Raw genomic sequence first — 71635 nt, forward strand, 5'->3', positions numbered from 1 at the left:
TTGGACTTCTGTCTGAAAAACTTTCCACATTTGTTACATTCATAAGGTTTCTCTCCTGTGTGTGTTCTGTGATGCGAAGTGAGGTATGCCTTCTTTCTGAAAGACTTCCCACATTTTTTCATTCATAAGGTTTTTCACCAGTGTGAGTTCTCTTATGTGATTTGAGGGTTGACATCCGGGTGAAGGTCTTTGCACATTTCTTACATTCATAGGGTTTCTCTCCTGTGTGTGTTCTCTGATGAACCTGAAGGAATACTTTCCGGGTGAAAGACTTTCCACATTTGTTACACTTATAAGGTTTCTCTCCTGTGTGCATTCTCTGATGGAAAGTAAGGTGTGACTTCTGGCTGAAAGACACTCCACATTGGTTACACTCAGAAGGTTTCTCTCCTGTGTGTGTTCTCTAATGCACAGTGAGATTTGTCTTCTTGGTGAAAGACTTTCCGCACCTGTTACATTCATAAGATTTCTCTCCAGTATGTGTTCTGTGATGCAGAGAGAGGGATGACATATTTGAAAGACTTCGCACATTTGTTATATTCGTAAGGTTTTTCTCCTGTGTGTCTTATGTGATGCACAGAGAGGCATGACTTATGTCTGAAAGACTTTTCACATATGTTACATTCATAGCGTTTCTCTCCTGTGTGTCTTCACTGACGATCTGCCTTCTTGGTGAAAGACTTTCCAAGCCTGTTATAAGGTTTCTCTCCTGTGTGTGTTCTCTGATGTATGGCAAGTTGTGCCTTGCAGTATAAAGTTTTCAGGTTTTTTTTTACATTCATAAGGTTTCTCTCCTGTTTGTGTTCTCTGATACAATGTGAGGTATGAATTCTGTCTGAAAGACTTTCCACATTTGTCACATTTGTAAGGTTTTTCTCCTGTGTGTATTCTCTGATGTAAAGTGACAAATGACCTCAGTCTGAAAGACTTCCCACATTGATTGCACTCATAATGTTTCTCTCCCATGTGAGTTCTCTGATGTCTGCCTAGAGCTGGCATCTCAGTGGAAAAATTTCTACACTCCTCATATTGATAGGGTTTCTCTTCTGTGGGTGTTTAAAGTTGGAAAGTCAGGTATGACTTCTGAGAGAGAGATTTTGCACATTGCATATATTTATCAGACTTCTTCGGACATTTGCTCTGAGGTTTTTAAGGTGTGTTTCCCTACCTAAAGATTTCTCACATCCACTACCGGTATAAGAATTCTCTCCTGTGTATATTTTCTGATGTGTAGTGGCTATAGGTCTTAAGGCTATAGGTCTTAAGTGGAATGTATTTCCACATACAGTACATTCAGGTGTTTTGCTTTCTCCCAGAAGTATTTCTCCGCCAAGGAAAGCTGACTTAGCACAGTCTTCTCTATATTCATTAGGGCTGTAGGAGGGTTCTCCCAAACAAACTTGATTTTGTCTACAAAATACATTCTTAGAATGTATTTTCTTCTCTACCATATTCAAAATACTGCAGATCATTTGGATGCTTGTAATTTTGACTAAAATGCCCCAAATATTTGAGGGTTTTTACAACTACAGGAGACACACCAGTCCTATATGCAGCATGGATTTCATCAGGCTTACTAGAGAGAAGCATGTTCCCATACTCAATGAGCTTCTCAGGCCCCATCCCTAAGGAATTCCCATTATTTCTAATTAGTTCTGGCTTATATTTCGAGCTCAAATTAAAAGTTGTCAATAATTTCATTCTTTCCTCCACTGTGTTACTATTTGTGACTGCTACTTCACACAGACATTCATCTGGACTTTCCTGGCAGGTCTTAATCACATCCTCCATTTCTTGGACATCTAAAAAGAGTCAGGAAAAAATATATAAATGAGATCCAAAGATTCATTAATGCAAAGGTAAAGACATTTTCTCCCATCCTAACCATTAGAGATATAAAAATATCAAAGTAGGAACTGATTTATGAGAAATATATACTTTTCTAACACTAATGTATTAAGAAAATAACTGCCATTTTACAATGGAAAATAAAGTTTCTCTGTTTCATTTTTTCTCTTTTTATATTAAAGGAAATATTTACTCAACCATATACTGCTAGAGATTCAAGCTGAGTACTAACCATCTGCCTTTAGTATTTTTGAGGTTATTTTCCAAATATGGTTTGGTTCTATCATAACTGCTTTCACTTCTTTTTTTGAATAATTTATATATTTTGCTACTTTGTATCTCAACCATTAGGTGAGGAACAGCATTATTTTCTAGATCTGGAGACCACAAGGGAGTTTGGTAAATCCCTTTACCTTTCATCTAAGCAGGAATGGATCCTGACAGTAAGGATTTATACTTAGATCTCTTCAGTTCCAACTTCTAAGAATTACTTTAGGTATCTGTGGGAACTTTGAAATTTGTTTCTCTCCATCTTAGACAAAGTCTCATCAAAATTCCTTTTCTGACACTCCTGCCCCTCAGAACCAAAGATACTCCAGCTCACCACCGAGTTTATCATCCTTTCTATACGAAAGGCTTTGATTCTGAATCCTAGTCTCGGCCCACCAGAGACGAGCTATTTTCCTTAGGAGAGGAAATATTTGTTACTTCCTCATACCTGCATCAATTTACTCATGTCTAGTTTCAAAGACAACGAGATCTCTCACTTTCTACATTTTGAATTTTCTTTTTTTCGTTCTTTTCTGCCTGGGCTGACTTCCAACCACATCCCTCAGCTTTCAGTCTCCTGAGTAGCTAGGATTAGAGGCATAAGCCACCAATGACTGGTTACAAAGCTCCTTTCAAATTTTATGGAACTCAAAATTAATGGATTAACAAAAATGCAACATCTCGGGAAACTAAAGTGAACTGAGGAAGATAGTAGGGAGAGAGTGTCTATATGTGTAATAATTAGAGTGTGATTGCCAAGGGAAGTAGCTGAGGAAATATGTGGTCGATTCAAAGCAAAATCTCTTGATAAAATTATGGAAGTGGTAAAAGTTTGAGGTGAATGACATGTAAAATAGAAAAAAAGAAAACAGAAAGCATGAGAAGTCTGGAATCATTGTGATGTGAAGGAATATCACTTAGGAGAGCCAGTTCTCCAAATAAAGTAGCTGGCTTACATACACTTGCAATGTAATCCTCTTTTCTTCTTATTTTCTCCTTCGCTTTAACAAAGCTGACTCTCCTCAGGGAGAATTTTATGGGAGACTCCAGTGAAAATAATTTCATATGACTTTTAATTCACTTGAGAACAAAATGAAATTATGATCCTATATTTTCTAAATAGGGTCTATACTCAAAAAAATATATACACATTCTACCACAGTTAATATCTCAAATGAACAAAAGATTCTTAAGATGTGTGATAGTCTACTCCAGAAACAGTTGTCATGGTTGCTTTACCTATATCAGAATAAAAAACATTAACCTCTTAACTCTACATAAAGTTTATTGATAAGATTAAAAGACATGACTACAGATTTTTTACTGAATTACTGAGTCTTAACGCAGGTGTTTCTCCATGCTTTGCACCTGCATTAATTTCTGGACCGTTTCTTTGCCTTTTTCTTAGTTGTTTTTATTGTTGCCATTGAATCTACAAAATATTTTCATTTTCTGTTTGGATGGCAATTTTATATTGTGTATTCATAATGGCAAATACTGGAAGGGGCATTTGAAGGAACAGGTAGGCGCAGTCATCTGAGCTTCTTCTACCGGCGTCTGAGTGATACTTTGAAGGAGGACATTACCCTCCAAAATGGATCAAGAAAAGGGATTGTCTATCTATCTACTTTATAACTATTATCTGTATCTATCCATGTATATATAGGAATTCTAAGCTTCCATCAGAAAGATAGATATTCCATTTGGAACAAAATGGAAAGGTTTGGAAAACTGAATATTAAGCGGAGTAAGCCAGATCCTTAGAAACAAAGGTTGCCTGGCTTCTGTCCTTCTGTGTGTTGCTTCGGCTTTTAGGGGAGGCTGGACAAGTCCGGTCCCGGGGTTGTCGCTGTTTCCTGCGGGCTTGTGAGGGTGGCACACCGTGTTGAGAGTCTGTCCTCGTCCTCCGAGTGGCGCGATGCAACTTCTCTGTAGCTGGTGCAGACTGGCTTACCGTTGGGTAGGAGATTAGGGATTTTTAAAGCTGATCTTTCCATTTAGTGGCTAGAGTTTTGCTGATGTGTGGCGTGTAAATGTGTTACTGTCCTATGCACTTCCCCCGTCCACATTTCTTACCCATTTGTTGCAGTTCAGCCTGTGCGGAATTCTTCCTCCCTCGTATGTGTGTTCTCAGAAGGTAGGTGCATCTGTTCCACGCACAGCCAGGTCTGGGGAGAGGCGTTCCCTCCCCTGCACTTTCCTTTACAGTAAGATGATGAGAACGGCTGTTCCCCCAGACAGCCTAGCGGGGGAGGACTACAGTCATGCACAGGAGGCTCCCTGGAGCCCTTTCGCTTTTCATCCTCTAGCATTAAGTTCTTCACAGCCAGGAAGGCCTTAGGATCTGCCTTTAAAAATAAAGAAGCCAGCCCAGGCCCTGTGTGTGCAGCTGCTAATCCAATCTCCAGCAAGACCTCGCGTCTTCTGAGCACTAGGGCCAAGCACTTTAGACTATTTCAGACTGAAATCCTGACGCTCGGTGTGCTATGGCGAGGCGGTGCTCTGTGAGGTGGGCCGTCGTGAGGATGGAGCCGTTGGTCCATGCTTCTCGAGCCTCCCTCACCAGCAACCGCGTCTGCCAGCACGCACACCTTGGGCCTCCCAGACTCCAGCACTGGGAGGAATGGCTTTCTGTTCCTCGTGTCAGCTGTTACTGCAGCGGTCTAAACAGACTTACGAAGACATGGAGTTCTAAATCTAGGTAAGTGGAGAACCCACTTTAAGCCTTACTACTGCCTTGTGTTCCATAACTACTTAGAGGAAATTCCCTGTGGAGCCCTCCGCCGGCTAGTGGTTCTTAGAGTTTCCCTCAAGATTTTGAGTGAACGGGTGGCTGGCAGAACGCACGCACACTAAACACAACCCCTCGTTGAGATCTTCTGTAGCTTTAACTCCTTTTTTTTTTTTTTTGTACCAGTCCTGGGCCTTGGACTCAGGGCCTGAGCACTGTCCCTGGCTTCTTTTTGCTCAAGGCTAGCACTCTGCCACTTGAGCCGCAGCGCCACTTCTGGCCATTTTCTGTATATGTGGTGCTGGGGAACCGAACCGAGGTCTTCATGTATACGAGGCAGGCGCTCTTGCCACTAGGCCATATCCCCAGCCCCTTTAACTCCTTTTTGAAACACTGGCAAATAGGTCTTAGTTACCAAAGCCCAGGCCTAAAATCATCACTAAGACACACCACCGTGCCTGAAGAAAAATGAGCATACTTACGCAGAGCTTGGCTTTCCTTGTTTGATCTACATATTCAGTGCCCTGTCTACCTTCCTGAGTAAGCATGAGATTCAAGTTAGAGACTGTGAAGCCTTTTGAGAATTGTTGGGTGTATAAAATTATTAATGTTCATATACCAAGAGAAGGGATAGAGGGAGAAGCAATGCTCTTCCCTGAAGGCAAAATTCACTCACAGAGGTGAGAACATCTTCACAATTGTGATTGGTATTCAATTCCTGGCCACTGGCATTAGCGGTAGACTTTTTAGGTCCAAGACCAGGACTCCGTCTCGGCACCTGACGCTTTGTGTTCTACCAACAGAGCCACCCCCAAGCCCCAGCAGTGGACATCTTAATACAGAAAAAGGGCTTTTTATTGAATCCAATCAAAAGTTTACAGTTTGGAGTTTTTTCGATCTTATTAATACAGAAATAAGTGAAAAGTTAATTTTGTGGTATTATACCAGGACTAACTTACTGAATGGCAAAATAAATTACACAGTTTTCATTTTTTCAAAGTGACTTTGACCAACAAGTGAAAAGTACATCATTCCTATTGAGCTCCACTGGGATCCTGTGGTATAAACCCATCCAACTATGAGGCCAAGAGCTCGTTGAGAGCAGCCGCACCGAGGAAGATGACGGCTGCATGGAGCGGGAGGAGCGCTGGGCCGCAGGACGCCGAGGGGTGGCTCTTGGGACTTGGAGTGGGAACGGAGCCTGCAGCTGCTGCAATGAGAACACAGTCACTGGTCAAGGACTCTGCCGACACCGTCTATTCTGAAATAACAGACGTGAGAGACTGAAATACCTCCAGCCAGGAGCAGGCTCAAATCCGTGCGGCTTATTACATATCTCAGAGCACATTTCCATCTGCTCTAAGGACACGCTGCTCTGGCTTTTACCTAGGATTCCCTAGGCTTGGAAACCTCTATATGGCCAAGACCGGTGTTGTTTTTTTTTCCTACTTGGCAACAGTAGGGTTTGAAAGCTTGGCCTTACACCTACTATGCTGGGGCTCTGACCCTTGCTAGTTATTTTGGAGACAGCCTAGCAAACTTTGAACCTTGCTATTCCAGATCTCTAGTAGCTAGCTTGTAGGCATGAGGCACCAGCAGTTCAAGTTGTCTAGAGTATCTTGTCAGCTTGTAAGTCCTACAAGCTGATAAAACCTTGTTTCCTACATACACGTATCTGTGGAGAAGCTGCTTCCTTTTCATCGGAACTAGTGAAGAGGAGCCATGGAGACCGCCTATCAGATCATCTGCTTTACACCTAACACACCCTGGTTTATACCTGTGGTTTTGTTTGTTATATGAGGGAGGCTTGACTACTAGAAGTTTCTCCACATGGGTAAACCAGTCATAGTTCCTAAGTGGAACCAAGAGAAATAGCCAGTGCGTTGCGTAGGCACCTTCATACCAGCTTGACATGGTCACAAAAGCATGCGGAGACAGAGGGGGTTGTGTTCATACACTCATGCATTGCAGTTAGTGCTGCTCAGGTTGACAGACCTGTTGGACGACTACCAAAGGAATTGATTCTGCAGTGCTGGGGACACTGCGCATGCTAGGCAAGTGCTGTGCTGCGGAGCCAACACCCCCAGCCTTTTCGCCCCCTTGCTGTGTGGAACAGGCTGGCCTCAAGGGTGTAATCCTGCCCCAGCCTGAGCAGCTTGGATTCCAGTGCCTCTGTTCCTAGGCACCACCTCCCCCCCCTCACCTAAGATTTAGTTGCAGCCGGAGCAGAGATGGAAGGCTACACTTCCTGAAGCTCCAGACAGCCCTACACAATGAAAACCCAGCCGACTTCCTGTGAGCTTTCAAGACATGAAACTACAACTTTATGTGACCTGATGGCAGCCTCACCCATAAAATACTTTCTAAACTGGCCACTGGTGGCTCGCGCCTGTGATCCCAACCCCTCGGGAGGCTGAGATCTGAGACTGCCAGTCAACACAGCCAGGCAGGGAGGACTCCAGTGAACCACCGCAAAAAGCTGAAGTGGAGCTGGGGCTCAGGTGGCAGAGGGCTGTGAGCAAAGAAGCTCAGGGATGGCGCCCCGGCTTTGAATTTGAGGCTCAGGAGTGGCACAAAAAATGAAAATGGGTCAGACGCCAGAGGCTCACACCTGAAATCCTAGCTACTCGGGAGGCAGAGATCTGAGTGAAGATCATGGTTTGAAGCCAGCCCAGGCAGGAAAGTCTATGAAACTTAACCTCCAATAAGCCACCAGAAAACAAGTAGAGCGGTGGCTCAAAGTAGTAGAGGGCTAGCCTTGAGCAAAAAAAGACTCAGGGACAGTGTCTAGGCCCTGAGTTCAAGTCTTATGACCAACAAAATAAAAATAAAATGGTAACCCCTCTGTACACCACCTTGATAATGAAATTTTCCCCCCCCTTTGGGGAGGAGGAAGAACTGAGGCTTAAACCCCAAGCTTCATACTAGACAAGCAACTACTCTATTTCCCAAAGCACACCCTCAGCCCTTTAGGGTAAACTGCAACCCTACTTAGGCCTCCCTGCCCAGTCTCTACCTCCTGGGCAGTTGGGATTGCAGGCATGAGTCCCAATACCCAGCCTCTGACAGTTTTAATAAGCATTGACCTTAAGTTACCTACTGTCCCTTGTTTTTCTTTGATTTCCTTATACTTCCTGTATAGAGTGTCTTCCAATCTTAACTCCAAATGTATTTGCATATAAAAATGTAAACTCTGTCCACTGAGCCAGTGTATTTCTATATTGAGATTGTCATTTTTAAGTCATAAATTACAGTCAGGACATACTGGTTTTTATGGTACAGGTATATCTGATCTATGGGTCTGATCTGAGAATAATATAAAGGCATCATAAAACATTTGCTATTTCAAGAAAAGAGTTGGGTCGAAAGGATTGAGAACCACTGTATTGAGCAGTAAAATATCTATGTACCATAAAAATTTTAAAAATCAGTATTCAAGAAACTAAGTCACAAATAGACATATAAATGTTTGAGCATATCATCGTACTCACTGTTATTCACTAAGCTCGCAACTTTCTCCTACTGACGAAAAAGTACAATTTTCATCTGTTCTATATTGCAGAGACAGTTACCAAATGAAGAAATAATTCTTACTAGGATTGTCGATGTTTATTTGACTTCTCTCTCCTAAAAATAAAAACAGTGTCTAAGTTAGCTGCATTATGCACCTATTTAGTTAGCCAGAAGATACAGAGCTGGTTACAGGGTCTGCGTGGGCTGAGGAGGCTCGTGGTGGGCTTGAAAGCCAAGCGCCAGTGCCAGGAGCCTGGGGTAGACATATATATATATAGATATGTGTGTGTGTATATATGTGTGTGTGATAAAAATCTGGATGCAAGACAAGTGTGTAGCAGGAAGTGGACAAGTCTTGGGAGTTTGCGTCCTGCTTGTCTCTCTGTAACCTTGCTGTGTTTTACATCCTCATCTCTGAAGTGGCAAGAACAGGGATTCCTTGGGTAGAACGAGGTCTTGCACACTGCGCTGGCACTGCAGAGAGCCTTCTAGAAGAAGGCTACCCAGCTGTGTGCTGCTTGGGAGGCGGGGAACGAGCCTGGGCTCTCGATGGGGGCTCTGGTCTTCCTTTCTGCGGGTGGCAGTCCTGTGCACAGTCCGCCCCCCCAGCTCACCCGTAACAGTCCTGTGTCCTGTGCACAGTCTCTCCCCCCCCCTGCGGTGACAGTCCTGTGTCCTGTGCACTGCCCCCCCCCGCGGCTCTGCGGTGACAGTCCTGTGCACAGTCCCCCCCCCCCCTGCAGCTCATGGGGCTCTGCGGTGACAGTCCTGTGTCCTGTGCAGTCTCCCCCCCCCCGCGGTGACAGTCCTGTGCAGTCCCCCCCCCGCGGCTCTGTGGTGACAGTCCTGTGTCCTGTGCACAGACCCCCCCCAGCGGCTCTGCGGTGACAGTCTTGTGTCCTGTGCACAGTCCCCCCCCTGCAGCTTACGGGGCTCTGCGGTGACAGTCCTGTGTCCTGTGCACAGTCTCCCCCCCCCAGCTCACCGAGCTCTGCGGTGACAGTCCTGTGTCCTGTGCACTGTCCCCCCCCCCCTGCGGGTGCAGCTCATGGGGCTCTGCGGTGACAGTCCTGTGCCCTGTGCACAGTTTCCCTCCCCCGCCCCCCGCGTGCTCCCGTAGCCCCCTCCTCGGTTCTACGCCGGGAAGCCTGGCGAGCAGCCCATGCGCTGGGCCTGGCGAGACCTCCAGGCTTCCCCGGGGTAGGGGCGACCCGGCCGAACGCCCCACGGCACCCTTAAACCTGCGCTGACACCAAGACCGCGGCCAGGGGCCTCCCCCACGGAAGGGCGATTACCAGGCTTCCCGTCCAGCCGCGCCTTCTTTCTTCCTGAATGGGAAGGAGGAGGAATTCCGTGAACGACGAGCGCTGCCATTGCGACGGCACCGCGGTCTCCTCCCGAAGGGGCCGCCCTGGACCCGGACGGTGGAGGCTCGCGGGACGGGGGGAGGGGGAGCAAACGTCAACGCAAGACGGTAACTTGAGGGTGGGGACGGGCGGAGGGAGAGATTAGGGTGGACAACAAAGGAAGCGCCGCCCCCCCACGCCCCCGCCCCACGCCCCGGCTCCCCGCGCGCCCCCTGGGCCCCGCCCGGCGCGGCTTACCGGGCAGCGAGAAAGGCTCCGCAGCGCTCAGTCCTAGAACACGGATTTGCAGGCGTTCGAGTCCGCTCCGCTCCGGGGGCGCCCCGCGGCCCCCCAGCCGCCCCCAGGAGTGCGGGCGCGGAGGCCCCCCCCACTCCCCCTGCAGGCCCGCCCGGCTCCGGACCCGGCTCCCCTCCCGGCTAGGCGCGCCGCCCACGCCTCCTTACCTGGGGCCTCGGTGGGGTCCCGGCAGGTCGCATCTAAGGGCGGGAAACGCACCGTGAGCGGCGCTGGCCGGGTATGCGCCCCACCGCGCCCCGAGACTCCCCGGCCCGACCCGGCCCCGCGGTCCGTCCCGCAGCCCTGCGGCCGCCCCGCCCAGCGTCTACTTTCCACTTCACTGTCTTTGCGCGGCTTTTGTCCCGGGGCCTTGGGATCCGGGGCAGGGCCTTGGGGGCCGGGGCGGGGCCTTGAGGGGCCGGGGCGGGGTCTGGGGGGCTGGAGCGGGGCTGGGGCGCCTGGGGGGCTCCGTGGGAACCCGGGCCGCCGCGCTCGCCTCCCCGCCCCCGCTGGGAAGGGGCCAGGCCTTACCCTCCTCCCCGAGCTTCTGACTCTCCTCACCTAGGCCAAAACAAACGCGCGTCAGTGGGGGCCGGGACGCGCGGGCAACCGCGGCAGAGCTGAGCCGAGGGAGGGCTTGGGGGGCGGCGGGCTACTGTGGCAGAGCTGAGCCGGGGGAGGGCATGGGGGGAGGGCTTGGGGGGCGGCGGGCTACCGCGGCAGAGCTGAGCCGGGGGAGGGCATGGGGGGAGGGCTTGGGGGGCGGCGGGCTACCGTGGCAGAGCTGAGCCGGGCGGTGGCGGGCGGGGGGTGGGGGGAGGGCGGCCGGCCGCGGGCACCGCCCTGAGGGGCGCACGGCGAACGGGCTGGGCCCCCCCACCACGCACGGCGGGTCACTCCCTACACCGAGGGAAGCGGGAGGAACGGCGGCTACAGTGGGCCCGCAGGTTGGCGGGGCTCGGGCTGGAGGCCTGGCTTATGCATCGCCCCGACGGTGGAGAGCAAGAGGCCTCGAGCTCGAGCCCCGCGGTGGGGGGGGGGGGACAGCCCGGCGGACGCACAGGTCCCGGGGCCCCGCGGGGGGGGGGCAGCCCGCGGATCACAGGTCCCGGGGCCCCGAGCTCCAGCCCCGCGGTGGGGCGGGGCAGCCCGCGGGCACACGTCCCGGGGCTCGCGCCGAGGCTGAGCCGCCTCCTCCGTGAGGCAAACCGCATGGCGGCCGCACGGGCCTAACACGGTGGCGAGGAGCTCGAGGCGAGGGAGGGGCTGGCGCGGCGTCCGTGGGTCCGCGCAGACCGGAACGAATCGGGTCGCCCAGGCCGGGAGGGCCGGCTCGGGAGGTGGGGGGGTGGGGGAGTGGGCAGCCGGCGCCTCTGACCTCCCAGGCCGCGGGGTCGGGCATGGACGCCGCCTTCTGAGTTGTATCCTGTGTGGGCGTTTTCTGACTTGACGGGAGTGGGGCCTGCGCCCGGGGCGCGGTGAGCCATGGCCAGCCTGGTGGGAGGCCGCGGGCACGGCCCCCGGGCGGGCTGCACACGCGCCCCGCACACGCGCCCCGGGCGGGCTGCACACGCGCGCCCCGCACACGCGCCCCGGGCGGGCACCCTCCTGGAACCCTGTTCACCGCCCAGGCCCTCCCAGGCGGGGGCGCCCGTCCCTTCCTCCCGCCGGCCCCCCCTCTGCCCTCTCGGGTCATCGCTATCTAAGCACCGACCCATGCTCCCCTGTGAATGCGGCTGCGCTTCTGTGAAACCTCGCAGCACAGTTCCACAGTCACTTGCCTCTGTTTTCTTAGAAATCTTAATTAGCCCCAGACCAATCGTCTTCTTTGTTCTGAACCAGGTTGGCTGTAGGCCGGGTTTGAACGTGCCTGACACGGCTTCCACGTGCACACTGCTGTCTCTCTGGTGTCTCTGGGTCACCGCAGATAGAGCCCCCACCGTGCCTCCCGGCGCGGCTCCCCCCTCCACCCAGAGCTTGCACACTTCCCAGATGTCCACGGAGCTCAAGTTCCTTTAGCAGCGGCTGCTTCTCCACTTCCTATCTGCCACCATTGCTTTATCATCACTACTAAGAAATGTAGGGCTGGGGATATAGCCTAGTGGCAAGAGTGCCTGCCTCGGATACACGAGGCCCTAGGTTCAATTCCCCAGCACCACATATACAGAAAACGGCCAGAAGCGGCGCTGTGGCTCAAGTGGCAGAGTGCTAGCCTTGAGCAAAAAGAAGCCAGGGACAGTGCTCAGGCCCTGAGTCCAAGGCCCAGGACTGGCCAAAAAAAAAAAAAAAAGTTAAAAAAAAAAAGAAATGTACGCGCTAAACAACCTAGAAAGGATTTGATTTTTTTAAATTAACAGCGTACACACCAGGGACGTAGACATAGATGGGTTGGATAACATCTGAAATGCAAATTTTTTTTAATACATGCTCCTATGTCACGGTCTGTGAGTGTGTGTGAGTGTGTGTGTGTGTTGTGTGCCTGTATGCTGGTCCTGGAGCTTGAATTTGGGGTCTGGGTGCTGTCCTGGAGCTTTGTACCACTTAAGCGGCAGCTGCGTGGACTTTTCAATGAGGGCTAGCTTTGAACCGTGATCCTGTCCCCTCATCCTCCTCAGCAGCCGGGACTACAGCAGGGCTGCCTTCCTCTAGTGCTGGCTGGGGTGACCCCGGGACTCTCCAGGGTTGAGTAACCGCAGGCGAGGGCTGGAGGCAGAACTCTCCACCAGAAAATAGTAACGGGCACGGGGCTGCCCTACTCCATCTCTACAAACTGACACTTACAGGGTTATCATTCCCTCACCAACATTGTAAATTCTTTTTTTTTTTTTAGTTTATGCAGGAAATAAATGTTTATTTCCCAGACATTTTAACATATGAGGATGAGAATTTTTCATACACTTAGTTGACTCTAAATAGTCTCATATTTTCCATTAATACCTGTTTTTTTTTTCTTTTTACCCAATGTATTATTCTCCCTCCAGTCTTTACAAGGACATTTGGCCTTCAGGAACTCAGGCCCCTTCCAGCCTTATTCTAGGCTGTGCTTCCCTTCCCATCATTCTGCTTCACTAATAACAGGAGGATCAAGCAAATAACTGTAAGCTTCCAGAGAGAGTGAACATATCACATAGAAAAGAACAGCAACTAAAATGATTTCAGTCTTACCAAAAGCAATAAATAGATATTAGAAGATAATAGGACAGTGTTTTCAAAATTCTGAAGGAAAATGATCTCAAACCCAGAATTCTTTTTTTTTTCTCAAATTTTTATTATCAAACTGATGTACACAGAGAGGTTAGTTTCATACGTTGGGCATTGGATACATTTCTTGTACTGTTTGTTACCTTGTCCCTCATGCCCCCCTCCCTCCCACCCTTTCCCTCCCCCACCAGGTGTTCAGTTCACTTAAACCAAACAGTTTTGCAAGTATTGCTTTTGTAGTTATTTCTCTTTTTTTACCGTGTGTCTTTCAAATTTGGTATTCCCTTTGAATTTCCTATTTCCCATACCAATAAACACGGTTTCCAATATACTCAGATAAGATTATAGAGAAAGTGTAGGTACAACCATAGGAAGGTGATACAAGAACATCATCAATAATAGAAACTACACATACACATAGGACGTTGAAAGTAGTTACAACTGTGATATAACAATTGTTTCCATAACATGGAGTTCATTTCACTTAGCATCATCTTATGTGTTCATAAGGGTATAGCTATTGGGCCTTGTGATGCTCTGCTATGGCTTGCCTAAGCCTGTACTAATTATTCCCAATAAGGGAGGCCATAGTGTCCATGTTTCTTTGGGTCTGGCTCACTTCACTTAGTATAACTTTTTCCAATTCCTTCCATTTCCGTACAAATGGAACAATGTCATTCTTTCTGATAGAGGCATAAAATTCCATTGTGTATATGTACCACATTTTCCTGATCCATTCATCTATGGAGGGGCATCTGGGTTGGTTCCAGATTCTCGCTATGACAAATTGTGCTGCGATGAACATTGTTGTGCTGGTGGCATTACTGTGATTTTGTTTGTGGGCTTTTGGATAGATACCCAACAGTGGGGCTGCTGGGTCATAGGGGAGTTCTATATTGAGCCTTCTGAGGAAACTCCATACTGCTTGCCAGAGTGGCTGAACCAGTTTACATTCCCACCAACAATGAAGTAGGGTTCCCTTTTGGCCACATCCCCTCCAACAATTATTATTATTAGTTTTCTTGATATATGACATTCTTGCTGGGGTGAGATGGAATCTCAATGTTGTTTTGATTTGCATTTCCTTTATGGCCAGTGATGTAGAGCATTTTTTCATATGTCTGTTGGCCATTCTCATTTCCTCATCAGAGAAGTTTCTTTGTAGGTCTTTAGCCCACTTGATGAGGGGGCTATTGGTTCTTTGCGGATTTGTTTTGGAAGAAGGTAATTTTTTTAGTTCTGCATATATTTTAGAGATGAGGCCTTTGTCTGTTGAATGTCCGGTAAAGATCTTCTCCCAGTCTGTGGGCTTTCTGTTTATCTTGCGAGCTATGTCCTTTGCCGTGCAGAAGCTCTGCAGTTTGATGCAGTCCTATTTGTCCAACCTTTCTTTGATTTGTAGCCTTTCAGGGTCTTTGTTAAGGAAGTTCTGTCCTGTGCCAAGGAGCCCAAGTGTCAAACCCAGAATTCTGTTCTGAGACTATTTGTGAATTTTACTTGAAGGTAGAATATGTTTTAAAAATATCTAAAGTCTTGTGTAACTTTTGGTGAATCTCCATCAAAAAGACAAAGTAAGCCTGGCACTGGTGCTTATAATCCTAGCTTCTCAGGAGACTGAGATCTGAGGATTGCAGTTCGAAACCAGCCTGGGCAGGAAAGTCCATGAGACTCTTATCTCCAGTAAACTATTCAGAAAAAGCTGGAAGTGATGCTATGGCTCAATTGGTACATCACTAGCCTTGCTCACAAAGAGGCTCAGGGACAGCACCCAAGCCCCTGAGTTCAAGTCCCAGGACTTGAAAAAAAAAAAAGACAAAGTAAACCAAGACCAAAGAAGGCAGGCAATATTGGAAACAGGAGATCCATTGTGAAAAAATGTTAAAAGGATTATTTAAGGAGAGAGCTATGTCAGGGTGAAAAGGGAGATAATCTAGAATGATGCAGGTCCAAGGGTGTAAGGAGTGACTTCTCAGTGTTTTATACCTGTCATCGTAGCTACTCATGAAGCTGAGATCTGAAGATTGCATTTTGAAGTCATACTGTGCAAAAAAGTCCTCAAGACTATTTCCACCCATGAGTAGAAAAAGCTGAGAAAAATACTGCTATGATGTGGATGTGGTAGTACTTGCCTCTAATCCCAGCTACCTGGGAGATAGGGAGGACAGCAGGTTGGGGCCAGCCTGGGGAATACTAGTGAGATCTCATCTCAATCAGTAAACCCAGGGTGATGTGGGGTGTCTATCATCCCAGGGAAATGGAAAGCTGTAGGTATTAAGATTAAGGTCCAAGACTTGTGAAAGCAAAAGTAAGACCCTATCTGAAAATAATACTGTGCAAAAAGGGATAGGGGCATGGCTCAAGTGATAGAATGTCTGTCTAGTAAATACAAGGCCCAATGATCAAACCCCAATAGTAGCAAGTAAAAAAGAAGAGGTGTGGTAGAGGAGCTTCTATGTGGACAGTTATATTATTGTCTGTGGTGACAGCAGATGTTCTATTATCCAGTAGAAATATATCAGCAATGTATGTGACTAAAATCTTTCTAGTGGACACACGAATAAAATGAAAATAAAACAGATGAAATTAATTTTAGTGGTATGTTTAACAACAAATATTAGTTTCAACATGGAAAATTATATTTTTGTAGTTTTCTAGCAATATTTGTATTCTTGAATATAGTATATATATATTTATATCCAACATTGTAAATTCTTAAGAAAAACCCAAACGCCTTGATTTGACTGAGGCATGGATGGAGTCAGATGAAGCAGAACGGGAAATTAGAGATACACAGCTCCCAGAACCTGCTCACGGTCATCTTTAGTTTTTCAAACCCACGAAGTCTGGTGGTCTTGGGATAACACCACCCTGAGGGCCAGGGATTTCCTGATTCTGTCCTTTCACTGGAAGGAGATAATGTTGACTCTGCAGGAAGTAGAGTGCTTCTCTAGGGGATTGCAGGGCTGGCCTAGGAGGCCAAGCTGGGCCATCTCAAGGATGACCGTCAGGCAAGAACCCCCTGCCGCCCCCCCACGCCCCCCCCCCAGTGGTGGAGATGGTAACAAATGTGGATATGCAACAACATGCCTGACTTCCTCCCACTCCTCCCTCCTCCCTCTAAAGCCTCTGCACAGGGCCCCCCCCCAATACAGCGCTAATAGCTAGCGTGTGTAAAGGGGGGATGGTGGGGCCACGACAGGCAGGGGAGGGGGATGGGAGGCATGATACTGATCAAGATGAATTAGAAACACCCATGTTGAATGGAAACCCTTTGAACAACTACTTAAAGATAATATAAAAATGACAACAAAAATTTAAAAAGGTAAAATAAGAAGCCCCTTCACAAACCTGAGTCGCTTGAGATGAGGCTCTCTGAGATAATAATCCCTCCCCCGCTTTTCTTTTCTGAGGGCACAGGCCCTTGAGTAAGTCTCACTTCCTCTCCACTGACTCTCACCTCCTGAGGGTTAGCTTTCCAGAGGAAGGAGGATGACTTGTGTACAGGAGAAAAGCAAAATCGAGCCTTGAAACAATGGCGCTGACAGCACGGGGTACAGTGGTGGCCCAGCTCCAGTACACGAGGGCACTGACAAGGTCCCCGCAGCCCTTACAGAGACAAGCACTTAGCGCACGCGTTACCTGGATTCATGACGCACTCCTCGGTTTTCAGTCCTGAAACACAAAGATACAAGTTTACATACAATACAGTCTGGTAACACGTTCTACTTAATCTGTGACTATTGTGAATCTAAGCTGTCAACTTCCAGTCTGTTAGATTCATAATTTAGTGGAATACAAATTTCAGGGAAAAAAAGGGTTTTTTAATTCAGCCACCAAATAGCTGCGCCTACCTTTTCTTTGTATCCACGGAAACTGGCTACAAGGCATACCTTTTCCAACTAAGTTGTGAGGTGACTGCAGAGTCATGAGGGGGACTTAGTCAAAGGACCCATCTAAGCTGGCTTTATTTCTGACCCACAGCTTAAGTTGCTAAATTTCTAAGTAGTGTGTTATGTGCTAAAGCATGACTAATACAGTTTAAAGGCTATTTGTCTACCATACAACCAGTTCTCACCAAACACTCACCTAGGTGTTGCTAAGGACATAGTTTATAGACATGCTTGAAATCTAAAGTCAATTACCTTTAAGTAATGGAGACAGTCAAAGATAACAAGAGTTGATGCTTCTCACAAGAAGAGATGGAGGATAGATAAATTTGAAATAGATCACAAGCCCCCTCACGACTGTCATCCTAGCTGCTCAGGAGGCTGGGATCAGAGGATCACGGTTCAAAGCCAGCCACAGCCAGCCTGAGTAGGAAAGTCTGTGAGAATCTTATCTCCAGTGAATCACCCCCCAAAAACCCACAAGTGAAGCTGCAGCTCCATTCATGGAGCACGAGAGCCTTGAGCAAAGAAGCTCAGGGAGAGCGTCCCGGCCCTGAGCTTAAGCCTGAGGCCTGGCACGCACTTGTGCACTTGCACGCTCACAGATGCACATTCACACCCCACACACAATGACAACTTTGAGAAACTCTTTTCGCAGACAGACGCGTAGTTACATCTTACTCTGGGGAACGAGATTCTGACTGAACCCAGGATTTTCGTCACCTTTAATAGCTTTGTTGTTGTGCTAGACACCGGACACACAGCCTCTGCAAGGCTTGCTTCATTCCCAGGCCTCAGAAGCCGGGCAGTGTGGGCCCCGCGTTCCCCCCAGTGACCTGTAGGTGTCAGCAGAGGACTCCATAGAAATCAATCCCATTTCCTCAGCTTCAACCACCACCCCGCAGGGCCAAGGCTGAGTCCTCAGTGCTCTTCAACAGGGTACACGTGAGCCTTCACAAAGCCTCCCTTGTGGTTATTCTGAACTTTTAGCTTCCGTGTAGCCTCGGGCCACTTCCTTTCCCCATGTACACACACACACACACACACACACACACACACACTCTCTCTCTCTCTCTCTCTCTCTCTCTACGTGGGTCTGAGCCCTGGCTGCATCTCTTTTGTTCTACTCACAGCTAGAGTCTGGGTTTCTCTGCCCACTCCAGCCCACCGGCTAGGCACCAGTGCTGTCCTTGGTGGCCAGGGCTTTTCTCTAACCAGCTCTCCGTGGAGCATCCAAGGAGATACCATTTCTGACATCTCTGCAAGTTGGTTTCTACCTAGGATCGATTAGGAAAATTTAACATTGGGGTGGAGGAGGGAAATCCGAGTTTGTGGTTTTGCCAATTTCCACCACACAGCAGTGCCTCTGGGGCAGGCACAATGCACAGGGACCCTAAGCAAAGGGGCCATAAGCAAAACGCACTCTCCACATTACCAGGAAAGCTGACAAAACTGGGCATGTGCAGATGCCTGTTTGTTATATCAACTGCACTTGTCAACTGACCTGTTCATTAGAGAAATCACCACCCAAACTCCATCCAATGACCTACTCTCCTGGTTTTTGTTTCTTATTTTGGTGTCAGTCCTGGGTCTTGGGCTCAGGGCCTGAGCACTGTCCCTGTCAAGGCTAGCACTCTACCACTTGAGCCACAGCACCACTTCCAGCTTTCTCTGTGTATGTGGTGCTGAGGAATCGAACCCAAGGCTTCATGCCTGCTAGGCAAGCACATTCCCAGCCGCTTGGCAACCTTTTTCTGTCTCTCTCACTACATTTCACATCTTGCCTGAATTCTTCTCTTGGCAATGTTAATGGCTGCCCTGACTTCCCGTGATGCCTTCTCCACTTCCTGTGGTGTCAAGTTACCCGTGAACAACCCATCTACAATATTCTTCAGAGAGAGAGAGAGAAAGAGAGAGAGCTCTCACAAAACTAATAGAGCTTGTTGTAATAATGATCAGTTATCGTTACTATCTTAATTATCTAACTTAGAAGTGAAACGTTGGGATCACAAGCACGTATGTACAGGAAACTGTATAGTGCGTATGGGATTTGGCCTCCAGCATCCCGTGGGGGTCTTGCAACATAGCCCTTCGATAAGAAGATAGGGAACTATGTAACTGGGCTTTGGCCAGATTTGAGCTACTCCTATTGAAGAGAAACCTGAAAGAAAACAGGTGCCTACAATTAGTTCCCATGAGCTAACTGGCTGGCTCTAGATGGCTTGGCTGGATCAAGTCCCCTATGTGGTTGCACTTTTCCTTTCAACATTCATTCACGCATTCCAGCCAGTCATGACAGCACACGCTATCATCTCATTACGCTGGAGGCAGAGGCAAGAGAATCACACACTTAAGGTCAGCCTGGGCTACAGAGCAAGTTCCTGGCCAGCCTAAGTGCCTCTGAGGCCTGCTACACGAGATCAAGGCCCTCCTGCCCTGAGGTCTACTACAGGTCTACTGCTCGACCCTGCAACAGTGGGCTCGACTCAGCTCTGCAACCACACTCCCAAGGCCAACTGCACACCAGTCTGTGGAGTGTTGGAGAAGAAGGCAGGCAGTGGACGCAGCCTAGTGTGTTGCAGCAGGACACCACCAGACACAGGTCAACACAAGCCCTCCCAGTAGTCCCTGAAGATTCAAATATTCTTCCTACAGCCCCTACCATCTCCGTGACAAGGAAACGAGACTATTCGAGGATGCAGGTGCCACCCTAGCTTAACAGTCCAGACACTGCAGAACTGGCCCAGGAGTGCGGCTTCTCTCCCTTCGGTGGCCTGGGCCTGCGTCGCACTCAGGAAAGCCGAAAGCCCTGAGTATTTATAGTTCATTCATAATCCGCCCAGCCCTGATACACTTTACCAACCCAGCATTTTGTTTGCTCTCAACGCTCAACGGGGGCTGGTGGTTACACAGCTGCAAATTATAGAGGAAAGAGCGTCGGATCCACAGGAGGCCACTTCCATAAGAGAAAGAGATTTCATGAACCCTTTACTCACATATATCAAGGATAAAACCTTTGTGTTGAACTAGGGAAGGGGGGGGGACACCAGCACGGAAAGACACAGGGTCAAGGGTGAACCAATGCAACAGCAGTACTTACAAGACAGTGTGCTCTAAACCAACTGCCCAACTGGGGGGAGGAAGTGGGGGAGAGGGGAGGGGGGAGAACAGTGAGGGAGGAGGGAACAAGTTGGATGAGAAATGTACTCACTGCCTTTCGTATGAAACTGTAACCCCTCTGTACATCACCTTGACAATAAACAAATTAATTTAAAAAGCCTTTGCATTTTCATAACTTTGGAAAGAAACAAAATATTCCAAACCTTCCAGGAAAAAACCAAGTCTTGGGCTGGGGGATGTAGCTCAGTCGGGGGTTGCTTTTCTAGAATGCGCAAGGCCCTAGGTCTGATCCCTAGAACCATAAAACGAAACAACAAAAACTCCCACAACAGGTGTCACTGAAAAGTTGAGTGACTAGAGTAGTGTTGTACTTTTTAATAGCTCCAGAATCTAGAAATCACTCAAGGACCTCTTTAAAGTTACAAAGAAAAAGAATCTCTAAAACCGAAACGCAAATCTACAAAAACTATCATTCAAGCTTAAAAGTAGGTTTTCGGTGTTGGACAAGGCCCAATTTCTCAGAGCCCTTCTGCAGAGCCCCACAGCCCATCCCACCACGCAAAGCAGGAATGGTAAGGAAGAGGTGCAAACCCAAGAAGCAGGGCGAAGCCCGGCCCGGAGGGTAGTGGGGAGAGACCCCAGGATGCGCTGCAGGCCCGCAGAGCTGGATGACAGGGCCAGCCACAAGGGGACAGGGGGCGGGGGAAGATTCAGTAGAGAAGGGGAGGAGGAGAAGAGGGGGAGGAGGAAAGCCAGGAACAAAAAACTATCTGATTTACTTAAATGTATTATGAGATTTCTGTCAAAGGATTTCTGAGGTAAATTAGCTACGGGATATAAAAAGGCAAAGAAAGAAAGAACTGGTAACTGACCCGGGGAAGAGAGGCACTTTGCATAGCAAACAGCTCTCTTGGGTTTAGCTGACTGGTCTTGGCTCTACTTGGAGAAGTGGAGTGGGGGAATGGTGGTTGTCAAATACATGGTGCAAACTGACCTAACAACCATCTCTTCCCCTCCTCCTCCTCCTCCTCTTCCTCCTCCCTTCCTCTTTCTCCTTCCTTCCTCCTCCTCCTCCCTTCCTCCTCCTCTTCCTCCTTCCTTCCTTCTCCTCCTCCCTTCCTCCTCCTCTTCCTTCCTTGCTCTTCCCCCCCACCCCCGCATCTCCTTCTTTTGAGGCAGGTTCTCTACGCATCTCAGGCTGGCCTTGTTGCTTCTGCTGAGTTCTGGGATGATAGGCATGTCCCACCACACCTGGTCCCTGCCATAGCCATTTCTAATTCTTGTCTGCTTCCTGTACACATGAAGGCTAACAAGCTAATTGTGCCTCTCCTTTCTAAAACTTTCTTGTGGCTACGGGTGACCAAGAAACTTTAGTCTTAAAGCTAGCTTTTTCCCCAAAGCCTTTAGTAGACTTTACTTTGGACTGAATAGGTAGCTCTGTCTATCACCTGCTTGTTCGCTCTTGGACGTGGATTGATCCTAGACAGGCAGCAGCTCACACTAAAAGCGTGCACACACAATCCAACACTGGAGGATCACAAGGACAGAAGAGCCCGAGTTACTGATGACGGAGAGGGCCACTGCGTCAGATAGTCTAGCTCTACACTGAGGAAAACTGTCAGCGGGGTTTGCTGTCGAGGAGGAACGCGGTAACGACTTCTTCACAGATACAGAGAACATAAGACATCTTCTTTAGTGGGAATTCAATGGAAAATGTCTAATTTTTTTTTGTCAGTTGTGGGGCTAGAACTCTGGGCCTGGGCGCTGTCCCTGAGCTTTTCAGCTCAAAGCTGGTGTTCTACCACTTGAGCCACAGCGCCACTTCCCTAAATGTTTTAAATACACAAATAACATGCTAGTTATGCTAGCATAACTAGTTGGGCTAGCATGCTAGTTGGGCCAGATGATTATTCACTCTCCTTGTGGGTGTGGCTTTGCTGACCCCACCCACTATTTGCCAACAGCAATCCCATTTGCCCCCGTTGTAACTATGTTCTTTCTTTCTTCCAGACCATGCCAAAAGAGCCTGCAGGACAAACTTGCCTGTTTGAAAGCTACTGCCTTGTAACAGTACCTCTCGTTCTTTTAAACTTTCATTCATCCTTTTTCTCTGATGTGATGGCTAAGCAGCCGCAGGAAAGGGGCTAGGCATGGGAGCTGCCTGCCTTGGTTCTCCTTTCAAACACCTCTGTCTTGGACCTGACCCCTCTCCCTTCCCCGAGGAGCAAGCCACAGAGACGCTTACCACCTAGAAACGAGCACTCGTAATGGCTGCAGGTCTTGTTTGTGCTCTGAAGGAGAAGGTTCTTCCCGTTCCCTTCTTGTGACACTTGAAACACCTCGTTCAGCGGCACTAACACTGCTTTGGTCAAGGAATGTCTCCACCGCCACGCCGAAGCACGTGTGGATGGTGAGCCCGACGCGCCCGTCGCCGGCGGCCTGGAGTCCGGCCGCCCGTGCCAGGGTGAAGCTGCCCAGCCTGGCGTGGCCCTGCCTGGGCTCGGCCAGGGTGGCGGGCCTCGAGGCGTACACCGCGGGCGCGTAGCTCTCTGCACAGTGTCCTCACAGCAGCTGCAGGGCTCTGGTCAGGTAAAAGTGGAAGGCCTTGAGCTGGAAGTCATAGATGTAATCTTTCCGGGATTTCCCGGCCACCTCCACGGCTTTGTTGAACAGATGAGAGAAGGGAGTTTGTTCTTGAGCTTCGGAAATGTACAGCAGCAAGGATATCCCGTGGTTGTCCTTAAAACTCCTAGGGACAGAGACCCGAGGCTTCCGGGCCTCCCACTTGCTTCTGGCATTTTCCCACGCAGCTCGGAAGAGCTGATGGCTTGCTTTCTCCTCCTCGAGCAGCTGGGGAACATATTTCATCTCCATCCTGTTAGAACATTTCAGGTATTCATCGTCAAATGCATCACCAGCCATGTCTAACATCTCAACCTTCACCTTCAAGGGAAAAGGAAAGTGATACTCTTGAAATAAGGGATTTAGTGAATATGACTTTCTTTCCTGCCATTATCCCCAGAGAATCTCTCCTTACGTGTAACCAGCTTTGGATATAACTTTGATGAAGTGTACTCCATTGCTATTGATAACCCTTCTCAGCTGTGACGTATTTATAAAGAAGAGTAAAGGCCAGAGGATGAGAGGTGTGGGAGGAGTGTGCCTATAACTCCTTTGTCTGAGCTCTGTGGTGCAGAGGAAATGGAAGCACTTCGTGGCACTCCTAGCTCACGCCCTTGAGACTGAGACTAAGGTGAAATACTGTATGTAAATACCGTACATAACAAATAAGCACATGGTCACTAACGTATCTTTTTTTTTTCTCTGAGAATGCTCTCTCCTTTGTCCATACAGCAGGGGTGGGGTTTACTCTTGGTATTTCCAAACATTCTGAAACAAGGAAAAGGAACTTTTTCATCCTGCAAAATGACAAGCTCTGCAGGCAACACCGGCTTGGAGCTTTCAGTAATTATCCTTCTCATCCCATAGGGGAGACAGAGTAAAGAAAGGCAACAAAGAAGGACTTGCAAAACAGAGAGAGGCAGGAAAGAAAGATGAGGCCTGAAAAACACAAGGCCCTTATGCCAGTCCTAAGAACCAATAAATCCCCTTCTTTCTTGAGCAAGTTTGAACTGTGTTTCTGTTACATGCAACAGAAATGCCTCATGCATCCTCTGAATGATGCGCATGCTCCTAGGCCACAAGAAGCAGAGTAGTGTCACATTAATTTGAAGCCAGATATAGGGGGGTTCAATTCTATTTCTATTACTAACCACATGCTAACAACATCTGGAAAAGTTACTCGCCATTCTGAGTTTAAAATTTTCATTTGTGAATTCGGGTAAGAGTATACATTTTTTTTGAGATAGTAGGATTTTAATCTAGAGCCTTACACTTGCTTGGAAAGTGCTCTGCCACTTGAGCCCTGCCCTAGCCCCCTTCACACTAGCTTCACCAGGGTCAGCCTCTGACTATGGCTCTCTTATCTATGACCTATGTGTCTTGCAGACATATGCCCACCGTGTCTTCCTTGTTGATTGAGATGGGGGTTTCATTAACTTTTTGCCCAGGTTGGCCTCAAATTGTGCTCCTCTCCATCTCTGCCTCCCGAATAGCTAGTATTACAGGCAAGAGTCACTACATCCAGCTGAGTAAGTAATTTTAATTGTCAATTGTTGTGAGGATTATATTACGTACTGAAGGGGCTGGGAATGTGGCCTAGTGGTGGAGCGCTTGCCTAGCCTGCATGAAGCCCTGCATTCGATTCTTCAGCACCACATAAACATAAAAAGCCGGAAGTGGCGCTTGTGGCTCAGGTGGCAGAGTGCTAGCCTTGAGCAAAAAGAAGCCAGGGACAGTGCTCAGGCCCTGAGTTCAAGCCCCAGGACTGGCAACAAATAAACAAACAAACAAACAAAAAACACCCCATACTGAATATATTCAAAGTAGTTAGCTCAAATTTGAACTACATCAATCAGTCAACAAACTCATGTGGTTACTGGTTATTATTTCATAACAGGGATTATATGTTATCTGTTTTTCTGAATAAAACTCCTAACTTATGTTGAATGCTTGAAATCCAAGAACCTAGCAAAGAACCTGGAAAATATCAGCATAAACTAAGTAAGAGCCCTATAATCTGACTTGATAGATCAAAAACTATGATGAGCGAATCTGCCCAAGAACACTACCTATGTATGGGTTTCTACAAAGAAAAATGCTTGTTTTCTACTCTCCCATACCTGTATGGGCAGGTATGTGAGCATAGGAGACTCAACTGGAGACTTCATGGAGGAATCTAGTGAGGTGCTGAGAAGGCTACAAGTTCCATATAAATGAGTTATTGGGGGAGGTACATGCAAGGGGGAGGGGAAAAATTCTTTTAAAGTAAACCAAAAACGGTATCTTCTTGAGGGAAGTACCTAATCCAGCCGTCTCCCCATCGCTTCCCATTTTCATCTCAACCTTCCCCTTACTTCCCCCGCCCCTGCCCCCATTCCTCTTCCCAGGGAGCTCTCACTCTGGCTCTTGGGAAAAGGCTTTTCTTCTTAGGCTCCTCTGCAAGGCCCACGCATTACAGCTGCCCACTACGCTGGCATGTCTCAAGGCCACTTGTTTTTCTAACCTTCAACTCTATCCCAGGGCAATTATGCGTATGTTTTCCTATCACCTAAGTACTCTGACTTGTCTTGTAATTGCCAGGTCTATGTACTAAGTGCCTACTTAATGCCTCCATGTGAATGCCCAACAAAAGATGCTGCTAACCTAGCTAACTGGAAGTAAGAGTCTCACAGACTTTCCTGCCCGGTCTGGCTCTGAACTGTGATCCTCAGATCTCAACCTCCTCGCTACTTAGGCGAGGATCACAGGCGTGAGCCACCAGTGCTTGGCAGCCACTGCCATTTTTAAAAGATGAGGAAACTGGAGAATGGTGGAAGAAGTGACTTTGATCAAGACGCACTGTACACATAAATGGGCATTTTAAACTGAAACTCCTTCGTACAACCATTTGGAATAATAAATATGAAGAAACTAGGACACAGAGAGATTGAGTCTCGTATGGAGTTGGGACTTGGCTCTGGCAGTCTTGGTGCCAAACTCTTGTCCTCTGAACCGAAAGGCTCTGTTGCTTTTAGGACATCTTCACCTTTCTAATGATTTAGACCACTGCCATTTATATGGCACTTTTAACAGAGTGTAATTTTTTTTTTCAGGAGAGTACTTTATATGCATATATAAAAATAATGAAACCCATTAAAAATGTTAAAAAAAATAGAGGAGATGAATTTGGTTAAAACAAGTGTACAAATATCACAATGAAACCCCTTATACAAGTAATATATGCTCATATACATTAATAAATCCTTATGGAAAGTTAGACAGTTATAAACTTCACTTTATAGATTAGAAAACTGGGACAGAATTAGAAGTTGCTTTGATAAATAGCCACAGAACATTCTGCTAGGGAAGTCGCTAAGACCCCTGTTATTCCTGGGTTTATAGGTCAAATTATCCTCATGGGAATTTGAGCTTCAGGAGATCAAATCACTGCTGTCTCAGAGTCAAGAAATTCACCTTCCGCTGCAGCACAGAATGTACCAGATTCAGCCTGGCACCGAGGCCTGGTTTATCTTTAAGATTTGAACCTAAGACATCAGGCCCTGAAACCCCTTCCCATATTACTCACGTCATATTAAGAGCTAATCTGGTATGTTCCTATCTTCCTTCTGCATTAAGCTAGTATCCACATGTTTAATTTTAGACATAAAACTTTTCTGGCCAGATACCACTGCTGATTGTGTTCTGAACAGTGTGTTCTTTGAGCAGTGATAAAACTCACAAATGCTACCACTATTCAGAAACAATTGAATGGATGCTAAAAAGCAGGTACAAAAGTTTAGCAGAACAAGCTGATTATTACTTTCTTCCTTTGATTTATTCAATGAGAACTGATGACATCCAACTGCCAAAAATTTATTATAAACATGTGGAAATTACTTAAGTATTTCAAAACAGTAATAAAACACATGCATTAAAATTGTTTTGCAAAAAGCATACTGCAAATGCACATTAGAGCCATAAGGAACCACTTCGTGACCACTTAGATGCTTAACAGAAGCCAGGCCTAAGCCACAGGGCGGCATGTGCCTGTGTTCTGTTACTTGGAAGGTGAGAGACAGGAGGAATGTGGTTTGAGGCCAGCCCAGGGAAAAAGGTCAGCAAGATCCCTTCTCACTAAGAGTCCAGACGCAGAATCCCAGCTAACTGGGAGACAAAGGTAAGGAGGAGAATCATGGTCTGAGACTAGCCTGTGCAAAGCATAAAAACAACAACAAAAAACCCCACAAGACTTGATCTAAAAAAATACTGAAAATCAAAACGACTAGGGTATGGCTCAAGTGGTAGAGCACTTGCCTAACAAGCATGAGGTTCTGAGTTCAAGTACCAGTACTGCAAAAGAACACACAACCAAAACCCAGGAAAACAATGCATAACACAGGCTACAGAAAAACCCTAATACACTGCTTGTGCAGCACCACAGCAAACACTTTGGCAGTAGCTCAAAAAAGTTAATCATAAAGCTACCAGCTTACCTAGCAATTTCACCTTAGGTATATAACAAAGAGAATTGAAACTTACACTCACAATAATGAGTGATTCTGTTATCATGGCTTGGAAAACATGACCTCAGCTAATCTATTTTCACTTAAACATATATTTTCTACATAAGTAAATTACTGTATAATACTACCAAATAGTGCTTACATTCCTCCCCCATAAGTCTGTAATTCTAAAAAACCTAAATAATAAGAGAAAATTTACACTTGAAGGAGAAAGGGAAAAAGACAGAGGATAAATAATTTTGAGATCTGCTGCAACTATTAATGAAACCAGCATAAAGAACCTGAAATCAGGGGCTGGGGAGTGCCTGCCTCATATACATGAGGCCCTGGGTTCGATTCCCCAGCACCACATATACAGAAAAGGGCCAGAAGTGGCGCTGTGGCTCAAGTGGCAGAGTGCTAGCCTTGAGCAAGAAGAAGCCAGGGACAGTGCTCAGGCCCAGAGTCCAAGCCCCAGGACTGGCCAAAAAAAAAAAGAACCTGAAAGCAACGGGGCACTGAAGTAGGGAAAAGAAACAAGCTCCGCAGGGGGAGGTGGAATACTAGCTAACAAGAGGGAGCTGACCAATGAGGGTGAAAGGATGGATACTGAATAAGTAGATTGACCAATAAAACGTCCTGAAACGGTATTAGAAAGCCTGGTGGAAGGGAGTGTGATAGCGGTAGGATTGATTGGAATACACTGTATATGTGTATGGAAATGTCACAATGAAATCTTTTCTTGTACAGCTAATGTATGCTACTAAATAATAAGCTATGAAAAAATAAAACCTATGCTCACCACAAAACCTGTACACAAATGTCATAGCAACACTTTTTCCAGCAGCTACAAAGTGGAAACAACCCAATGTCCCCCAATTGATGAACGGATAAACAAAATGTGGTACAATCAGACATTGCCATTATTGTGCAGCAGTAAAAAGAACGAGATATTAGTATGTGCTATAACACAGCCCTTGAAACATAATGCTAAGTTAAGAAACTAAATATACAAGACAATCCATTGCAAGAGTCCATTCAAATGAAATGCTCAGAGTGGGTAAATCCATGAGACACCAAGTAGCTTGCTGGTTGCTGGGGTGTGAAGGAGAAAGAAACGGGAGCAGACCACCAACAGGTGAAGGGATTCTCTGAAGGATGATGAAGGTGTTAAGCAAACAGATAGTAGTGATGCTTTCACAACAAAGTGAATGCTTAAAAACAATAGAATCTAAGTTTAAAATGATGAAATGTATGGCATGTGAATTACAGTGCAACTTAAATGAAATAGAATGTGCAAGCAACAGAATAAACAATGAGTCTCTAGACAAAGGATCAAAATGTCAAGTTCAAAAATGGGTAAAATGTGAAGAATTTAAAGTATTTTAAGGAAGGCTCTTGATCAGAGCAAAAAAATCAAATAAGATACCTGTTTCATATTATATGTAAAAATACATTACAAAATATTAAACATTTAAAAAGAAAATCATAGTTCCTTTTCCCCTCCCCCCCTTTTTTAATGCAGTACAGGGTTTGAGTTCAGGAACTTGTGCTTGCTAGACAAATGGGTATTCTATCACTTGGATCATGCATCTAGCTCCCAAAATAATAAAGTGTGTACCAGGAAAAAACAAACAAAACTATGAGGAGCTGGAGCTGGGTATGGTGGCACAGCCCTGTGATCCCAGCTACTCAAGAGGTGGAGATTGGGAGGACTGGGGTTCAAAGTCACCCTGGAGCAAAATCAAAGGGTGGAGGGAGAGCCTATCTCCCAGTTCAATGAACAAGCAGGCATTGTGGTGTTCTACCTAGGGTCTGAGCTTTCAGGGAGGAAGAGGTAGGAAGACTTGACTTGAAAAGTAACCAAAGCCCCCAAAAAAGCTGGGGACATAGTTCAAGTGTCTATCAAACACAAGGCCTTGAATTCAAACACCAGTATTGACTGAGAACGAGAAAAAAAAAACTATACACACAATCTATGGCGAAAGAGTCATCAGCTTAACAAAAAAAGTGTAAATAAGTATTGCAATATTACCTTATTTGTAAAAGACATATATATATATATATATATATATATATATATATATATAGGCATGTAGAGACATGTAACACAGTAATAACTTTAAAAGCAATGTAAGGGGCCGGGAATATGGTCTAATGGCAAGAGTGTTTGCCTCGTATACATGAAGCCTTGGGTTTGATTACTCAGCACCACATATATAGAAAATGGCCAGAATGGCGCTGTGGCTCAAGTGGCTGAGTGCTAGCCTTGAGCAAAAAGAAGCCAGGGACAGTGCTCAGGCCCTGAGTCCAAGGCCCAGGACTGGCAAAAAAACAAAGAAAAATAAATAAATAAATAAATAAAAGCAACGTAAGAAATATACTGTGTATGGTACAAACCTTTTTTTGGTGTCAATTATATACACACAGAGAGAAAAGTTAAAAAGGCAATATATCACAACATCTCAAAGTCTTTCAGAGATATTGTGAATGACTTTTGTTGTCTTCTTTGCTTAATTGTAACTTTTTATCTTTTTAGAGCATACACAGGAGCATGCATACACACACACACACACACACACACACACACACACTTGTAAAATGGGGAGGGGGGAAGCAACTTGCAACACTTCCATTTACCTATCCATCCGACCTTCTCTTATCTCCATACAGATGCCCCAGCGATGTTATATCAAGTGTTCATTCCAGAGGCCATGCTTCCTATTCTCAACATTACCTGGAAGATGTCCATTAGAATCAAGGCTGCCAGCAGCTTAGTGACCATTTCGAAACGGCACATCTTCATTTTTCTCTTCTAAATGAAGAGGGAACAAAACTCCACTTCAGTAGACTTACTAACGAGGTTTAGTGGAACAAGGACACTGTAGATATTTTAATTATAGGCAGACATTTTGAGGGTCAGGAAATGACCCACTGTAAGCACCTAATGACCACAAATGCCAGTAAACCATTAGGTCTGTCTAGCACCTTCACCCAGGGATAAGGAAATAAAAATCCAGACAACTTCAGTGATCTGCTCAGAATGAAATGTGTCTATTTCTGTACTCCTCCAGACATGTTTCTTCTACTAGAGTTTCTAGGAGATATACTGTTTTCCTAGCTATGAATGTCCCATTCATCCACACAGTCGAACTGTAACCACAGTCTCAACTTGGACCTGCGCTCCCAGTTTCTAAGGGTTCTCTAAGTGTGCTACACACTACCTTCCATTCTTCTACCTTCTTTGTAAGCTCTATCATGCCCATTTGACTGGGAGGCAGGAGATGAAAAGGCAGGTTATACAAGGTGACTGACTCCCTTCCTCAAACATTCACAATCCACTTCTGAAGGCAGCAAATGAGAATAAGAAGAAAATGAGTAGGCAGCAATTCTAACAAAATTATATAACTCTACTGGCACAATGCCCAGTATTCAGCCAGTGTTTATGATACTGTAAGGAGTAAACAGAAGGGTAAGAGGAGCTCAAAGGCTAACACTTTCCCAGTCATTAACCAATTCAATTAAAGGACACAACAGGCTGGTTCATACCTCCAATCAAGTTAACATTATGCTAATTAAATAGGAATGAATAGCATAGGAGAATTTGGGAAGTCTTTTTATTTAGCTCTTTAGTCCCAGGTTCTCATCTTTCTTTAGAAGCAGTTTTTTTTTTTTAACTAAAGATTAAAATATAGTACCAAAATGTCACTTTTGCATTAAAACTTCCGTTTCTAAACAATACTTGGAATATAGTATTTGGTAGCTAACTATCAGGTATGCGTCAAGCAGGCCGTGAATCAGGGTTTTCTCAATAATGCTTCATTCTGTATTGAGTGCAAAAAAGTTAAAATGTTTTACCTGGCTTTTATGCCTTTGAAGGAAGTTCAAATGACGCCAGGTCTCACACGGATCCCGTCTTAGCTGCAGTGAGTGTCTTTGGGATGGGATGTTGTTGACGTGAGTGCTGACAAGTGAATGCTTGTCTTTTTATAAACACCCCAGCAGCAGCTTGGCAGAGGCACATTACCCCATTTGTGTTCTGCTATTTATATCTGGCCCCCACACTATGCTTTGGAATGACTGCTGTTAACATTTTAAATCTCTAAGAGGCTGGTAAAGCCACCAGCAAGTCCTTGTAGATACGCAGCAAGTCCAGCCACAGTGCTGAGCTTCCTCGGAAAAAAATCATTTCCCACTGTCGGCCCTTGACATGGGATGTCAGAGTGAAGCACAGCTGCACATTGGCTCCAGGGCTCGGGGGACTGACAGGGCTTCCTCCCTCCTGTGACGGCCATGGCTGCTGCCATTCATTCATTCAACCAGCTTACAGCATTTCAGGTAATGGGCCAGGCATACAGGCAAGTAAAACAAAGTGCAGAGAAGACTCACAGTCGAACACACAGGCGTGCATACTTAATATCCGGATGCCATGCAGATCTTAGGCGTAGGCCGTGTCCTGTGAGAACCCCAGGAGAGAAGGGGCCGGTGACGCCCACAGCTATAGCAGTCCTCACCAAGTGAGGTTCATGCAACACGCAAGGGCACCCGCAGTAATGCTAAGCAACACGTAGGGGTTTATCGGCTACAGATTAAAAAAAGAATCTCAGGAGGTCCTAGGAAATGTATGCATGTTTTCATCAAAATATATTAACAGATGTTGGTAGCAGTATTATCCACAATAGTCCAAAGTGAAGACCATCCCAATTCCTACCAGGAGAATGGACAAACTGAAATAGTTTATACAACAGGATTTTATGTTGTATTAAGATGAACAAACTCTAATGATGTATAACAATTTGAATAAATCTTACGAGCAAAATTTTGCACAAGGTATATGCTACATAGTTTATATAGAGTACAAAAATCAAGCAAAACCCATTTATGTTACTAAAAGTGGTAATTCTGGGTGGTAGGCAGGAACTAGATGCAGAACAAGGGAAGCATCTAGAATGTTAAACTCCACTCAGTGTCCAGTATAAGGCAAAGCTGTAGCATATGTAATGGCATAGTTTTGTGCACTAATTCACACCCTCACTTGGTAAAAAAAATTGAGGCAAGATTTCCCCAAATCAGATAAACTTATATACAAGATGAAGAAAAAGGGAAGCACAGAAATGGTGGGACAAAGGGTGAACCAACGCAACGGTGATACTCACTAGACACTATGTTAGAAATGAACTTTACAACTTGGGGGGAGGGGAGAGGGAAAGCAAGAGAAAAGGAGGGAGGGGAAACACTGTTCAAAAAGAAATGTACTCATTACCTTACTTACATAACTGTAACCCCTCTGTACATCACCTTTACAATAAAAAAAAGATTTCCCTACAAAGCCCAAGTTTGCCTCAAATTCAAGATCGTTGCCCCCTCCCCCAATACTAGAATTACAGACAACCTAGCTAGATACCTTCCTTTTGACATCTGATAATACACAGTCTGCCATTCTCATCTGCAGTAACTGGCTACTGTCAGTGATACTTCCGTTTGTGTTGTTATTCTCACTGGGACATGCACTTCTTCTCAGCAGTGTGGAACTAGAGTTGCCCAAGGAGCCAAACTTACCAAAGATAATACTTAAGAGATGACAGATAGAGCAAAAGTTTACAACAATTCAATGACCATCAACTGATAGCTAGGTCATTTAGAATAAGGACAACCCTCAATGAAATAAGCCTTTACTTGCTCTCCCCATTTTGACTAGTAATGATTTCTTATTTCTGTATTTTCCCTTCATGTTTGATTGTGTGTATGTGTGTGCGTGCACGCACATGAGCGCGCACATGCATGCTATTACTGGGGCTTGAATCATCTGGTGCTCTACCACCTGAGCCACACCTCTGCTCCCAGTTTTTTGCTAATTGGAGATAGTCTTGGGGATTTTTCTACCATGGCTGAATTCAGATCTCAGCATCTGAGTAACTAGGGTTACAGGCATGAGCCACCAGTGCCTGGCTTAGGTTCGACTTTTGTTTTGCTGAGAATCTTGGATTTATCTTCTAGTATTATGCTAAAATAGCTTTCTCTGCTATCAAAATTGTACTACTAATACTGCAGTACTCCATTCAGGAGAAGGTAGCAGTTAAAAAGTATAACAGCTCCTAAATGATAAGTCTGCTACCAAAAGATCAGAGTTAGAGAATATAAGGCTTCAATAAATCTTTGTTTTTTTGGGGTGGGTGGGGGGAGGGTACCAGGCATTAAATTATGGACCTTCTCCATGGTAGGTAAGTGCTTTACCACTGAGCTTTACCTACAGTTAAAATATCACTATTTCTGAGTGTACACTTATTAATACGATTGCTGCATACAATAAATTTTATTTCTGATGCAAGAGATATAACCTTCCTAGAAGCTACTGTGTGCACTATAAAAATACTGACTTTAGGAAGTGGCACAGTCGTTCAAGTGGTGGAGCGCTAGTCTTGAGCAAAAGAAGCTCAGGGACAGTGCCCAGGCCCAGAGTTCAAGCCCCAGGCAAAAAAACAAACAAAAAACTCTTACTTTAAAAAATGACACTTTTTTTCTTTCAACCAAAGAAGGTTGTCTGAAGGCCAGCCTCAATAAATTGAAAGCTTTGGACCACAAAGAACCACCACAGTGGGCCCTATTGTAATCCCCAGAAATCAAGGTGTTGTGAATTCCTTAACTAGATTTGTGAAAGGGAGATGAAATACTTTGTGGTGCTCTGCTATACACTGTGCAATTGATTTTTTTGTCATGTGGTTATGTCTATAGTACAGTGGTAAATGCCTCTGTGTCATTTATTAATGAACCTCACCATTACTACTGGTATATCATCAACAAATGAGACTTTAGTTACAATCTCCTAATATACCATTTTAGATAGCTCCAGATCTTTTTTTTTTTTTTTTTTTTTTTTTTGGCCAGTCCTGGGGCTTGGACTCAGGGCCTGAGCACTGTCCCTGGCTTCTTTTTGCTCAAGGCTAGCACTCTGCCACTTGAGCCACAGCGCCACTTCTGGCCGTTTTCTGTATATGTGGTGCTGGGGAATTGAACCCAGGGCCTCATGTATACGAGGCAGGCACTCTTGCCACTCGGCCATATCCCCAGCCCAGCTCCAGATCTTGTCTAAAAAATAAACACAAACCAAAAAAGTTCATTTTAGGAAACTGTTTGGGACATACTGTAAACATGTGTGGAAATGTAATAATGAAATCCCCCTTACATAACTAATGTAAACTATTTTTTTAAAAAAAAGCTCAGCTTACAAACACTAAGAATACACATAGAGAAAGAGAAATTGTCAGGTCAATAAGCTCAGCATAGTTTCAAATAAAGTTGTGTAGGGATACTGTTAAAAGAAATATCTGCACAAAGGCACAGCACAAATAACTACTATTTCTCTATTACTATTTTTATTTATCCCATAAAGCATCAGTCCAGTACCTGCTGATACTACTGTGGATGTTAAAAACATTTTTGGTGCTGAGATTGAACCCAGAGTTTCGAACCTAAAGCTTTGCTAGTACTCTTGTCACTGTTACATGTCCCAGAAACAGGGAGAAATTTTCAGCATTCACACAGTCTGCAGATAGTAATAAACAAACACAAACAAGGAGTAAGAGGCTACATAGATCTTTTCTAAGTATCTGTATTGTTTGGGAGTTCATGAAACAATGTGACATCTCAGTAGGATAAAATTAAGAGATTATGTTTCATGTGCTGCAACATGCTTAGACTTTCATAAGTTACTATTGTTTGATTTTTCTCTCCAGTATTTAGTTATCATTACTGGCTATGAAGGGTTCGTTTTCAAAAAGGAAAAAAAATAAGAATTTGGATGAATTTTAACAATCAACAACAAAATATCTTGCCTTCATTTGGGGAAGATGAAGTATCTCTTTGTTCCCAAAGAAAAGTGTCTGCAATGTTTCAATGGCCAAGGGCGCGCTTACAGGAGAGTGGTGTGGTCCAGAGGAGTCTACAGTGATGATAGGTGAATGAATGCACAGTGCACGTGTCGTACTGACCTAAAGCACAAGGCAGATCACCCCAGTAACGAACCGCGAGTATCACCATGGACGTGGTGAAGGCCCATGACCGCCAGAGGGCAGTATCCCAACACGGTACCTCCACTTCCACACCAGAACTACGCGATAGCTCCGAGGAAGACAAGCCTAGGATGTAAATACTCAAAGAAGATTACTTCAACTTGAAAGCAGCGGCTACCTGGAAAGATGAGGATGTGTAGCACTGGTGAGCATGGGAGTTTCCGAAGGAAGTCGATTTCCAGTTCAGCAAAAGCTCCCTTCTGGCCCATGGTTTCTCACCAGCACTGTAACCACTCGGGTACCGGAGAGGCTGCCGTCGCCACCCTCAGTGTGGTCTCTTGCAAGGGTGATATCAAAGGCCGGCTCAGTGTCTTGGGGCGCAGGTGGCAGAGCCCCTCCTTGTAGCTTCCTGTGTCCAGTGTCCTCTAAAGTTTCCCCCATATGTATTGTGCTCCTCAATTCATTGTCAATTAGCCAATGATATATAAGCATGTAATTACCCAAATCATCCTTGGAGATGTCCTCAAGGGTATTTTAAGACAACTTTCTAGTCTTCACAACAGATCCATCCTTTTGCATTTTCCCTTCTTTCTATGAATCTATCTTCTCAAATAAGCTTTTTTTTTGGGGGGGGGGGCACTCCTCATTCATTTCCCTGCTGCTCCCAGCTTAAAAGAGTATGAAGTGCAGAGAATGCACTCTAGATGCATTTAACAGAGACAGCAAGTCATGTTTTTAATTCTTTCTGAATTATACCTTGAATCGAGTATTGCTGTATGGTCCATCCGGTCATGAGAAAAGAGCAACCAATCACCGCTTGAAAGGCCAAGTTTAGAGCCTATTGGAGCACTAGCGGGTGGCAAAGGGTCCTCCAGTCACAAAGCCCTCCAGCCCTGAGTGCAACTAACAGACAGATTATAGACCCCTAACCACACAACGTGCATGGAGTTCACCTTAACCAAGCAGAAAGCAAACGAGCTGTGAACACAACCAAAGTAAATACACTCAAACCCAACAAAGACATTAAATACATACAAGCCAAAACAAATCAAATGTGGACACAATCAAGGGAGATCAAGAACCAATCATCTAGGGAGAGTAAGACTTTTCTGGAACTCACCAAGTTAAAAAGCATGTGTAAACTAAAGAATGCCCTCTATTATCAAGGCCTTTTCCTTAAACCCAGTCTCCTTACTTCATTATATATTTATAAAGATCTTCAACAAGTCTTTAGCATGCAATAAGCTTCATTCACACACGTTTAGAGAACATCTACTGTGGGCTAAGCACTGTTCCAGGTTTGGGATATATCAGCAATCAAAACAAAGATACTGGCTTTCGGGAGACTTTCACCTAGCAAGAAGTGGAGGGGAGGGAGGGCTGCAATAAATAAACAAAAGATAGATTAGCTAAGATTACAAGCCCGCGCCACCAGTGCTATCATTTGGGGCTATGTGGAAATGGGATTCTCTCAGATTTTTCTGCCTGAGTTGGTTTCAAACTGAGAATCTCATCTGTCAGTCTCCTAAATAGCTACAACTATAGGTATGAGTCCCTGGCTTCTGGTAATGGAAATGTGAGCAAGGCAGAAGGAGGCGAGGTTGCTGTCCCAGGGTGATCTGTAAGCGAGAACCCTTACAGAGGACAGCTAGAACAGCACTGCCAGCAGCCGCTCACACACAAGCCCTTTAATTTAAACACAACTTGATGACAAACTTTTTTTTTTGTCTTCTCAGGGCCTGGGCACTGTCCCTGAGCTTCTTTTGCTCAAGGCTAGCACTCTACCACTTCTGGCTTTTTCTGTGTATGTGGTGCTGAGGAATCGAACCCAGGGCTTCGTGCATGCTAGGCAAGCGCTCTATCCCTAAGCCACATTCCCAGCCCTGAATTTTTTATTCATTTTACTTAAATGTACATTGAAAACAAAGCCAGGCACTAATGGCTCATGCCTATAATCCTAGCTACTCAGTAGGCTGAGATCTGAGACTGTAGCTCAAAGCCTGGAGCCCAGGCAGACAAATCCAAGAGACTCTTATTTCCAATTAACCAGCAAAAAGTTGGAAATGGAGCTAAGACTCAAGTAGTAGAGCACCAGCCTTGAGTGAAAAAGTGAAGTACAGTAAGATCAAGAAGTCCTGAGCTCAGCCTCCGGTACCAGCATACACACGTGAAAAACCCCAAAACCCTGAAACTAAAAATGTATTTGCTGGAAATTTATTTTTAACAATTTAGGTATGTGTATCTATTTCTCAATTTCAAATTTAATCAACTCTACATGAAGAAGTGTTCTGATGAAAACTGAGATTCCAAGTGAGAAGTGCTATTAGTACGAAAAACTCGAAGGATTTGAAATATATAATAAGAAAAGTAAAATATGCCCCTTAGATATTCTACATGAACCATATATAAATTCCACTCTCTCACAATATGTCTACAAAAAGGTTTTCCATCATGTACGAGGGTTCCGTTTCCTTCCTCCCCCTCCCCCCTCCTGTTTCGAGGCGTGGGTCTCTGGGCAGCTCAGCAAGGGCTGAAGGAACAATTCCCTGCCCCACGCTCTCGAGGACTGACCGGGATTACAGCCGCACACTGCCATGCCCAGCTCGTTATATGCTGAGCTCCAACAAACAGCTTGCTTGCTATGTCTGAGGAAAACCAGGGAGGCTCCGAGGTGAGTGTGGCCAGAGAAAAGGGATGAAATGGGCTGGAATGGAACAGCCTTCCAGGAGCAGGTTAACCGGATTCCAGGACACCAGGCCCGTAGGCAGATCCAGTCCACTGTTCCTTCCTTTAGACGTCTCCTCCACGCAAGCTTCTCTGCCGGCATTCCGCCAGAATTTCTTCCTCACTCAAAACTGATAGACATAGGTTTAGAGGAAAATATGTTTCAAATGGGATGTAAAACAAGCTATCGTTGTTATCACCTGTAAAACAACCAAAACGAGGCCTTATGAACTGAAGATACAAGCAAGATTCAACTGGACCCAATTTACTCCAGGCCCTACGGAAGCGATCTATGCCTTCCCACAGAAGAGGCAAGAAAATGTACATTTCCTTCTCAAATGCATGGAAGGGACACTATTAAAAAGGCAAGCATTTCCCCTAACACAGAAAAAGCTCTGGCCACGGACATGTTAATATTATTAACTTCTCTCACGCTAGAAACTCCCAGGAAGTGACTGCTGTTCCCACACTGGGGAAGCTTAAAATAAAACTGAAGATCATGGTTTTTGCTATAAATATATTATTTTGGAATAGGAAGTCTCTGCTTTTAAAAAAGAGGAAACAAGTAAAAAGCACAATCTCCTTTGTAGATATACAGAGTAGATGATGACACAAACGTGTCTGGTAGCATTGTCATCTATGTCTTGTCATTTGTAGTGACTTTTCCTTTTTTTGTTTTCTCTTTCATTTCTTTTTGTAGTGTGTGTGCGTGTGCACGCACGTGTGTATTAGTACTGGGGTTCACATTCAGGGACTTATGCCTGTTCTTTCCTGCTTGGGCCGACTTTGAACTGATACCCTCCTATCTCAGCGTCCGGAGTAGCTGGGGTCTAGGCGGGAGCCACCGTGGCACCCAACCCCTAGTCCTACTGTGTGGGTAGCTACACCGTAAAAGACGTGGCCAGAGAAACAACTGTCGGGCTTTCACCTGTACCAATTGGTGGCTGGGTACAGAGCTGGAACAAGTGGATGACAGAGCCCAACCTGCTCTTGTTGGGATACCATCGCTATGTGGCCTAGTGTACGGGAGCAGCATCTCACCCGTCTTCACGGTCTGTAAGGAAGGCTCCATTACCCTCTTTAGAAAGAGGAAAGGAATGACAGCCATTTGACACGTTGAGTAGGAAGCAGAGTCCGAGACAGCGGGTCAGCAGCCCTCTCCTTCCCTCCTTGTGCGGAAGCAGGAAGGACGGCACCTCCGCCGGCCTCACTCGGAAACTGGCGGGCCAAGGCCTCCGCTGAACACAGCAAACTCCACAGGAGATCGCCAAGCACGGAACAGCTTGAAAAAATAGAGCAGGGGGGGCCTGGCAGACTCTCACCTGCTACCTTTCCCTGTTCCAAACCCCTTTGTTCTGAACGCCTTTGTGGTTTGAGCTTAGTGTTTAGAAAGATGTGCGAGATCAACTCAGCTGGCAGCTAAGTTTTGAAAGGGCCGGGCTACTTAGACTTTTGCCTCTACCTGTGAGATCGTCCCAAAGCCTGAAAACACGCCAAGCAGCCAAGTGGAAGAAGCATCTCTACGGCCACCAGAAAGCCACGCGTGGCGCTGTGGTACACGTGGCAGAGCGCTCGCCTTGAGCAAAGCTCAGGGACAGAGCCAGACCCCGAGTTCAAGCCCCAGGACCAGCACAGAAAAAAAAGAAAACCAAAGAAAGAACTCTGAAAGGAGGGGAGCGAGAAATGCAGAAAGTGCACAGAGCCTGTGGTCCCCGGTGAAGGCAGCCGGGCAAGGAAGTCAGAAGCAGAGAAACTGCGCGGTGAACTGGCTTTCTATTTAAAAAGCAAACACTCTCCAGCCGGATTTCCTAAACTTAAAAACACACACCGTCTCTAAGTGTGGAAACGCGTTGCTCTTGTGCTGAATCCAAGAGAAAGTCACTTGTGCTAGGGATTCATCAAATATCTGCAACAAACAACACCATCCTTCCCACTCCTTTGGCTCAGTTCCTATCTCTCTCTCGCTTCCCCCGTTCAGGAGCCTCCCCTTGGCTGGAACCTTCCTCACGCGTGGTCAGCTTGTCTATACCCGATGGGAAATAATACCACTAAGCCCCACGCCACCTCCCACCTCCCAGACCCAGCTCTTCCAACCCCGGGGGATGGCCGCTCCCTCCCTCCAGGCCACGGCGCCCGGCCCACGCGTGTCCTCCCACTCCTCGGGAGCTGTCCCCCCACGCGTGTCCTCTCCCTCCCTCCTCGGGCGCTGTCCCCCACGCATGTCCTCTCCCTCCCTCCCAGGGCGCCGTCCCCCACGCGTGTCCTCTCCCTCCCAGGGCGCCGTCCCCCCCACGCGTGTCCTCTCCCTCCCTCCTAGGGCGCCGTCCCCACCCCACACGCGTGCTCCCTCCCTCCTGGGGCGCCATCCCGGCACTGGCCCCCACACTCCCTCCCTGGCACACGCCCGCTGCCCCCGCGGCACGGTGAGCGCTAGAGGGCATGGCTTCCTGGCGGGGCGGCCACCCCGGGCCACGCACCGCGAGAGCGGCCTCTGCGGGGAGGGAGGCCACCGCCACGGAGGGCGCGCGTGGGGAGGGGCTGACACACTGGAGTCAGGCTGGAGTCCTGCGCGGCTCTGGGGCGAGTGCACACACAGGCACAGACGCACGCGCACACACACAGATGCGCACACACAGACGCGCACGCACACAGATGCGCACAGACACACACGCACATACGCACACAGGCACACACACGCAGGCACAGTCCTGCACACAGGCACACGCACGCACGCGCACAGGCACACACACACACGCGCGCACAGGCACACGCAGCAGCGGCCAGAGTAGATCCCCTCGGGGCGGGCGGGCGGGCGGCTCCCCGGCCAGGCCTCCCCCTCGGATCCGCGTCTAAGGCTCCCACGGAAGGCGGTCGCGCTCCACCGCTCCTTGTAATGGAGCCGCCAGGCTTCCCGCGCGGGGTGATGCGGCCCCGCGGCCGGCATCCCCGCTCCTGCGCGCTCCCGCGCGTCCTCCCTGCGCGCCCTCCCCGCTCAGCCCCGCTCAGCCCCGAGTCCCCCCGCGCCGGCCCCGGCCACGCGGGCTCACCCCCCACTCATGGCGAGAGCCGCTGTCTAACCCGCGCCCCCAGCGCCCACGGCCCGCACGCCCGTGTGGGGCACGGACGACCCGGGGAGATGAGGGCACGGGGCCCACGGCACCGCCCCTGGTGCCGGAACTATGGCCGCTGAAAGCGCCAACCCCTGCGCACGGGAGCTCCTCCTCCTCCTCCTCTGTTTGTGTGGCCTCCCCTTCATGGCTTTCTTTCGCATGTCGCTTTCTAACTCTTATTTTCTAATTTTCAACGCGGGCCGCCCCTGAACTTTTTTTTACTCCCGGCTGGTGCTGCGCCACTTGAGCCACAGCCCCCTTGCAGGTGTTTGGTGGTCACTTTGGGGTGACAGTCTCACAGGCTTTCCTGCTCTGGAAGGCTCTGACGCATGCTCCCCAGATCCCAGCCCCCCCCCCCCAGCAGCTAGGACGAGGACCCTAAGCTACGGGAACCTGGCTGTCGTTAAGACAGTGTTCAGCCGGGCACCAGTGCCTCACACCTGTCAGCCTAGCTACGCAGGAGGCTGGGATCTGAGGATCTCAGTTCAAAGCCAGTCCTGGCAGGAAAGTCCATGACTCTCAGCTCCAATGAACCACCAGAGGACCTGAAGTGGCGCTGTGGCTCAAGTGGTAAAGCGCTGAAGTCCTTGAGCTGAAGAGCTCAGGGACAGCGCCCAGGCCCTGAGTTCAAGCCCCACGACCAACACACGCACAAAAAAAGAAGAAACCGAGTTCAAGCCCCACAACCAACATGCACACAAGAAAGAAGAAACTGAGTTCATGCCCCACAACCAACATGCACAAAAAAAAGAAGAAAATTTTAAAGTGAGTTTTATTATTGTTAAATAGTTGTACAAAGGGGGTTCAGTTCAACAGGTCAATGTATGAGTGAGTACAATGCAATTTATTTTGATTTTTTTTGAGAAGCTATGGCCTTGCCTAGTACCTAAGTGCTCCTTTAAATAGAACCTGCAGGATTTTTCTGATTGCTGAAGAACTTATAAATTTCCTAAGAAAAATCACAATAGTACTATATTAAAGGTTCTCCAAAAAATTGCCATGAGCCCCCACCCAGGCCTTTATTGTGTTATAAAAAGAACAACAGGTCCTTGCTGGGCACTGGTGGCTCAGGCCTGTCATCTCAGCTACTCAGAAGGCTGAGATCTGAGGATCACAGTTTGAAGCCAGCCCAGGCAAGGAGTTCCACGTGACTCTTATCTCCAACTAAACACCCCAAAGCCAGAAGTTGAGCTCTGGCTCAAGTGGTACACCAGCCTTGAATAGGAAAGCTTGCCGACAGTGCCCAGACTCTGAGCTCAAGCCCAGGATTGGCACCAAAAAAAAAAAAAAAAGAACATCCACTTCTGTACTCTGCCAATCTGTTTAACGCGGTCACATTACCTTAAAGGCCCAGCATGTCTGGCAATCACTTCCACAGCAATGAGTCATCAACCACTTATAAACTCAAACGAGGTTTTGTTAAGTCATGCTGGTTTATAATATGTGGAAACTGTATATAGTTTTTATTTATAATGTACTTTTCACTAATTTTACTGAATAAAATACCTCAGATGTTAGCTTTTTGCAGGGAGGCAATATATAGTAATCAGAGACCTAGTTGCAACTGTAAGTTGAGGATTATCTTTAAATGACTTGCACTGACCTCCTCAAGCTAAAGTGGATGTGTGGGGGGGGGGGGTGTATGTGTGTCAGTATTTGTGTATGGATGTGTCAGGGACTCAAATCTAGGGCTTTGCACATGCTGGCAATGTGCTTTTCCACTGAGTTCCATCCCTAGTCCAACAGTTTATATTTTTTCCAACACTTAACATTTTTATGTTAAGTGAATAATTTGAAAGCATTCCTAAAACGTGAGCTGGACCATGGGTTGCAGAACATTTAAACTGGGAAGGATTTTGATAATTACAGACACTAGATTAATTTTCTGAGATATCCCTTTATATTTAAAGGAAAACTTTTTTTTTTTTTTTTTGGCCAGTCATGGGGCGTGGACTCAGGGCCTGAGCGCTGTCCCTGGCTTCCTTTTGCTCAAGGCTAGCACTCTGCCACTTGAGCCACAGCGCCTCTTCTGGCCGTTTTCTAGATATGTGCTGCTGGGGAATCGAACCCAGGGCTTCATGTATACGAGGCAAGCTCTCTTGCCACTAGGCCATATCCCCAGCCCCGGAAAACTTATTTTTAAACTTATTTATTTACACTTATTCAGGGTAGATTTAGGAATATAAAACAGAAAATAGACCAATTAGAGAACAAGAAGGCCAACACTACTAGTAAGACAAAAATGTATTTAAAACCTTTTGCACTTAAAGAAATGATGAAATACACTGATTAGTGAATAAATTTTTTTTAAAAAAAAGAAAACCAGTTGAGATACCGAAGCTTGAACTCAGTATTTGTTAAGTGAGTAGACAAGCAAATGAGCTACTACAGAAAGGGTGAGGCTTTCCAGGAAACTGTAAGGCAGGAACATCAGAGGAGGAATGCCGTTTTGTATGGCTAAAGAAAATGCAAAAAATGGTTACAACACAAAACCAACCCCTCTCCTCACTCTGCATAGTTCTGGATCTATTAACTGAAGACTTGGAGAATTAAAAAAAAAAAAAAACTTCCTCCCATTCAAATTCTGATTCACCTCTGAAGTAATAAAAACATGACGAATGTCTTTTTTTTTTTTTAAACTATCCATGGTAGAACTCATACAACTTACATACCAAACAACAGAGCTAATACGTGAAGTAAATGCAGGAAATGGATATAAATACAGAAGGATGGGCAGACTTTCCCAGACATGAAATGACAAGCAAAAATATAACGTTAAAGGTATTTATCATCAAATAATATACACCCTGTCTGTGACAAGTTTAGGATTTAAAAGCCTAAGTCAGATGATTAAATGAATGTCTTTTTGTGAATGTGTAGGAAAGACCAAGGAAGGGTGAGAGGGCCTGCCTCCCTGAATGAATGGCAGCCAAAAGTCCACACAGGGCAGCAATCCAAACCTGACAAGGAGAAGCTACCCTAGAAGCCTGGCTCCCCCGAGGGGCCTGGACACAGCCTGCTCGAGAGCCCCAGCTGGGCCTCCCTCTGTCCTCGTTGATACAGCTCTCTTTGTGTGTTGCCACACCCTCATTCCTTTGTGGATGGTACTGGAGTTTGAACTCATGGTACTGCACTTTCTAGGGAGGTGGGGAACCATTGGGGCCATGTCCCAATCCTGTTTTGCTTCTGTCATTTTTTGTCCAGATCTTCCAGTGTTTGCCTCTTGCGTGGCAGGGGTTACAGATGCCAACCACTTTGCCTGACTTGTTCTTTTAAAGCAGAGTCTTCCTAACTTTTTTCTTGGGCTTTCCTCTAATTTTGATCCTCTATCTCTGCCTTCGGAGCCGCTGGGATTACAGGCGTGAGTGACTGCGTCTGGCTATCCTCATTTTTAATATCACAAGGGACAATGAACAGAAACAGAAACTTTTGGAAGCAAGAAGGAACATGACTCAAAGGTGGGTGGGAAATTCCTGTGGCCATTAGAGGGTTGCTGGTGTATAAAATGCTCTTACCTTTCACTTCAGAACTTGCTTTCAGATTTGGCGTTTCTACTCTCTCTACAAAGAGAAAGCTAGACGCAGCAGCACTGAAAAGGAACATGAATCTGAAGGGCATGGTTGTAGTCCTGTGCTATTCTATGCTGCAATTGTTCAAGGTATGTGGTGCTTTGTACGCTTCAGCCTGTGAGTTCCTTTGGTAATGTTTCACATACCTTTTCTTCCACTTTTCCCCTATGATTCTCATTTGACTTCACATCCATCAAATTACTTCCAGCTCTGACACCGAAGGTACTCGAGGTGATTAGCACACCCGCTGCTAGACTGCAGGCATGTTTTTATTTGGCCACAGCCTTTATTTTAGCAATAACTTTATATGTCTGGTAGGAAGACCTTACATGAGATTATGTTCACTTCCTGAAAACTTCTTAAGCATAAAAGCAAGAGCTAAGCAGACGTCACCGCTAACCAATGTTCTTCATGCTTCCCTTTTTTTTTTAAATGAGCCATGGGGCTTGAACTCAGGGCTTGGGTGGTGCTGTCCCTAAGTGCTTTCTTTGCTCAAGGCTAGCACTCTACCACTGTGAGCCACAGCACCACTTCCAGTTTTCTGGTGGTCAACTGGAGGTGAGAGTCTCACAGATTTTCCTGCCTGGGCTGGCTTTGAACCATGGTCCTCAGCAGTCAGCCCCATGAGTAGCTGGGTTTGTAGGCGTGAGCCACTGGCACCTGGCTTCCCTTTAGCTTTCAACCACTGTTGACCAACTAAAAAGACAATCTCCAGCATGGAGTACTACTGGGCAAACGACTGAAAGAAGGGAAACTTGCCTCACCTTGTCCCCCATCCCAGCATGAGAAACCGCAGCAGGTAGTGACTCACCAGCACTCTGGGTAACCTCTGCCTCCCCTGTCGTTGCTGCAGGCTTCCTGCTGTTCAGAGGCGGGAGCTGTCTTTGCCTAGGCCCCAGGGCTAGTGCGGTGAAAGTGGCTCACATTGAGAAGGTCGCCATCCTCTACCCTAGTAACAGCTTCGACCACATGGAGGTGATGCGGGGGGGGGGGGGGGGGGGGGGGCTTCTCGGGCTGACTTCTCCCGCCCAGAGGTGACCATACCTTTGGCCCTTCCCTTAACAGTGTTACCCTGAAAGCACAGAAAGGACAGCACTGCCTTGACCCCAGGTCAAAGCAAGCAAGCTCCATGATTAAGGTAAGCGGCCGATGCCTTCCCTGCCGAGCGCACTGCACCCCAGACAGACCTCTGCACGAAAGGAAAGAGAGGGGCCACTGCGGAGCCTTGCGGTGCTCCTGTGGACACTCTGCTCCCGTGGACACTGCCACCGGCGCTCCTGTGGACTCTGCCACCGGTGCTCCCGTGTGGACTCTGCCACTGGGGCTCCCGTGTGAACACTGCCACCGGGGCTCCTGTGTGAACACTGCCACAGGCGCTCCCGTGTGGACACTGCCACCGGGGCTCCCATGCTCTCGTGTGGACTCTGCCACCGGGGCTCCCGTGTGGACACTGCCACCGGGGCTCCCGTGTGGACACTGCCACCGGGGCTCCCGTGTGAACACTGCCACCGGCGCTCCCGTGTGAACACTGCCACCGAGGCTCCCGTGTGGACTCTGCCACCGGCGCTCCCGTGTGGACACTGCCACCGGTGGGCCTCGGTTAGGACAAAAGCCCCCTCCCCTGACAGATGACCGTGCATGCCAGCCCTCCACGACGGAGGACAAACTGCCCGAGAACTACAACTCCCGTTCTCTCACTACAGCAAGCTCAGAGAAAGAGTTTTTTTTTTTTTTGGCCAGTCCTGGGCCTTGGACTCAGGGCCTGAGCACTGTCCCTGGCTTCTTCCCGCTCAAGGCTAGCACTCTGCCCCTTGAGCCACAGCGCCGCTTCTGGCCATTTTCTGTATATGTGGTGCTGGGGAATCGAACCTAGGGCCTCGTGTATCCAAGGCAGGCACTCTTGCCACTAGGCTATATCCTGAGCCCCAGAGAAAGAGTTTTTTAAAGAAGAAAACCCTATGAATCCCGGGAAAGAGGCTTCGAAGCCTGGATCAAGCCCTGTGCTCTGGAGTCCCAGCCCCTCCGAGGCTCGAGGAAGTGTGAGGTCCTCATCGGTGCTGCGCGCACAGTTCCACGTACCAATCAAGGAGAAGAGCCAGGGACTGCAGCACACGGGGATCTGCTGAGCGGAACTGCAGACTTCATGTAGTTTTCCATAAAGTACCTTTTAGCATTGTTAAGTTATTCCAAGAAAGAAACAATTTCCAATAAAAAGCCTGAAGAAAACTTGATAGCAGGACACCCCGCCCCCCCCCCCCAACCGCATGTCTTAAGTGGTTACTTGGGCGGAAATGACTCTTCCTCTTGAGTCAGTGTCTGTCGACCAAGCCCCACCACCATCCTGTTCCTTGACCAGTACTGCCCACTTGTCCAAAATGTATCTGACACGTAGCACATTTCTTTACTAAGTCCTCTCTTTCCATTCTGAAATAGTCCCTGAATAAAATGTTTTTACTGCTTTCATTAATGTCCAAATGCTTTCTTTTGCACCTTCCAAAATGCAAATATGGCCTTAACTCTCATTTTCATTCAAAACGAGACTCAGGATCGGGGAATACCAGGAAAACAAATGCATTCAAAGCCTTGCATACATGGAGAGAACTGTAAACTTTAAAAAGAGTTATGATTTAGGTTTTTATTTAAATGGTCAGTGCAGTATTGACTGTGACTGAAACAAGTAGTAGTAGTAGGTTTGCTATTGTCTATGGAAGTCTGAGTTTCTTCTGAGTTATTTCCCATGTTGATCACATACATAGGGTTGCTCGCCCTGAGCAGACTCCTCAAAAATCCAAGGATTCTTGGTTTTGATTCAGTTCTCCCCAGACAACGAATGGACAGATTCCTCCTCCCTTTTCTGATCCTAGCAAAGGAGGGAGTTGGGTACCAGAGCAGATCATCCTTGTCACAAACAGGGTTCTCATTATAAATGAATAGGGTGTCTAATTTATACCTTAGGCACTCACAGATTCAGTTACTATAATGGACAACTCAAAACACAGGCTTCCTCTGGAAGACAGAGGGACATGAAGACTCTGAACCTGGAGTCCAGACGCCACCGAGTCCTGATGGGGTATGACCGCCACGAGAGCACTCTACCAGCCTTCCCGGCAGGTTGGCTGTCTCCCCTCCACACTGTTTCCATGGCATGTCTGTCTCTGCCCGCCCCCCCTCGCCCCCCGCTACTCTCTCAGCACAGTTCGCTTTCAAGGCTCATCTGAAGCCCTTTTCTCTCTGGAGTCTCTTCTTAGTACTAGTGGCCTTCGTGAGTATGCTCGTCTCTAAGCCTCCACATTAGTAATTTCCTGAAATGTCTCATGTACTTCTATATTAGAATGAAAGTCCATCAAGGATACTAGCTCTTACCCCTCCTGACATTCCTGGGAGTATACAAAGTAAAGAGAATTCTCCTTCTTCTTCTAACACCATCCACAGCAAACAAGCACATGCACTGAGGAGTTATGCATTCCCTCCATTAGTCAACACATGATCACAGATACTAACAATGAATAATGAAAGGACTTTCAATGACACAACACCTTGTATACTTACACCAGAATTCTTTAAATGAAGATTCTGGCTTACAACGAGATAAGAATATCCAGACTGATTGCACCTACCTAAATCTATGCTAACTCCTGAGGAAACGAAAGTCTTTTTCAGTTAAACTTTGTTCCTAAGTCTAGGGAAAGTAACACCCGTGTCTAAATATGGAAATCTGACGGGCCAATACAAATGCTTTTTTAAGAAGCATAATTCTTACTTATGCTACTCAAGTCTGTAAATTTGGATTCATTCATCCACCCATCTATCCATTCATCTCATAGTAGCTCAATGCCTCCCAAAAGCCAGGTGATATTCTGCTTGCTAGGGATACAGCTGTCAATAAAAAATAAAAAGATCTCTGCTCTTCTGGGACTTACATTCTAGTGAGATCTGAGAATTCACAGTTCAGAGCCAGCCCAGGCAGACGAAACCCTGAGATTCTCTACAGTTTGACAGCACAAGGATGGACACAAAGGTATGGCTCAAGTGGTTTGAGTACTAGCCATAAGCAAGAAAGCTGAGCAAGAAGGCAACATCCTTAGTTTGAGCTCTGGTACCAGAACATACATGAAAAAAATTATTCCAGGATATGTATGCAATGTCTGATAATAATCTGAAAATAGAATCCAATTCACTATGGTATGTTTTAAGTAAGAAAAATACTGCTTTAAAAATACTGTGAGGGGGCTGGGGATATGGCCTAGTGGCAAGAGTGCCTGCCTCATATACATGAGGCCCTGGGTTCGATTCCCCAGCACCACATATACAGAAAATGGCCAGAAGTGGCTCTGTGGCTCAAGTGGCAGAGTACTAGCCTTGAGCAAAAAAGAATCCAGGGACAGTGCTCAGGCCCTGAGTCCAAGGCCCAGGACTGGCAAAAAAAAAAAATACTGTGAGAGCTGGGAATGTGGCTTAGTGGTAGAGTGCTTGCCTAGCATGCATGAAGCCCTGGGTTTAATTCCTTAATACTACGTAAACATAAAAAGCTGGAAGTGGCGCTGTGGCTCAAGAGGTAGAGTGCTAGCCTTGAGCAAAAAGAAGCTCAGGGACAGTGCTCAGGCCCTGAGTTCAAGCCCCAGGACTGGCAAAAAAAAAAAGGAAAAAAGAAAGAGAGATAGAGAAAGGAAGAAAAACATAAAAATACCGTGGCTCATACCTGTAATTTTAGCTCCTGGGGGCTGAGCTGTGAGGATCGTGGTTCAAATGCAGGCAGGAAAGTCTGTGAGATTCTTATCTCTAGTTAACCACCATAAATCCCGAAGTGGAGGTAGAGTGCTACCCTTAAGCAAAAAAGGCTCAGTAACAGTGCCCAAACACAGAGTTCAAGCCCCAGGACCAGCCCAAACAAAAACAACAACAAAACTACAAGTGAACAAAGTCTACCTGTGTGATCACTTACTGGTAACTCACGTGTGAATATCTGTAATATGTGTGGATAATGTATGTATGCAACATTTTTTTAGCATGAAATTCAGTGTCAGACAGAGCCACCTTAAGCTTTTTCTAGGTGCTACATTTCCAAAGCCCCCAAATAACCACAAAGATGACTTTGGTCAATTAAACCGGATGCCCAAATCAAGAACATTTTCCGCTACATTACCAAGTGCTGGAAAACACAGACTAAAAAGCTAGAGTTCAGGGCTGAGAATATGGCTTAGTGGTAGAGCGCTTGCCTAGCATGCATGAAGCCCCGGATTCGATTCCTCAGCACCACATACACAGAAAAAGGCAGAAGTGATGCTATGCCTTAAGAAGTAGAGTGCTAGCCTTGAACAAAAGAAGCCAGGGACAGTGCTCAGGCCCTGAGTTCCAAGCCCCAGGACTGGCAAAAAAAAAAGTCAGTGTTTATATCATAAGATGTCTGAAACAATGTCGGACAGGAAGATAATGGTATGTAATATTTGATAAAAAATTCCATGCAATGAGGAGGACATATTTCCTCCGTGATATAAGGTTTTCAGTTGATTGAATCAAGTATTTGCCCCACACCTTCTTTTTCCTTTGCCATAAAGGCCATAATCTTGACTGAGAACTTAGATACAAGTAAGATGACATGCTGCACTGTTCAGAATACTTTCCACTCACAATGTTGGAGTTGTTTCTGAAATATTTTGGCATCTTTATTCTTGGTCTAGGTTTTGTTCTGCGTAACCAACTATGAGCAGACCTCTCCGTTTCCTCATCATCTCAAATGATGGCCTCAGCAGAAGCACAATCTTTGTGGGTTCTGTCAGACTATCTCATTTCCTTTTCTTCCAGCTTCCCATTCTGTGCCCACTAACTACTCAAGTGACAGCTCAGCCCTGTTCTGCCAGTTCCTGGAACAGATGAACCTAAGATTTAGCACGCCAGCAACTTCCACTTTCCTCTGGCAGCCACTCTGGCAGTCACTGATGACAAAACCGCACCTGAGAAGGCGGCTTTTACATGCTGGGGATTTGCAGGTGTGGGCTTCACTCCTGGCCTCTGACATTAGGTTTTCAGACCCCTGCACACCAGGCTTACTAGCCTGATCCTAGGATAGAATCTCTGCCATTCCTTGCCCTCTCCCCACCTTGTTGTAGCCTACCTGACCATGAAGGAATTCCCTTTTGTTTTCCTACGTTCCAAACATTAACAATTTGAGCCACGGTGCCACAGGTAAGGCCTGTGACTTTTCATCTTAGATTGCCTATTGCCACTGGCTTGCAAAGACCATAGCCCAAGGACGACAGCCAAGTATAACAAATGTTCCATGGTTCACATGCTTTCTACTAACGCCATCTACAATAACAATCACCCTTGGACTACCAAGCGCTAAGAAATGGGATTCCACCCTATTTATCATCCAAAGGAAATCATGCTAATTTAACACTATGCGCTTTCAAAAGCTGATGGGGTTTTTTCTTTTGCTCTACATTGGACAGTCTCCTAGAATTAAGCTCTGTATTAAATAAACTCACCTCTCTTTCTCTTTCTCTCTCTCTTCAAGTCCTAGGACTTGAACTCAGGGCCTGAGCACTGTCCCTGAGCCTCTCTGTGCTCAAGGTTAGCACTCTACCTCTTGAGCCACAGCGCCACTTCTGGCTCTTTCTGCTCATGTGGTGATGAGGAATTGAACCCAGGGCTTCATGCATGCAAGGCAAGCACTCTTGCTACTAGGCCATATTCCCAGCCTCTAAACCCATATCTTCCATGTTTTGAGCTGTTCTCCCAGAGTCTGTATCTACTTATAACTCCTTTTAAATTTATATACTCAAAAAGTATACATATTTCTGGTTATGCAATAAAGAATCCCTTTATAAGAAAAGAGAGAGAAAGAAGGAAAGAAGGAAGAAATGAAGGAGGAAGGAAAATGGGAAGTTGTCTTAGATTACCCTTCAGCCCTTTAGTACTTTCAGGGAAGTCCAGAGGACATCAGATTTAATAGCTTCTCCATTTCACAGATGATGAAAATTAAGGCTCAAAAAGAGAAGTGACTTAAGTTTTGTAATTGCACATGCTGCAGTAGTGGGACACAAGGTCAAAGCTCAAAGAGAGATGGAACATAAAGAGAGGAGACAGAGAGGCACAGAGAGAGAATGAGAGTAAGCAACTGTCCTTATTTGTCTTCTGGATCCAGCCATGCCTCAACTCCACTTGGGCTTCCTAGTGATTAGGCCAATAAAATCCCTCTTTTGCTTAAAAAAAAAAAAAGAATCCTTTTATAGCAATGAACACTTTTCTCATACCATTCTAGATGTCAATTTTATATAGTTTTCATCCCAGGACTAACTCTTCAAACAAAATTTATTTTGACACACCAGAAATCACATTCTAAATGGGCAGTGTTTTCTCTCAAAACAGTTTTGATGAAGACCACGTACTTGTTGTAATGTAATGTATGTGTGGCCACAAAGCGTTAATGGAATCTTTGAAAATGTCGAGTTCTGTATCTTGACTTTTCTCTACGGCAAGCAGCCCTACTGCTCTACAGAACTTACTGAAGAGCAGCGCCCAGCTACATCACCTCTCAGTCATCACATACAAGAAACGAGAAACTGCCATCTCTGAAGATATTTTAAAACAGCCTCTGAAAAGTCACAACGTATCTACTGAGAAAATGCATCATAGTTCAAGTCCCTATGACAACTTTTTTATAGCCCAATTGAAGGATGCCCTCCACTTATCATTTTATCCATCTATAAAATAAAATGAACTTCCTGACATAGCAACTGCAGGTGCAAATAGCAGTGTGTAATAATACCTCTGAGTCCTAAAGAATAAACAGTGTAAAACATGCCTATGCGAGCCTTACTGCTATACATTAAGATGGATGCAAGACACAGCAGTAAGACATACTTATGCTTAAACTGTACTCAAACTTAAAAATTAACTTGGTATCTATGGGAGATGAAGGATAAAAATTCAAAGTTCCATTTAAAAAGCCATTTCCATATGCAATAAAGCTCTGACTTTCAAGAAACCACTCATGGTTTGGAAAGTGAAACCTAACTCATTATTGGAGGAAAAAAAGGAGGCAGAGGGAAATTCCGTTACTCTAAGAACACAATAAATAAAAATAAAACGTTTGATTTTGTAACAAGAAATTTTCCCCAAGGTGGCAGGTTTTGCTGACTCAACTGTAATGTTATCCAATCAGAGTTGGGAAGGGAAAGTGATTTTACAGATAAATACTGCTCAGTGCTTTGTGAGACACATTCTGAGCTTAACACAGAAGAACTTCACATCCCAGCACCATGAGCCAAACTGGCATTCTTACTTTCTGCCTTATCATCCTGACTCTGAATGGGATTCAAGGTAAGAAATATCAAAGGATATTTACTTTATAAAATCAGGAGTATGGCTGGGTACAAATTCTAAAAATATAGAAGTAATGTATTTGTGACTTTCACTGTGTTCCTATAAATGACGGGGAAATAAGCAGAAGTTCTCTGGTCATAGTTCCTATGAATGGCTAACGTGAGAGAAAGAAGTACAATGAGCATGAGAAAGAAGAGGAAACAAACAAAAAGGAGTTTGAGAGCAAAACTGAAGGGGAAGAAGCACAGGATAAGAAACAGATACTTCCCTCCCTAAGTTTAATAATACAAGCAGCACGGTGGGGAGGGGATCACAGTCAAGTTGCAATTCCCTCCTTCCAGATCATCAGCTATGACGCTGTTCAGACCCATGTTACAAAGGGGTTAGGAGATGCCGTGACAACACGGGCTCTGGACTCAAGTTCGACTCAGGCTGCGTTGCATACCTAGAAAGAGGCACTGTGCTAACCGACCCCGCTCTGCCTGTTTCCCCGCAGGAATTCCTCACTTGAGAACCGTGCGCTGCCGCTGCATCGACGTCAGCACGCGGTCCGTGCACCCAAAGACCTTAGAAAAAGTTGAAATTATCCCTCAGAGTCTCTCCTGTCCACATGTGGAGATCATGTAAGTACGCCCCCACCCGCTGGCCACTTTCCTAGCTGTGATGACGTATTCACCACAAAAGGTCAGTAAAGGGCTTGCGATGATTCTCAAACAACTACAGAAGAGAGAGAAATATTTAGGGTGAAAAGTGTCCAACTGGGGAACTGGGTAGTGAATGTTCTGTTGTGCCTACATTATCCTAAATATTGCTACCATTTACTTCTACAGTGCTACTATGAAAAATGGAAAGAAACAATGCTTGAATCCAGAATCCAAGGCCACCAAGAAATTACTGAAAGCTGTTAGCAAAGAAAGGTAGGTCTGCTGCTTGAAAAGCTGTTCTTTGGGAAAAGGGAATCTTGGCAAGTTAGAAATATCAGCCTTTGCTATGAGATCCTTACATTAAAAATATTATCACTATGATGCCCTTTCCGAACTACATTTATATATACAATGGAGTGCTGTTATGCGGCACTTGTTTAAAGGGGGCAGCAAATAACTTCATCCTTGACATAGAACTATAACTATCCAAGCAATGCTGCCACATTTCCCCCAACCCTTTTCTGGTATAAAAAAGCAGCCCTGGGGCTGGGAATATGGCCTAGTGGCAAGAGAGCTTGCCTTGTATACATGAAGCCCTGGGTTCGATTCCCCAGCACCACATATACAGAAAACGGCCAGAAGTGGCTCTGTGGCTCAAGTGGCAGAATGGTAGCCTTGAGCAAAAAGAAGCCAGAGACAGTGCTCAGGCCCCGAGTCCATGGCCCAGGACTGGCAAAAAAAAAAAAAAAAGCAGCCCCTATAGTTCATGATGACTATGTAGCTGCAGGAAAACTCACCAAACCTTTTACTTTAAGATCTGTGGGTTACCCTATGAACTCAGTATGTTTAAGTAGAAACACGACTGAAACAAGGGTCTTTGATACCCAACATCCATATTTCCTCTTCCTACAGGTCTAAAAGATCTCCTTAAAACCAGAGAAGCGAATCACTGCAGTGCTGACACAAACGGACCTCAGAGACTCTCTGTCTCTCCTAACTGCTCTACTGTACACTAGACCTAATCGTCCCTGGTTTGCAGTTCTAAAAGATGACATCCAGGCACCAAACTAGCTTCTACTACTGCTAAAGGAAAGAAGATGGTTCACTGCCCTGAATGAGTCCAGTAGGAACTGAATTACCCCACAAGCTACGCCTGGTGCTACATGCTGAGCAAATGTGCCAGGTCCGACACATGCTCCTCACTTCTGTCTTCTAAGAGTTACTAAAGGAGTTTTTTTCCCTCCTCTAGGTTTATCAGAGTTATGTGACTGTCAAATAAAGCTAAAAAGCATGCAGCTCAAGCAACAATACAATCTGCTTTTTAAGAAGCAGTCTTTACTTCGTTGGCTTCTACTGCATCCTTCTAGGGGGGCCGTGTTCTCCCAGCAGTTATACGCTGACAATTCCAGACATGTACAGGCAGCTAGACATGTGTGGAAATGGGCAGGGAAATATTTCGTGAAAGACTGAACAAAGTGAAATTCTTCAATCTGTTTTTCTTACATTGTTTTCATTGTACACAGACTAACTGGTGTAATTAAATATTTTATGAGTAACTAAAAAAACTCTTCAAATCTAAATATAATTTTAAATATTTAAGAAATGGGCTAGACAGTCTTTTAAAGGTGTGCAAATATTAAGAAGAAAATGTAAATAACGAAAGATGAAAAGGTAATAAAGTGATTATTAACTGAGATGTGGCACCTTGTGTTATCTGGCTGGAGTATCAATGTCTTAGAGAAGTTGGGGTGGGCAGAAGGCACCTGAGCGGGAGAACTGCCAAACTCCTCCTGACTGCAGTCTCCTCAAGACCCCTCAGAAAAGCCCTACGTGACTGGGGTGGCATAAGGGAACTTGTTCTGAGCCTCACACTCCACAGCCAAGTTTCTAGAAGACATCTCCATCTGCGTATTCCACAAAACCTTCAAATTCCAAATGCCTTACATTCCCTTCCCTTAGATCTGTTTCTTCTCCTCTATTTCCCAGGGTAAATGCATTCAGTTCCCAAATCAGAAACATGAAGCAATTCTATACTACTTCCCTTACCTCCACAGCCAGTTGTTTGGAATATACCTATAATACAACTAGTTGGCAAACTTTTAGTCCCTAGAAAATACACACACACACACACACACACACACACGGCCAAATTAGAAAGAGAAGTGAATAAGATTTTCATAGAAGAAAAGGGCATGAACTCCTAATATGAAAAGATGCCCAGCTTCGTCGGTAATCAAGACCATGCGCATTCAAATCCTTACAGGAAGCCCCGCACCTGGGCTCGCGGGAAGCTCACCCCTGTGATCCTAGCCACGCAGGACTCTCAGCCACTGACCTCCAGGGTCTTTTCAATGTGAAGAACCACTTGTCTTCTGTTGTCAGGATTCTCTTTATCTCTGGGTTTTGAAACTTTTGACTATTGTGTCGCTCAGCGTATCTGGGTTTCTCTTGCTCGAAGGTCACTGCATTTTTTGGATATGTAGATCTGTATTCTTCATTAGATTGAAGAAGTTTGGGGTAACTTTTTGTGAAGATGGTTTCTACTTCCCTCTTGTCCCTTTCAAATCGCACAGTACACACATGGTGCTCTACCTGCTGGTAGCCCACAGAAGGCTCTGTCCTTCTGTTCACTGGTTTGGCTTTCTGCTTCTCACTCAGTGTCAAAGATCCTATCTTTCAAATTTGCAGATTCTTCTTTCTGGTTGTTCAAAACTCCCACTGAAGCCCACGGGTGAGTTTTTTCTTCATTCAGTTTTTTTTTGTGGGAAGTTTATTCTTTTTTTAAATAATTATTATTGTCAAAGCGATTACAGAGGGGTTACAGTTTCATACGTAAGGCCACGGGTACATTTCTTGTAATCTTTGTTACCTCCTCTCTCATTCCCCCCTCCCTTCATTCAGTTTTTATCAATTTCTGATCTAGAATTTTAATTTTATTCTATTTTGGTAATTTCTAACTTCTAATTTGATTTTCTCATTTTTCCTTTTGTTCCTTAGCTCTTTGGTATCCTTTACCTCTTCAAGCATATTTAAGTCAACTGGTCTGACATCTTTGGGTAGTAAATTCAATGTCTAGGCTCCTTCAAGACTTCAGGGGCTTTATTCTAACTTAATTATTTTCTTAAAGCCCCCAACTCTAAATTCTGTCACCTTCTGAGAGCACTAGCTATTATAACTGCAACCCAAGGATTTTGAGGAGACATGATTCAGCTATATATACTTTCTCAATTTTTTTTAAAGAAATTAAGGTAATAGAAAAAAAGCAGATGTTTAAACTAAGAATGGACTTTCTATTCAGGACAAGTAAAGAATTGGATTTATAATATTACAGTTTCATTTTAACATATTGTTACCAAGAAAAAATATTTTGAAAGGGACAGAGATAACATCTTCATGTACCTTTCATTATAGCATATTGTTATAACTCTTTCATTTTGATATTGCTTTTCTTTGTCCAGTCCTGGGCCTTGAACTCAGGGCCTGAGCACTGTCCTTGGTTTCTTTTGTGCTCAAGGCTAGCACTCTACCACTTGAGCCACAGCACCACTTCTGGCTTTTTCTATATATGTGGTACTGAGGAATCGAACCCAGGGCTTCATGCATGCAAGGCAAGCACTCTACCACTAGGCCATATTCACAGCCCCTTAGTATTGCTTTTTTAAATAGTATTTTATAAATAAGAAGATGATGCACGTATGTATAGGAAAAAAATAGTGTTTGGTACTACCCAAAATCTCAGGCATCCACTACAAGTCTATGCAGGCATTAAGTCAGCATAAACTCAAATGCCAATATGCAAATTAATTTTTCTGGCACATTATTTATCAAAATATTCCAGAAATGTTTTAATTTTTGTAGTTCTAGTGAAGATAAAAAATCTCAAGTAAAAATCTTGTTTTTAAGAAAGTTTCACTTAGGTTGCCCAGGTTGGTTCCAAACATCTGGGCTCAGGTAATCCTCTGGTCTAGGCCTCCAAGTAATCGGGACTGCAAGCACATGTCACCACATCTGTCATTAAGAAAACCCTTTTAAAATAAATAAAGGAATGGATTGTGACATTCCTGACATATCAGAAAACAACCCAAATGCCCAGGATTGAGAAGAAGCAAACCAGAAAGATGAAGAACTATTTTAAAATATGGGAGCAGCTTGGAGTCAGTCGCTCATGCCTGGAATCCCACATCTGAGGACTGTAGTTCAAAGCCAGCCTGAGCAGAAAAGTCTGAGAGACTCTCATCTCCAATGAACCTCCTGCTCCCCCTGAAAAAAGCTGGAAGTAGAGCTGTGGCTCAAGTAGTAGAGCACTAGCCTTGAGCAACAAAATCTCAGGGACAGTGCCAAGGCCCCAAGTTCAAGCCCCAAGACTGGTACACACACACAGAGAGAACTATGCACACACTATGAAAGTTTATGTAAACCAAAATTAGTCAATGGGAATTATGCCATGAAAATGCTTACACATATAACTGTGTGTAAAAACTTCATCATTCGCTTGTTACTCTCCCTCGGGGTGTCATCACTACAAGATTAAAAGGCCACTTTTCCTCCAGTTTTGCTCCATTTTCTAGCCTCCTGTTTCGCCATTACCTCATTGTTAGTCACCGGTGCCCAAGTGTTTACAGCTTCTGAAATCTGGCATACTTTATCATGCCTTCTGCTCAAAATATATTCCCTTCACTTTCATCTAGCAACAAACTCCAAGCAAGTCTTTTTTTTTTTTTTTTTTCAGCCCGTCCTGGGGTCTGAACTCAGGGCCTGAGCACCGTCCCTGGCTTCTCTTTGCTCAAGGCTAGCACTCTGCCACTTGAGCCACAGCGCCACTTCTGGCTTTTTCTACCTATGTGGTGCCAAGAAATTGAACCCAGGGCTTCATGTATACAAGGCAAACACTCTACCACTAGGCCACCTTCCCAGCCTCCAAGCAATTCTCTTCCAGGCCTGATAGTATAGCTGTATTTGAGCCCATCTGTGAGGGTGGGGGCCTTCTCTCTGAACCGGATAGTTTTATATAATCCTTTAACATAGGATTTCTTCTACAGTAACTAATTTACACGTTGTCCCCCTGACCAACTAAACTGAGCTCTCTAAGGGTAGAGATCATTGCTGGTATTTGCATCCTCAGACTAGAATCATAATAAAAGTTGAGCAATGACACACGTGATAAAACACTCGGTAAGGATTTAAAGGCTGTAGATTTTCTTTTCTTTTTTTTTTTGGTAGAGATATATATATTTAAATAAATCTGGATATTTTAAGTATAAAGGTTGTTTCTCCAGGGCAATTCTTCCTCGGGTAGGGCGGCTGCTTAGCGAGTAGAGTCAGGTGCAGTCAGACGAGCGCCCAAAATCACACAACAAAAACCTGGCACATCCAGCCACGGCTGTCCTGGAAAGGGAGTCCGGACCTCCTCGCTCACAACCGCTCACCCCCGGACCGCACCCGGCCCTGGGGCTCTGAGAGCCGGCCACCCCGACGCCAACCGAGGAGACGCAGACAGGGCGCCAGACCCAGGCAAACTACCCGCGGCTGGCGGGGGGCTCACGTAGTGGGGAGAAAGGAGGGTGGGGGTGGGGATGTGAAGTTGGGGTTCTGAGGCTGTCCCACGCACCCCCCCACCCGTGCTCCGTCTTTCGGTAGCGGCTGGAAGGAGCGGAAGTCCACGGAGCGGGAGATAAAGCAAGTCGCTAGCCCTGCGCGCCCTGGGGCCGGTGCACCCCCAGTCCCTGCCTTGGGGACGCACAGTGGGGGTGTCCCCCCCCCCCGCCCCGCCCGGCGGATCCACCGGGGCCGGCCACTGTCCCGCCATGCCTGGCTCCCTCCCTCCGCGCGGGACCGTGGGAACGCCCTGCCCCCTGCGGGCTGGGAGCCGCTTTTACTCCCACACGAGGGGCGTTCCGACCTGGGCCCGGGCCGCCTCCTCCCCATCCCCCCACCCCCCCGCCCCCCCCACCTCAGCCCCGTCCCTCCCCCCTCCCCCCCGCGCTCACCCAGGCGCCTCTCCTTCCCGGGTGGGATCGATCCTCCGCGCCGGCCCCGGGGACCACGAGCGGCGACGCCCGCGGAGCGAGCGAGCGTGGGCAACTGCGGCTGTGACTCCAGCCTGGAGAAGGTTCTGGAAGCGCGGCCGGCCGGGCATGCGCAGGGCGCGAGCACCGGCGGCGGCGGCGGGAAGAAGCCAGGGAGGCCCGGCCGGCCGACGACGCGGGACCCGGGGCGCGCGGCCCGGAGCCCCTTCGCTCTCCGCTGAGCGCGCGTGCCGCGGACTTCCGGTACCCGGCTTCCAGAACCTTCTTCCCGAGACAGGGTCGGGTTCAGCAAGGTGTTCCACGGTGGACACCCCCACGGCCCCCTCCACCCCGCCGCCTCCCTCCTGCCGCGGGGACCCGGGCGGCCATGCTGAGCCGCGCTGCTTGGGGCGCTCACGCCATGACACAGGACGCGGGGCGCACGCACCACAGGACAGGGCGGGCACGGGGCGCACGGGACACGGGCCGGGGCTGGGACAGGGGCGGAGCCGCGAGGCCTCGGTCCCCCGCAACCCACCCCCGCCGTGGTCCTGCCCGCCTCCGGGACCGTCCCCGCCCGGGGGTAGGGGTGGGGAGGAAGCCGAGCGCCCGCATTTCCCGCTGTCATCCGCGCGCCCCTCCCGCCGTGACATGCGCTCCGGGGGGGGGGGGTGGCGGGGGCGGAAGGAGCCCGGGGTACCGGACGCGTGGCCCGCCCAGGCTCAGCCCCAGGCCCGGGATCCGCCCGGGAGTGGTGGGTTCCTCCCCCCCCACCCCCGTGGCGGGCGGGTGTCCGCGGGGAAAGGGGGCGCATCGCGGGGAGGCCGAGGCGGGCGGTTCCCGCGGGTGTCCTAGGGGAGAGGGGGCGCATCGCGGGGAGGCCGAGAAGCCGCATGAGCGCGGGGGAGACTCAGCGAGGGACCCAGGCCCCGGGTCCAAGCCTCGGGGTCCACAGCCACGCCTGGCCGACTGCCCTGGCGTGGGGAGGCTCCGGAGGGAGGCGCGATCCGAGGGCCTGACCCGGGGAGACAAACGGGACCAGAGCCGGGAAGGAGGTGGACGGGAGACGTGGCGCGGGCTCGTGGTTTGGGTTCCCAGCCGCTTTCCTGAAGGCCTGGCATTGAAGGGGGTGCGGGACTGGAGCTGTGGCTCGAGGGGCAAAGGGCCGCCTGGGAGCCGGAAAGCTGATTCTCAAAAGCCCTGAGTTCAAGACCCAGTGTGGACACAGGAGGAGGGGGGTGGAGGGGGGAAGGAGAGGGAGGAAGGGAGGGAGGAAGGAAGGAAGAAAGGAAGGAAGGAAAAAAGACAAAAGCATGCATACTTTCTTTTAAAGGCTACATAGATTCTTCACTGGAACTCCATTCTTGGGAGGCTACGGAGAGCATGGAGAAGGAGGAGAAATGTGGACATGTACCACGGCAAGCCTGGCTGGAAGCGCGTTTCCCCCCCCCCCCCCAGTAACACAGTGACACATTTGCCAGGTTTGTAACTAGTGTTTCTCTCCTAAGTAAAAGCTGTTACACGTTCAGGCATTGTTTCCTAAGACTTATTTTTAATTAGAAAATTATTTACCTTCAGTTCTTTGAATTAATTGCTCATTTGGAAATTTAGATCTAATACTGTTTTCATTTGATGCGTTACATGCTTACTGAAAAAAACCAAAAAGACCTTTTACATTTCCCTTAAACATGTCCAAGTACTTCTGCCTTTTCCATAATAAGGCCAGGAATCCACTGAGCTGAGTTCCTTTTTGTTCTGCAGAGAAGTAACAGAGCCAGTAGATAAGCTTGGGCAAGCCCATCTGTCCTAATCAACAGATATGTCGGCTGGATCAGTTCTGTCCACACGCCTCTTAGGTGTTTGGGGCCAGGAAGGGCAGGGGATGCTTGCGTGTGCGTGTGAGGACAGACAGGGCAGTGGACTATGCATGCATGTGTGCGCGTGTCCACTGTACCGGGGACTGGAGAAGGGGCTGCCACAGCAGTCAAGTAGAAGCCAGGAGAGGTGGAGGGCAGAGTAGGGGCGCTCATTACGTAATCCATTCCTCAGCCACATGGGCAGCTGTTTTACATCCTTTACTAAAAGTCACCAATTTATGTGAAATTGAAATTAAACCTGCAGAAATTCCCTTGGATCTGAAAGTAGGGTTTCCCCCAGCACAACCCAGATGGTGCTCTGATTAGTTTAGCGACATCAGCTAAGGACAGCAGCCAATCGGAGTTTAGTAGGAAGGTGATCCTCGCAATAAATAGGGTCCCCAAGAACATGCTCTCTAAAGGATCCCTCAGACTTGAGCTCCCGGGTAGAAGTGACCCAGCGGACCCCATTCTACTATGGAGAAAAGAGGCACTCCTTTCCTCGTGGGCAGCATCCTCCTGCTTCTGATTGCAGCTCAAGGTGAGAGTTTTGAGTAATATTAGGTTGGTCAGGTCAGAGCTGTGGTTCACGCTAAAATCCTTGGGGTTCAACCAGGTAATGCTGAATATTCTGCATGCATTAGGAAGCAACACTGGGATGAGAAAAGATCTTGCAATCAGTCATCCAAAGGCCATCACCTAGATCTGCCAAGTCAAATATGAGTCTTTTCTGTCTGGGCACGTGAGTTCCTAGTGTTTAATACATGTTTGAACATTGACAATGAGACATTATCTCTCAGATCCGAGGGAATTTCTGCAAGGTACTACTTCCAGATCACATACATGGGCAGTTTCTAGGAAGGGATGTGAAACCAGTAGCACTGGCAGCTGGTAATAAAGTCTCCTAAATTATGTTTATCATGCTAATCTTGTTTCTGTAATTATGTCTGTAATGAAGCAATCTCAAATCTAGATCAGAAAAGCTGTTTACTAATTGGTTTTGTTACTGTAGGCAAATACAACCTCTCTACAACTCCACCTCGGTATAGTGGCACTGTTCTAGTTAATGTGTGGCATAGTGGATGCTAAGTGTGAATGAATGTAAGAATTAAGGTATGACGGTAACTGTTGTGAAGGCTTTGAGGTGAGCATGGCAACACGCGCCTGTAATCGAGCCCAGGGACTCGAGCGGTGGAGGTAGGAGGACCATGGCTTGAGACCAGCTTGGATGAGCATTTGTGAGACGCTGTCTGAAATACATTCTAAAAGCAAAAGGACCAGGGGCATAGCTCAGACCCCATGGAACTCAATCTCCAGTCACACACACACACACACACACACACACACACACACACACACTTCAAAAGATTAGAGCACTACTGAAAATCAAGGAAACGGGAGGGGAAAAGATGAGAAGGGGGTGGTAATTATTATAAATAGGACTTGAGATCCAAACCTATGCCAACTTAGGTAATAAATGGATTTGAAAGTTGCTTAAGGTACTGGTTCGCATAACATACCTGAATCATGTGTCTAACCTGTAGTAGGCATCTATTAATATCGTGTAAGTTTTCCAGCCAGGGCTATAAAATACGGAAATTAAGAGCAATATCTTTGGATTGAGGGATCTGAACTGAGACCCTATTCTCCCTCTAAAACCATATGACTTTGTTCTTACACGTAACCTCTCCAACCTTCAGTCTTTTTCCTCCTCCTCCTTCTTCCTGTTGGTCGTGGGACTTGAACTCTGGGCCTGGGCACTGTCCCTGAGCTCTTAGCACTCTTACCGCTTGAGCCATAGCACTACTTCCGGTTTTCTGGTGGTTAATGGAGATAAGAGTCTCACAGACTTTCCTGCCTGGGCTGGCTTTGAACCACAATCCTCAGATCTCAGCCTCCTGAGTAGGTAGAATTACAGGTGTGAGCCACCATTCTTATTAATTTATTTTTTTCTTGTTATTAAGGTGATTACAGAGGGGTTATAGTGACATATGTCAGGTAAAGAGTACATTTCTTTTGGGACAATGTCACCCCTCAGTCTTCTTTTTTTCTTTTCTTTTTTTAGTCAGTTGTGGGGCTTGAACTCTGGGCCTGGGCGCTGTCCCTGAGCTCTTCAGCTCAAGGCTAGCGCTCTACCACTTGAGCCACGTCGCCACTTCCCTCAGTCTTCTTATTTACAAAGTGTTGTGGTGAAGATGTACAGACAACTCACTAAAATGACTTCACTAGTGTCATCCTGATGGATCACATCCGCTGAGACATTAGCCTAAAGAGGCATTGTGATCTTTCTCTTTCCCAAAGGAAACCCAATAATTCGGACTCCACGTTGTACCTGCATCGGCAGTAGGCAAGAGAGGATCAACCCCAAATTCTTGAAAGATCTCAAACAACTTGCCCCCAGTCCTTCTTGTGAGGAAACTGAAATCATGTGAGTAAAAACTCCTCTGACACCGACTTTCCTTTGGGTGTCACCCCCTCCCCCCCACCGACAATTCAGGTGGTTCCTTCCTCTGAAAATTCCAGCAGCAACTTTCTTTCTTCACATAAAAGATAAATTTCTGGTAGAGATTAGGATCCAGGAGTGATCAACTACTTAAGTAATATACATTCATTATAGAACATGTTTTGTTTCTTCAAGAACAAAAAAAATTGCATTTCTTTGAGACTAGTAAGAAATGCTATTTAGGATAGCACAGGTGCAAGCTGTCTTGAAAATGGGCTCCTAGAAAATATTGAATTCATGTAACTAAAAAGATGAAAATAAAAACCATTTACAATCCTGCCATCCAGTGATAAATACTATTAAGCCTTTGGTATTTGGTTTTCCAAAGTTCCCTCATTTGCTTTGTGTGTACATATTTATATGTAATGTATGAAAATATATACATATATACAATCAATATACAAATAAGACCAGTATAATCATGTGCTGCATACAGTACTTTCCATCAAATCTGCTGATTCATGTTCCTTGGTTTTTACCCCTTGGTTACCTATGATATAAAAACTATAAGATGGAAACTTCTAGAAAAAATGTTTAAATAATTTTATTATAGTATATTTTTATAGTTGTTTTAACATTAGTATTAGTTGTTTTTAATCTCTTGCTGTGTCTAGTTTATAAATTAAACTTTATCATAAGAATATGTATGCATAGAGATATAGCAAAAAATAGTATACATAAGGTTCAGTACTATCAAATATTTCAGGCATCTAAAGAATGTCTTGAAACATAAGCCCCGACAGATAAGAAGGGACTGCTGTATAGTTTTATACAGGTGTGTGTGTGGGTATGTGTGTGTGCATGTGCATGTGTGCATGTGTGCTGGTCCTGCAGCTTAAACTCAGAGCCTGGGCATTGTCTCTAAGTCTAGCACTGTACTAGAACAACAGTTCAAGCTTAATCTCCAGTTAACCACTGATTTTTCTGGTGCTTAATTAGATAAGAATCTTATGGGCGCTGGGAATATGGCCTAGTGGCTAGAGTGCTTGCCTCGTATACATGAAGCCCTGGGTTCGATTCCTCAGCACCACATATATAGAAAATGGCCAGAGGTGGCGCTGTGGCTCAGGTGGCAGAGTGCTAGCCTTGAGCAAAAGGAAGCCAGGGACCGTGCTCAGGCCCTGAGTCCAAGCCCCAGGACTGGCCAAAAAAAAAAAAAAAAAAGAATCTTTCCTGCCTGAGCTGGCTTTGAACCATGATCCACAGATCTCAGCCTCCTAAGCAGATGGATTATAAGCGTGAGCCATCGTTGCTTCGTTTTATACTGATTTTTAGTAGCACAATGGTTATGAATTCTCTCACATCCAAAAATGTCTAATAATGTTATTTTTTCCTGATGTTGGTGCGGAGGGTTGAACTCAGGACTTCCACAGGTTTACCATATACCACTGAACAGTAAATTCCCCTACTAAAAATTATTCCAATAGCCAAATTATATTGCATGATACGAGTATCCCATAATTTATATATCTAATGCCTCTCAGAAATGTAGGTTATTTCCAGTTGTTCCAAAGTCTTATTTTAGCAATATTGAGTTTCCAGTTATCTTTCTAGAGATTAGAATTGCTATAGTTAAAGGACACATGTTTTCTAATTGCTTTGATACCAAAATCAAGGATGATACAGGGAATGACTACTTTTATTTCAGAGTATACAAAAAACTTAATGAATAAAATTTGAGATTATTTCTGGAGTGACAGTTATGGCTTTTTAAAACTTATAGCTTAGAAAACAGCTTATTATCTTTTAGGTCATTTCATTAGAAAGATCAGCCAACACCATTCTTTCATTGATTTTGCAAAAACTTCTGAAATCATTACTAGAAAGAAAAATAATCCCATTGTTATTTCTTTGGCAGTGCTACACTGAGGAACGGAAAGCAGACATGTCTAGACCCCAAGTCTGCATATGTGAAGAAACTGCTGAAAAACTGGGAGAAACAGGTTTGTCAAGAGGAGGACCAAGAGTTTGCTTTACAACTTTGGGAGACAATCTATAATTCCCCATTTTTCATCATTTCATCCATTCAGTTGCACTGAACTGAACAGTAAGATGCTGAGGATAAAAAGTTAATAAGAAGCCAGGTGCCAGTGGCTTAGGCCTGTAATCCTAGCTACTCAGGAGGCTGAAACCTAAGAATCACAGTTAGAAGCCAGCCTGGGCAGAAAAGTCTGTAAGACTCTTATTTCCAACTAACTACACCACACACACACACACACACACACACACACACACACACACACACACACACACTCTGCCAGAATTGGACCTCTAGCTCAAGTGGTAAAGCACTAGCTTTGAGCAGAAAAGCTCAGGGACAGTGCCTGGGCCCAGAGTTCAAGCCCTATGATTGGCCAAAAATAAATAATAAATAAAAGGCAGTAAGGTAGAGTCCTTTCCTACTGTAGCAGAAATGTTTCAGTGATGTATTATGTAAGTGCAAAACACTGGGAGACGTATAGGGTATGTATAAGAATCTTGATTATAGCCAGGCACCAGTGACTCACATCCTCGCTACTGAAAAGTCTCAGATCTGAAGACCGTGATTCAAAGCTAGCCCAGGCACACAAACCCAACAATCCGCAGCCAAACAGCCAGACTGGTGGTGTGGCTCAAACAGTGAAATGCCAGCCTTGAGTGAAAACTCCAATCAAGAGCGCTAGGACCTCAGTTCAAGTCCCAGTACTGGGGCACAAAAAGTTGAAGATTATAGAGGAAGGAGTCACAGGGGGAAGAGAGTTTTTTTGTTTGTTTCACTTTGTTGGGTCATGGGGTTTGAACTCAGGGCCTGGGCACTGTCCCCGAGCTTTTTTGCTCAAGGCTAATGCACTACCACTTTTAACCACAGCCCCACTTACGGTTTTCTGGTGGTTCAATGAAGATAAGAGTATCACAGACTTTCCTCCTTAGCCTGGCTTTGAACCCTAATCCTCAAATCTCAGCCTGCTGAGTAGCTAGGATTACAGGTATGAGCTACCGGCACCCAGCTGAGAGAAGTATTAAAGACTTCTTGTATCTTGATTTAGACATGGAATGGTAATTAGTTTACCAGGAGGGTGAGTATAGCATAAAGAAAAGTAGACTCATGAGGGAGCTGGCCGTGTCAGGTCAGGGAACCTCAAGTAAACTAGCTGGGGAGCTTATGAGTAAAGCAACCGGTGTGGGGGAGGGGAGCATACCAGAAGAGAGTGGAAATAATCCTGCTTGCCATGCTCAGAGTTGGGTTTAAGGAGTGCCAGAGAGTACGTGCTTGAGTTCTGGAGTCTGACAGTCACGTACTACATACATAAATACATACAGGTGATTGAGTTCTGAAGTTCTGGAGTCTGACAGACGGTCACGTACTACATACATAAATACATTCAGGTGCTTGAGTACTGACGTTCTGGAGTCTGACAGACTGTCTTCATCATATACTACTAGCAGTCCAACTTTGGGCAAGTCCCCCGTCCTCCTCTCAGCCTCATGTAGACAATGGCACCAACCTCACATGGACAGCGCTGGGATAAGGTCACTGGTGAGCACCAAGAACAGGCAAAAGGAGCGCTATCGAGGAGGTAGGGCAGTGGCTCAAGTGGCAGAGCACCAGCCTTGAGCAACAGAGGCAAGCAAGAGCAAGAGGCCCTGCGTTCAAGCCCTTCTACACCCCCCACCCCCCTCCACCCCGCCACACAGAGAAAGAATCTGGAAAGCTGTTGCAGTGCCCCCTCAACATGAGCAAAATAAGGAATCAATAGCAGCCTCTCTGGGCAAAGAGCAGCTTAAGCCAGTTTTGAGACAAAACAAAACGAAGAACAACAAATACCCCATACACAGTCAGGAGAAGTTTGAATGTAAGGAAAGAAAAATGATCAGACTCTTAAATTGTTCTTTCCTTCCACTTCTCATTGTAGATCAGCCAAAAGAAAAGGCAGAAGAAAGGGAAGAAACATCAAAAATTCAAGAAAGTTCAAAAAATTAAAAAATCCCAACGCCCTCATCAAAGGAAGGCTACCTAAGAGACTCCTTCACCAACAAGTACTTTGCATGTTTGTAATTGTAATGAAATTACTCCAACAAGAGATCACTATAGCTGTAATACATAGGCTTGCTGATTTCACTCAAAATCTTAAAACATTATCATGAAATTGTAACTAAAGCTGGAAAGTTAATGTTAAAATCCAAATATTAAGAATTGTTGCTGGGCTGGGAATGTGGCTTAGGGGTAGAGTGCTTGCCCAGCATGCATGAAGCCCTGGGTTCGATTCCCCAGCACCACATATATAGATAAAGCTGGAAGTGGCGCTGTGGCTCCAGTGGCAGAGTGCTAGCCTGGAGCAAGAGAAGCCAGGGACAGTGCTCAGGCACACTCTCAGCCCAACACGCTTATCTTCTGAAGAGAAAGCCTCCCATCACTGGGTGGGGGATACCCGCCATCACCACTCAGCATCAACTTTCTGCACGTTGTCCCTTCACAGGGACACTTAGCTAGAGTTAAGGACCATAAAATAGAGTGCTCACTTAAACTAATTTTATATTGTAAGGAAGAGTGCTTTTCTTTCCTCAAATAAGCAGGCACATAGCTTAAAAAAAAGAAAAAAACCTACAATGTCTGGGTGCTGGTGGCTTATACCTATAATCCTAACTACGTAGGAGGCCGAGATCGGAGGATCGCAGTTCAAAGCTAGCCTGGGCTTGGAGACTCTTATCTCCAATTAAGCACCAGACAACTGTAAATGGAGCCGTGGCTCCAGTGGTAGAGCACTAGGCTTGAGGATAAAAGCTCAGGATAGTGCCCAGGCCCTGAGTTCAAGCCCCAATACCTGTACACAAACACACAAAAATCCTGCAAAGACATTACATGGAAAATAATACTAAGAATACCAACATAAACAAACAGAAGAATAAAATATGCATTGATGGGTTGTACCTATGTGAGTGCATAAATTTAGGCCGGTAACCTAACCCATTTCCTCTTCCTTATAATCAGTTATAATAAACTTCAGTATGATCTGAAATTATCTTTAAATGATTTTGTGAGAGTATTTCTTGTTCCTCATCTGCGAGCACGCACACACACACACACAGATACACACAGGTTTAAGCTCTAGGTCTCCTCCGTTGTGTCCCCCATACCTGAAACAGTCCCTAAAATCTAGAAAGTGCTTAATCCGTATCCTTTAGTGCATTGGCATTGCTTAACCCTAAGTTCTTTCAGGCTTTTTCCAAACCAGTCTCAACCTCTCTTACTGAGGTCATGTAGCCACCCTCATTTTGTCCTCCAGCTTTGTTCATTCTGTGTGGTTCACCCACCCTACTGCCCCTCCTGTCTATGGGACTCCTGTCCACCATGTCTCCAGTTCCGAGCCTCCACGACTCCCCCCAGACGCCTGCTAGCCACGTGGAAATCTGCCACTGCCTTGTCCAAGTGACAAGAATCACCTGCTTTATCAGGTGCTGTGTACCTTAACCAAGTTTAGACCCTAGAAAGCAGCTTTCCATTTCCCCCAAACAAAGCTGTTTCTCAATTCACTGACCAAGAGGTTACCGCCATTATAATAGAAAATTGGAGTTTACAGTGTCTTATCAACTGTTCCAGTCTATAAACTTTCTTCCCCTAAGAATTTCTAAATCTCCCTGAATAAGAAAACAAAAATGCCTCTGGTAGCTGATAATAGAGATCAAGAATAGTTAAAAAAAAAAAAAAGAGAGTAAGAAATAGGATTGTGGTTCAAGGTCAGCCTAGGCAAAAGCTAGCCAGAGTCAATGTCAAAACAAAATAAAAGCAAAGAGTAATGTAGGAACTCATCTCCACCCCACTAAGCCTGTTGGTAGACCTGAAGAAAGACATAGATGGGCTTTTGAAAACAAAGTTACAGTAAGTATGGGAAAAGGGAGGAAAGACAAGGATAAAGTTTCTCAGTCTCTCATTTGCATGTGCCTTTTTTTTTTTTTTCTCAAACTGCTGTTTTCTTATTTTAAAGAAAGACAGGAGCACCACCTAGTGGGCAATTTAGCAATATATTCTAGCCAGGTGCCGGTGGCTCACCCCTGTCATCCTAGCTACTCAGGAAGGTGAATGTGTACCAGGTTAGAACTGGACAGGAGAAATATCTCCCAATGTTCTATTGTACAGGATGACGACTATGGTTGACCATAATTAATTGCATAATCTAAACACCTAATAGCAAGCAGAGGCTTTTTTTCCTTGCTGTTTTGGGGTTCAATTTCATCTCACAAATAAGCTATGTAGGGGGGCTCACCAATTTAATCCTAGCTATGAAGGGGTTGTAAGGAGGAGGGCTGCTGTCTAAGGACAGCATGTATTATACCTGAAAAACATCGAAAGCAAAAATGTCTGAGGCACGGGCTGGGAATATGGCTTAGTAGCAAGAGTGCTTGCCTCCCGTACATGAAGCCCTGGGTTCAATTCCCCAGCATCACATATATAGAAAAAGGCCAGAAGGGGCGCTGTGGCCCAAGTGGCAGAGTGCTAGCCTTGAGCGGGAAGAAGCCAGGGACAGTGCTCAGGCCCTGAGTCCAAGGCCCATGACTGCAAAAAGAAAATGTCTGAGGCATGGCTCCAATGACAGAGCATTTGCCTAGCAGGTGCAAAGTCTTGAGTCTAAATTCTAGTGCTGCCAGTACTGCCAATAAACAAACAAACAAACAAAATGCAGGCGGAAGTCTCATGGGGAAGCGGAGGTGTTGTCTTTAGATGGAACCAAGGGTGCTTCATCTTACCGTGGAGTATACTAAAAATATAACCAGAACATTAAATATATCATTGCTTAATATTGTTACTGTAGACAAACCTGGATGAATAAAGGGCATATTTAGCCCCAACTTAAAGGAACACTTCAGTTGATCATGTAGATAGTACTTCCACGTAGCAAATATAATAAAGTCATGTGAATAGTATGAGATTGACTTCAGTCAGCACCCTCATTTAACACGCAGCTATGTCCCCCAAATTCTCTATTTTTGTTGTTGTTGTTGGTCGTGGGGCTTGATCTGTAGGCCTTGTTGTTGTTGGTCGTGGGGCTTGATCTGTAGGCCTGGGCACTGTCTCTGAGCTCTCAGCTCAAGCCTAGCACTCTACCACTTGCGGTTCTCTGGTAGTTAATTGGAGGTAAGAGCCTCATGGACTTTCCTGCCCAGGCTGGCTTTGACCTGTGTGATCCTCAGATCTCAGCCTCCCGAGTAGCTAGGATTACAGGTGTGAGTCACCGGCACCCAGAGTCCCAAAATCTCTTTAAATAAATTATACTGATAAGCTCTTGTAGAGATTATTACTTATCCTCATCGCCTCTTTTTCCTCTATGTATCCCTTTCATCTAAAAACCCCCGTACATCCTTCAAGACATATCTCAAATACAACCATCGTTATGAAACCTATTCTTATTTCTGGAAACAAGCAAGACCTCTTCTTCCTCTTATTCAAGTCCTCTCTGTGCCCAGCTGGAAGACATTATCTTTTAAGCTGCCTCGTAGGCTTGCTCATGTACCCAGGTCTTGATCAAGCAGGTAAGTGCGGAAGCATTGCCTTCAGGCCTTTGTGCATCCCTGTACACCTGTAGCGCAGGAGCTCGGCG

General features: G+C 46.2%; 2 protein-coding genes and 1 pseudogene across 2 annotated transcripts in view; 1 reads left to right on the top strand and 2 right to left on the bottom strand.

Annotated features, from left to right (window-relative positions):
- Positions 1-1623, bottom strand: part of LOC125345441 (zinc finger protein ZFP2-like) — a 1773-nt gene extending 150 nt beyond the window's left edge. Inside the window, exons 1-3 of the mRNA XM_048337598.1 lie at positions 1542-1623; positions 777-1046; positions 1-255 (exon numbers count right to left, since the gene is read on the bottom strand). The exon at positions 1-255 is cut by the window's left edge and continues 150 nt beyond it. Of these exons, the coding sequence (XP_048193555.1) occupies positions 119-255; positions 777-1046; positions 1542-1623 (489 nt within the window). The 3' untranslated portion in view covers positions 1-118. The remainder of the gene's footprint in view (positions 256-776; positions 1047-1541) is intronic.
- Positions 1624-16521: 14898 nt separating this feature from the next.
- Positions 16522-31247, bottom strand: LOC125345435 (annotated as a pseudogene).
- Positions 31248-52952: 21705 nt separating this feature from the next.
- LOC125345443 (C-X-C motif chemokine 10-like) lies at positions 52953-54682 on the top strand. Its single transcript, XM_048337599.1, has 4 exons — positions 52953-53050; positions 53550-53676; positions 53884-53970; positions 54610-54682. The coding sequence occupies exons 1-4, from the start codon at positions 52990-52992 to the stop codon at positions 54626-54628; spliced, it is 294 nt and encodes a 97-aa protein (XP_048193556.1). The 5' UTR covers positions 52953-52989; the 3' UTR covers positions 54629-54682.
- The last annotated feature ends 16953 nt before the right edge of the window (positions 54683-71635 follow it).

The sequence above is a fragment of the Perognathus longimembris genome, unplaced genomic scaffold, assembly GCF_023159225.1.
Source record: "Perognathus longimembris pacificus isolate PPM17 unplaced genomic scaffold, ASM2315922v1 HiC_scaffold_5663, whole genome shotgun sequence".
NCBI classification, from domain to species: Eukaryota; Metazoa; Chordata; class Mammalia; order Rodentia; family Heteromyidae; genus Perognathus; species Perognathus longimembris.

Excerpts from the sequence above, each read along its gene's own strand:
- LOC125345443 (XM_048337599.1), top strand. The coding sequence starts at position 52,990 with ATGAGCCAAACTGGCATTCTTACTTTCTGCCTTATCATCCTGACTCTG. Across the intron at positions 53,051-53,549 it reads GACTCTGAATGGGATTCAAG|GAATTCCTCACTTGAGAACC; the intron begins GTAAGAAATATC and ends GTTTCCCCGCAG. Across the intron at positions 53,677-53,883 it reads TGTCCACATGTGGAGATCAT|TGCTACTATGAAAAATGGAA; the intron begins GTAAGTACGCCC and ends TTACTTCTACAG.